We start from the raw sequence: 72,089 nt of genomic DNA, 5'->3' as shown, positions 1-72,089 counted from the left end.
CGAAACAGGCCTTTACTCTGTGGGTGAAACAACCCCATCTAGTGGATCAAAATTTTTTTCAATCAAAATAACTATGGAAGTCGATAGATTGACCAATTATAAGTAAATTTTGTTGAATCTATGCATTTTTCATTTAAAAAATTCACGTTTTATTACGGTTTTTCATGAATAACTTAAAAAAAATTTCATTTTACAAAAAAAAATCATTAAAAACCAAATTGTAGCTAATAAAAAACCAAGAGATTCACGTCAGAAAGACCTATTTAAACTTAACAACGACTGAGTTATTGCTCCTTGTTTTCGAAGAACCTCGAAATGGAGAATCTTCAATGTCAAATAACTCAAACGTGGTGCAATATTAGGGAAAACTTAAGAGATATTTTAAAGATCAATAAAAAACCTTTCAAATGAGCTGTAGCAAAAGATTTTTGCATAAGAACTGATGGACTTATGAGGAAAACAAAGTCGCTCCCTGCATTTTTTAACGTAACAATGTTTAAACCCTCGTCATTACAATCCTAATAGAAATGAATAGCTTCCCACTTAAAATTAACTTTATTTTGGTAGAGTTGATACGATCCATGTGATTTGACCGGTTTGGAATGCTTAGCTTAGAAAAATAGTTATTTAAATTGAAAATGACATTTTTATAATTTAAAAAATGGGCATGTTTCTTAAATAAACCGAAAAGATTCATAATATGTATAAAAAAATGTTTCCAATGTTAATTGTAGGATTTTTTTAATGAAAATTTTGATTTTTTATTTTCTGTTTGTATCATGAATACTTTGAGGTTTATTTAAGGAAAATGCACTTTTTTCGACATAAAAATGTCATTTTCGACCTAATCAACTATTTTTTTCTAAACTAAGCATTCCAAACCTGTCAAATCACACAGATCGTATCAATTATACCAAAGTAAAGTTAATTTCAAGTGAGAAGCTACTCATTTCTATTAGGATTGTAATGACGAGGGTTTAATTATTGTTACATTTAAAAAAAAGCAGGTAGCGACTTTATTTTCGTCGTAAGTCAGTCAGTTCTTATGCAAAAACATTTTGTTGCAGCTTAATTGAAAGGTTTTAAAATAAACTTTAGAAAATGACTGTCAAGTTTTCCCAAAAAATTGCACCATATTTGAGTTTTTTCAGATTGAAGGTTCTTCATTGCGAGGTTCTTCGAAAATAACCATCCTCTAAAGAGCAATAACTCAGTCTTTATTGGGTTTACATAGGTCTTTCCGACGCAAATCACTTAATTTTTTTATTGGCTATAATTATTTTCCTAACGATTTTTTCTAAATTAAACTTTTTTATGTTATTCATAAAAAACCGTCACAACATGAGAGTTTTTTCAATAAAAAATGCATATTTTCAATCTCTAATAACTTGGAAGGTATTAACTATGGAAAAAAATCTCAGAGAACTAAATTTATTCAGAATTGGTCAGTTTATCGACTTCCATAGCTATTTTGATTGAAAACATTTTCATTCCCTAGTTGGGGTTGTTTTCAACCCCAAGCCTAAAGCCCGCTTTGGCGTAGAGTAGATTGTGACAAAGATTATAAATACTGCCTAAATCCAAATTTTCAAGGAAATCGACCTTGATTCTCAAAATTCCACGGTTTTACAGTTTTTACTGCTGATGAGTGGTCTACTTTGCAGCAGGTGTAATAAATTAAAACATTTTTAACAAATCGTATATTATATTCAATTTATGATTTTGCTTCAAAATAAATCCTTTTAAAATTATATGCAAGGAAAATGTAAACAAGTTATGTTTTTAATCAATTATTATTAAGGTTATCCCACAACTTTTTCTGCAAAAATCAGAATACCAACTCTCACATCCATCATTTTTTACAGATCCGCCCTGATTTAAATTTATTTATTTTGCATATAACCGCTCTGGCTCTTATCAGGTTTTTCAGTTAATAGGAAAAGACAGTTTAAAATACAGAGCTCCAATGAAATACACTTTTGTTCTCCTGCGATTTTATTAATAATTAATAAGGACAATATAATCCAATTTGACTTTTACAGAAACATTTAGGTCACCAGAGGGACTTAGAACATACTGTATTCTTAAAGAAAACAGAGGCAGAAAAGGTTTCCCACAGAATTATTGTAGTCGAAAGTTTTCTGTTAAGCAATTTTAAATCAAGCATATTATGTTTCAGTTACTGATTCAGATATGCATAGTTCGTAACTTTTTCTTCTTCTTCGCATCAAGGGTTAGGTTTTAAGCCTGTTTCCTCCTCATTCTTTAGAATAGAATAGGATAGAAATATGCTTTATTTTCACTGAAAATTTTTACAATTTTATGGACAAAGCTTACATATAGTAAAAAGAAAACATAATATCAATAACAAATAACAGCTACAATTTACTAAAATTAGATAAATCGTCAATATATGTACAGTATAATATAAGATATAAAAGCCAAGACAAAAACAATTTATTGCAAAATTTATATAGATTGCAAATTGAACATAGGTACTTGCAACAAATAAAATCAAATACATAAGGAACTGACAAGTATATGCTACTGCGTATGAAACCCAATTTTCTTAGTTATTCATTAAGAAATTCTTCTATTGAATAGTATGGTCTTTTAGATAGATAGGCTTTTGTCATTTTACGGAAGTTTGAGATATATGTTGCAGATTTAAGTTGTAACGGGAGATGGTTGTACAGTTTCTTTGCGGAATATAATATAGATTTCTTTACTAACTCAGTGGATGGAATCGGTAAATAAATGTCAAAGATTGAATTTCTGGTGGAGTTGTGGAGTAAAGATGATTAGGCCTTGCTGGAAAGACATGAAGGTGTTTACGAATTAAACAAACCGTTTCTAGAATATATAAAGATGGAAGTGTTAAAATTCCGTGATCTCTGAAGTAACTTCTGCAATGTGTAGATCTTCTGAGGCCAAAGAGATATATTATTGCTCTTTTTTGCAATTTAAAAATAACATCAAATTGAGCAGCTGTACTAGAACCCCAAAAAGGAAGACCATATCGAAGATGAGACTCGAACAACAAAAAATATGTTATTTTAGAAGATGCTAAATTGAGTTCCCTTGAGACAGATCTTATTGCATAGCAAACTGAGGCGAGTTTCTTACTTAAAGAATCGATATGAAGGGACCATTTGAGGTTGCTGTCTAAAAAAATACCAAGAAATTTTACAGAATCAACGGTACTGATTTGGCTGTTATTAAGAGGCAAAGGTTGAAGAGCTTCTTTATAGGATAATGCTACTGTTTTATTTACGTTAAAATAGAGTAAATTAGAGTCAGACCAGGTCTTTATCGTCAGTAGATCCGAAGTTATAGTTTCATGAAGAGATGCAATAGTTGAGTTGCTCCAAGTGCTACTGGTATCATCAGCAAAAAGAGGAATTTTCCCATCGATTTTTAAATTAATGATGCCATTTATAAAGATAAGGAACAGAAAAGGACCCAATACTGAACCTTGTGGTACTCCACATACAATGTTTTTGAGACTAGAGTTAGTACCATTTGCTCTAACTAGTTGTTTCCTATTATTCAAGTAGGATTGGAACCAATTTAAAGAAATACCTCGAATTCCATAAAAATTTAGTTTTGTAATCAAGATGACGTGATTTACACAATCAAAAGCTTTGGCATAGTCGCAGAAAACAGTGGCAGTATAAAGATTATTGTTTAGTGCTTGGTAAACCTCATGTAGTACAGAAAACATGGCATCAGTGGTACAATTATTTGTTAAAAATCCGAACTAATATTGTGATAAAATGTTGTTATCAACGATAAAGGACATAATAAGTTTTAACGAGTCTCTCAATAAATTTGGAGAGTACCGGTAGTAAGGTAATAGGTCTATAGTTGCAGGCATCAGATTTTTCACCACACTTATGAAGAGGAATAATAATGGCTGTCTTTAGGCACTCTGGAAATTTAACTTTTTCGAAGGAATCATTAATTAGAGAGACGAGGATTTCCAACACAATTTCTGTGAGATTAGAGAAAATTTTTATAGATAGTCCATCAGTACTAAAAGATGATTTGCTTTTGATACTATTGATTGTTTGGATCAGTTCAGAGTTTATATTATCTTTGAGGATGCTTCACATCTCTTCTTCCACGTAACTTATATGTTGCAATCGGTCTTACTAATCTATCCTGGTTCATTCTTAACGTTCTCTCCGTTTTAACGTGTTTTTTTTATCATTTTATTGTTCATCGAGAATATATTTTGTAACGTAAATTAAACCTAGATGGGAAGAAAGGGAAGCCCACTAGTTTGCTGTTGTTTTGGGTGTGTGTGTGCGTGTGTGTGAAAAAATGGCTTGGATGCGAGTCCGTTAGCCACAGATTTTTATTTTATTATTACCTCAATTTATTAGTTTTGTTATATTTATACGTATTTCACTTAAAGTTGTTTTGGGTAATGAAAAAGTTAACCAGTAACCCCAACGGGATTTGGGAAGTAACTCTACATAATGTCTTATTAAGGGGATGCTGATTTTTGAAATAAAGTAAAAAGAGAGTCATACTAACTGAAAGAAAATGCACAAGGTGGACAAAACACGCAGGAAAAACGGTGCAACGTTATATTTTCGCTGAGGGACAAAGAAAACTCGAAATCCCATGTCAGAGGATTCATGAACAAAAATAAAAAATATTGAAACAATGGAAAAATAGGTTAGATATTTTCCTAAAATTTAAAAATAAAAAAACAATTACATTAACCTTATTTGGTCTTAATTATTGTGAATTATGTATGTATTGGTTGTCTAAGTTTATTGATTTTTATTTACATAATACGCAAAATGTAACCTCTAGGCATTAGTTAATTTCGGTCAAGCTTTTTAAAAAAATTAAAGGGTGGACTTTGTGATATACAGTATGGAAGGCACTTAAGGAATAAAATTATTTCTGCCCTTGTTTTAAAAAATCATAAAAAATGCTGAGACCAGTCGATTTTTAAATAAAAATGTGCACTTTCTAAACTTAAATTTAAATTTATAGGGTTATTCATGCAAGTCCAGCAGAGTCCATAAGCTTTATTTTTAATGGAGCACCCTGTATATTTTTATATTTTTAAAAGCTGATTGAGCACCTGATTTCAACGAACTATATCATCTAGGGTGTATTATAAATAATACAGGGTGAAATTTTGAAATTTTTAAGTATGGAAACCACTTATGGAATAAAATTGCTTGTGTCCTTATTTTAGAAAATTATTATAAAAAATGCTGGGACACGTCTACTTTTAAATTTAAAAGGGCTGTTTACAAACATAAATTTAAATATACAGGGTGATTCACGCAAGTGCAGCATAGTCCATGATCTTTAGTTTTATTGGATCACCCTGTATATTTTCATTTTCTTAGAAGCTACTTTACAGCCTCATCTCAAAAAAGTGAATTATGTAGGGTCCATTATGAATAATACAAGGTGAAATTTTGAAATTATTTATAAATTTCGTCAAGACCTTAAATACAAAACCAAATATTATACTTTTAGTTTAGAAAGTTTTATGTAGGTTTTTAATATCCTGACGAAAATTATACATAGTTTTAAAATTTCACCTTGTATTATTCATAATACGTCCTACATAATACAATTTTTTGATGTGACGTTGTTTAGCAGATTCTAAAACTATAAAAATATACAGGGTGTTTCATTAAAATTAAAGATCATGGACTATGCTAGACATGCGTGAGTCGCCCTGTATATTTAAATTTATGTGTAAACAGTGCATATTTGAATTTAAAAGTTGATATATCTTAGCGTTTTTTATAATTTTTAAAATAAGGACACAATCAATTTTATTCCATAAGTGATTTCCACACACTATAATTTCAAAATTTCACCCTGTATTATTCATAATATATCCATGATGTAGTTCGATGAAATCAGGTTGTTAAGCAGCTTTTAAAAATATAAAGATATATATGGTGTTCCATTTAAAATAAAGTTTATAGACCAGTGGTTCTTAATCTTTTTGAGTCATGTACCACAAAATACTTTTTAATATTTTTGGTACCACCTAACTGAAATAACTACCTATCTAGATAGGTAATCTAATTAACTGTAATAGTGGTGATTGACAGTTTTTCGTTTTGTGTACCACCGCAAATAATGATATGTACCACCAGTGGTACATGTACCACAGATTGAGAACCGCTGTTATAGACTATGCTAGCCTTGCGTGAATTACCCTGTACAATCAAATTTAGGTTTAAAAGCGTATATTAATATTTAAAAATGGACGGGTCTTAGCGTTTTTTAAAATTCTTTAAAACAAGGACAGAAATAATTTTATTCCATAAGTGCCTTCCACCCTATATATTCGCGTCTAGCCGTCGCTTCACTTAGATTTTGCATGCTTCACTTACCTATCTGCATCTTCTATTTTCACTAAAATGTTTTAATAGCCAATTGTGAAATATTTTGTTACATTTAAATTTACAAAATTGTAAGCCATAAATCATACACCTGTATTTTTTAGTGTCTTATTTTTACTAAAAGATTTTAATAGTCCATTATAAAAAACTTTTTGCTACACCTGAATTTGCAAACTATAAGGTCATAAAGAAGATCGTTAAAATCTATCCTTGCTTGATGTTTACTATAAAAGGCTCGCTTTCTTCCGAAAGCCAAAATCGGATGATATACCTATACAATATAATACATGCTTTAGACACGCTCACGTGCTGTCGTTCCTAGTTGGGACAACTTCTCCGTATCTCGTCTTAGTGCAAATTTCGTTTTAACCTCGTATACATGCTCGACATTGCACTCGATACAAAGTGATCACTGTGATAAATGAATGAACGATAAATTAGCAGCAATACGCGATGTATCTAATCAAGTTAACCGAAACTTTCTGAAATACTATTTAGAAGGAAAGAGCATAACGGCAGATTAGCAACTTCCGTATCGAGAAAGATGTCGTTTCAAGCAATATACGCCTTCAAAGCCAGATGAAATTGTAGGCATGTGATTCGGAAACATATTATATTAAAAGGCCTTGCATCTCAAGTTATAACGAAACACGTTGAGCCTTATAATAATGCCAACAGGAATGTGATTTCCAATTTATTATTTCACTGATCTTGCTCTTGTACATTAATTACTGGCAAACTCACTAACTCTGGTGGGCACAATGAAAAAAAATAAGAGGTTTGTTCCTCAGGAATTTCTAGCAAACGAGAATCATTTAGAGAAATCTTCTATTTTCGGATTCACTCCAAAAACATATCTTGTTATCTGCATTTCGAAAAAAACAAAAAAAATTTAGTCCTGTCTACCATACATCACAATGCTCACTGTGAAGAAAATATTAACAAAAAATCAGATATGACATTCTAGTCTAATGATAAAAAATGTGGTGTAGATACTCTAGACCAAATGGTTCATAACCTATATGTGCAAAAGACGGACTAACCACTGGCATTTTGAATTTTTTAAGAATATTTTAGACTTACCTGGGTAGCCCCATTTATTACTTGGAAAAATTTACGTCCAAACGGATCGAAAACAAATAATATGAAAAGCGAAGATTGTTTCTTACAACGACAGCAGAACAACTAGTGTGACCTCAAATTTTGAAAAGAAAATCGAGTGGACTACGTCGGGAAACAAAACTGTGTCTTGAAAAAAGTTTACAAGACGTTGATCCACATAATAAAAGCCAACAAGTAAAAATACCTCCAGTTTGAACAAAGAAAAGATGTCACTTGTATTCAACAAAAAAGGACAGGAAACAGAAACATATTTGGTAAATATGAAGTAGAAATATATGTAACGATCACTGTATAATTAAAAAAGTTTGTGAATATTCCAATAAAGATAAGTTATTGATTAATCTATTGTTTTTTAATCTTCTTCTTCTTCTTCTTCTTCTACGGCACTACAGCCCTAATTGAGCCTTGGCCTCCTTTATTTTTTGCCTCCACCCTTGTTTGTCTGTGGCTGCTATTGTCCATACACGGACTCCTAAAAGGGCTTGTGCGTCGCTGTTTGCTGTGTCTTCCCAGCGCTTTCTCATCTTTCCAACCGGTCTCTTTCAATGCATTATAGCATTCAGTGCTCTTTTTGGTAGCCTATCTTCCCCCATTCTTATCACATGTCCGGGCCATTGCAATCTTTGTATTCTAATGAAGTCTGACAGGGGTGTTTCTTTATAAAGTTGATAAGGCTCGTTGTTGTATCGACTTTTGAAAATTCCTTATCCCCTCACAGGTCCTAGTATTCTCCTCAGTACTTTCCTTTCGAATGTGGCGAGTTTGTTTTTGGATGTTTCTTTCAGGACCCATGCTTCACTAACATAGCATGCTATTGGTGGAATTAAGGTTTTATAGATTCTCATTTTTGTAATTCGGTGGACACTTTTAGACCAAAATATATGGGAGAGCGCAAAGTAAGCTGTTTGCCTGCGTTATTCTCTTCTGTATTTCTCCATCTTCTGATGTGTCAGCATATATTTCTACTCCCAGGTATGTAAAATTTCCAACCGTTTCAATGTCATCTTCATGTTATAATGTTTTGTGACTCTTTGTTTCTTCTCATTTGTGTCATTATTTTTTTTCTGTGTTAATTTCCAGACGTTTTTACAGTCCCTTTTGTTTGCGTTTTTAACTCTGCGTATGTTTCCTATGCTCCTGTTGATGTTCTACTCATAATATTAATATCATCGGCATAAGCGGTCAGTTGAATCGTTTGGTTGGTCAGTAAGTTTCCTCGTCCAGTTTGCATTTGTCTAGTGCCAGGTTAAATAATGTTGGGGCCAGCCCATTTCCCTATTTAGTCCCTGCGAAATTTTTAAAAAGTCTGTCCTGTGGTTTTGTATTCGTACACATGCCTGAGTTTCATCCATTGTCGCTTCAATGACTCTAATTAGCTTGTGTGGTATTGCCAATTCAGCCAATATATAGTATAGTTTGTTCCTTTTGACTGAGTCGTATACCTGTTTGAAGTCTACAAACACATTGCAAACATCAATATCGTGTTCCCATGATTTGCTCAAGATCTGCTTGATCTTTCCCGTCGAAAACCCGTCTGATATTCTCCAATAATATTTTCTGCTAGTGGTTGGAGCCGCTGGTTCATAATATACGTGAGGACTTTATATGCTGCCAGGGCCGGATTTAAGGGGTGGCAGGCTGGACAGCTGCCCGGGCCCCTCACATTTCAGGGCCCATTTCACAAACCCCAAACGTAAAAAAATCAGTACATTATTCACATAGATTAGTTTTTGTCAATCAAGTAGGTAACTGTGAAATTTCGTTACGTGGAACGTTTCACTCCTGTTGAATGGTTTATTTTGGTTAAATCGCCGTCAAAAAACAGAAGATATATTTAATTCTCTAATGACATTCTTGCAAATCCATGATACCGATGAAAAACTGCAGGAGACAGTCCTACAACAACGCGTCAATCATGAGTGGAAAATACAATGCTGTTCAGGCTAAAATTAGGATAAATTCAATATCTCAAATACTAATTGTTTTTTTTTTAATTCTCAGATCCGTCGATTAGTATTTCAAATTGTCCATTTTGCCATACAATAATAATGTATACAGGGTGTCCCAATTTAAAGATATGACGTCATGGTTGATTTTCTTAAATGGCAACACTGTCATTTTGATAGCTATTTTGATAGGGTGTGTAAAGTTATACATAACTGCAAAATATCAAATTTTTATTCTCTACCATTTAAAAGATAATAAAAAATGACAAAGTATTGTCTGTAATTTGGAATAAATTCAATAATTCAAATACTAATTGTTTTTTTCAAAAATGCTCAGACCCGTCGATAAGTATTTCAAAATGTCATTTTTGACATGCAATAATAATGTATACAGGAAGTCCCAATTTAGAGATATAACGTCATCGTTGATTTTCTTAAATGACAACACTGTCATTTTGATAGCTGTTTTGATAGGGTGTGTAAAGTTATACATAACTGCAAAATTTAAAAGTTTTATTTCCTACCATTTACAAGATAATAAAAAATAACAAAGTTATGAAAAACAAGTAACCAAATAATAATTGAATTTAATTATTTCAATTAAGCAAATGCTCATAATGTAGCGGAAATATGTTTTCTAAAAGAGTAGATACTACTAGATGGCCATCTAGAAGTAATGCCGCAAAAGCACTAGGTATTGGTTATAATCAGAATAAAGGACCATTATCACAAATTTTAGAAAACGATGAGCAACCATTTACAACTCATAGAGATATGGAAACAGGAATATTTGCAATATTTTGGAATGAAATCTTAGAAAGAACACACAGCACAAGTCGTATTCACCAAGATCCAAATATTGACCTTAATTCAGAAGTGGTGGCACTCTTGGTGGAGAGATGATTCTCACAAAAGATCGTTTGAGTTATCTCTATATAATGAGCATTTAACACGATCTGTTTAAGCAACTAAACATCTCGGACATAATCAAAGAATTTTCAATTAAAAAATCTCGAAAAGTATCCGGACTTTAACTATACATCTTGCTATGTTGATTTTTAATATATTACTGTAACAAGATACCTACAGCTCTTGTACTATTTATTATTTAAAAATATATTTGTAAAAGTAGATTAACATTTTTTTTTATTTATAAAAGGGAAAACCCTTTTGTTGACTGTATACCAAAGTTTTGTTATAACAACAATTCTGTTAATAGTAGGAAGTAGGGCCCACACCAATTCTGCCCAGGGGCCCCCACTACCTTAAATCCGGCTCTGTATGCTGTGCATAGTAGAGAAATTGCACGATAGTTTTTGCACTGGAGTTTGTCTCCTTTTTTTAGTAAAAGTAAAATGTGTTGCCCAGATAAAGGTTAAGTAATAAATTATAAATAAATTCGTTTAATATCTTTGCCGTGTAGATTATCTCAGTTATATCTGATTTAAACTTGAAAATATAGCTCATATTTGATATAAACCTGACACGTGTTCAGACTGCAGAAGTAGCTTCTTAAAACATTATTATTTCTTTCTTTTCATATGCAAATCAAATTATGCTGTCTCCTTTCAACCGAAAGTATATTTTCTGGCGGAAAGCGGGAATGTGATATTTGATATTTTATGGTAAAAATTTAAAGGGATATTTTAAATAAATCATTAATTGTGGAGGGAGGATTAGTAATATATTATTAAAGCGTTGGTTACCTCATTTCATAAATGTCTTTAAGATCAATAAAACGATTAAACGCAGAGTAAATAAAATTGGTTTTAATATAGTCTGGGAGGAAAGTATGCTAGATTAGCAGGTAACTCGAGCGTTATGGGAACCTATTGGGTAGGGATGGGAAAAATCTACCGGTTATAACCTAACATGGTTTTTTACTCCCTAATAATCGGTTTTTCCGGTTGTTTTTTTCCCGGTTATAACCGGTTTTTTATCTTTAAAGTAATAACCGCTGAAAAACCAGATAAGTGGAAAAATAATGCATCCAGAGAAAAAATGGGAAAATTTTTCTCCCCTTGCACGCGAAGGAGAAAGTTTAAGCTGACACAAACCGACAATGTTATTCTAAACTACTGGGTATTGGCTGTTCACAAAAAAAATCGAATACCGGTTTTTGGAATAACCGGTTTTTTTGACCAGTTATAAACGCCAGGTTATAATCGCCAGGTTAAGCCGTAGGTAAAAAAATGGTATTACCGAAAACCGGTGTTTTGTCAACAACCGACATCCCTACTATTGGGTGGTGAAGAGTAGGTCTTAAAACCAAATAAAGTTAAGTTTTCTATAAAATGGAGAACTTTCCATTTTTTATTTTAATTTTCCATTTCCAACAATCGCTTTTTCCGATTAGAGCGCCATCTATCCATAAGTCGAAAAATGTTTCGAATAAAAGTTACCTATTTTTACCTAAGTAATCCAAATCTGCAATAAAAAATGAGGGCTCCTATTTAAGTATTTAAGATGTTAAAGTAACCCCACAGCTCACCTTCGTGGGGGGTCGTGTTTGGCATAGGCGTAACCAGGGGGGATTTTGAGTGTTATAACCCCCCATTTGAATGTACTTTCAGTTGTATACGCTTAACACCTTTACTATTCCATAAACCCCAGAAACCATAAATTGTTGTAACCCCCTTAGAATCATCCTGGTTACACCTCTGGTGTTTGGTGTCATTTGATAGAGTTTTCAAAAATATTGAATACGTGTATTCAATGAATGAATGATTCGTATTTAAAATTTTAAATTTACCCCCCACCTCTCACCGTGGGTGTCGTGCTTGGTATCAATCGAAAGATTTTTGGAAAATATTGAACACGTATTTTTTAGTTTTTAGATCTGACGTTCATTTCTCGAAATATTCACTTTTTTTGAAACTTTGTAACTCGCTCCGATCAAATCGTCATATTTTTTAAATATACACTCTTTTGCCTGTACGTTATATTAATCTGACGATTTCGAGTTTTTCTAAGGATAGATTTTTTTAGGACTCCATTTAACGAACTCTGTATTAAAAGCCAATAAATGGTCGAGGTACATTTACAGGGTACAAGGTTGCTCCCCATGTAATAATCTGACGCGTTCGAGTAACTGCAAAAATTCCCGCTTGGGCTCTTATTGTGCCTCTAAGTTTTGTAGATAAGTATTTTAATATAAAAGAAACATAATTATTTAAGGAGAAAGGCTCAAAAGGTCATCTGTCGAAATTTTCAATGTTTTTAAATGTATTCATTTTTTTCGAATCCTGAAAAAACTAATAAATATTTTTGAGTATTTTAATCGCAGAATGAAAGATTACATTATTACTGAGGGCCGAAAGTCTCTGAGAACTTCCATAATGTTTATTATAATAATAGTTTTTAGAGTAACTTTAATTGTTTCGAACAAGATAACTTTTACTTTAGTTTTACTTCTTTATCTCGTTCTACTCCTTAACTTGCCAGGTTTCGAAGTAAAAATCAATCAATTTAGGTTAGCTGCAATTGGATAATAGAAATGCAATCAAATTTAGTTCTCTTTTACAAATTTTCCAACTTTTATTACTTTTCTGATGACACTGACAATTATCAATTTTTATATATAAATAGCTAAATAGGAGAGGCTTAAATACTAACTTAACAAATCGTAGATAGCCGACTGAAAAACTACCTGATTTGACTTCTTCACTAACTAATTTTCTAATTGTTATTAGTCCAAAGAAATGGTTTAAACATACTGAAACATTCTCCCTCTCTAAGATTAATTAATCTTAAAGAAATTTAAAACCAATTAAAATGAATCACAAATAACAACCAAATAAATGAAAAATAATGAAATTATCGAAATTTAAATAATTATTTAAATTTTCAATCTTCTTTATTGATTTCCATCCAAAATGGGTAGAAACTTGACTTAATCTGGAACTCTATCGCACTTTCTTAGTCTTCCTTCCACGACCATGACTCCGTTTTCATTCAAAAATGGAATGGATTGATAAAGCTTACTTTTAGTGGAGACGGTTCCTTTCTGGAGCAACTGTTTTATTTCTTCAGCAAAACAATTCAGTTGAACTTGTTTCACCCAAAATAGCTCAGCTCGTTTCACATCAGCAAGGCTCACATTATTTTCTCCAACTTTTTGAATCTTAAATCGAAAAGATCTGATGAAGCTTGCTGTTTTCATAATCAGTTTAGTCCACGTTGAATATTTCTTGACATCCGGAACAGGCATTTTCCGTAACGGCTCCCTCTCGTGAATGAAGTTGATTATTGCCCGTTTCTCAAGTAGACTATCATCAGCGGTTGGTAATGTCGAAATCCTTGACCATTTATTTTGACCAACGACAAGAAGTTGACATCTTTGTTGAGCCTCTTAAGCGTGTGGCATCATCGGCAACATTTTCCTCCGTGTTGATCCAATTCCACTGATCCAACGTAGAGTAGTCCAGAATAAGGTTTACTCGATTGTTTACATATTGGCTGAATTCTCCCGTTCGTGAAGTCAACCAACACATGAATCACATCTTGAATCAATCCATAGAAAAGAGCTTGCAAAGTTAAGTTCTTGTCCAAAAGCTTTTTCCACATACGCCTTCAACTTGGCTCCTTTAATAGCAGCATCGAGTTCCAATCTTGGTATTGGCATTCCTTTGGCTTTTGCTACTTTTTCTTTTCCTGCGATGATTGAAACGCTTAAGCTCCCTCTCGCATGATCTCGTACGTAAGCCACAGTTGCAAACGCATCTTCGCTAGCATCACAAAAGCAACATATGTGAAGTTGGAGTTCTCGATTACAATTCATTTCACGATACAAAAGCGTCTGGGATGGTCGATCTTCTTTTCTCAGTGAAACTTGGTGAAACATCTGCTTTATGTCTCCAGAAATAGCAAATCGATGTTTTCGGAATCTCATAAGAACAACAGCAAGTTGTAGCAGATCAGGTCCAGTGTAAACGAAATCATTAAATGACTTTCCTTTACTTCTTGCAGCTGCATCAAATACAAGTATTGGCTTTTTACTCGGGTGAAAGGTAAAGAAATGAGGTAGGTACCATCGCTTGTCTTCTGTTTCGTTAGGGTATACTTTAACCTTTTGGAGAAATCCAGCTGAGATATATTCTTCGAAATTGGTTGTGTATAACTTAGCAAAAGGTGGATCCTTATCGGCTTTGCTTTCCATGGTTAACAGTATCTTTCTTACCATTTCTTCAGACGAAAGTAAAGGTAGAACATCATTTTTAAACAGTAAGCTTGTTTCCCAACGCCCTTGTTTCTTAATCGTTGTTTCTTCCAAAATCTTCAAAGTTTCCACATCCTCTTTTGACATTGGTGTCGCAGATTTGAATGTTGTACAATCTTCGGCTGCAATGAAGTCACTCATGACTTCAGAGAAATCTTCGTTGTTAGTTTTCTTGCGAGTGAAAATAGAGAAGTTTCCTTGTTTTCCTCTAGTTAACATTTCACCATTTCCAGCAAGAGTCCATCCTAACTTTGTTTTCACAGCAATTGGTATATCAGGAGATTGTTCAATGTAATCTCGTGACAGGAACAAGGAGATATTATCATTTCCAATGATCAGTGATGGGGTTGCATTCTTCAGTGATGGGAAAGGTGCTCTTCGTATACGGATACTTCTTCTTTAGCTCTGCAGCAGAATAGGTTTGAGAAGGCAAATTCATTACTGGAACAGTATGACACTTCAAAAGATAAGTCTTTGCATTTGGAAAGTCGCCTGAGATATCTATTCTTGTTTTCATTGATGGATCAGTGTTATCTTTTCCGTTAAACCATCCAAGTGAAAGATCTCGCCATTTACCATCTATATTAAGTTTCTTCACATTTTCTTCCAGAATGAGAGTCTTTTGAGCTCCCGTATCAAACATAGCAATGACGGATATTATAGTTCCATTAGTTCCTTTAAGTTGAACAGGGGCATACCATAATAACGTTTCTTGAACTTCATCGTCTGTATCTGTAACTGCTGATCCCTGATGGTAGTGCATATGAGTAGCTGGTGGGCTGAAGGAGGTTGAGATTTTGACTGATCTTGAAGGAAGGCTTCATCTTTTTCCTGGACTTCATTGAACCTTGAATTATCATGTAGGGATGTATGATGTCTTCCTCTACATCCTTCAACTTTACAAGTCATTCTTAATTTGCAATTTTTGACTGTGTGATTTTTCTTTAAACAGCGAAAGCACATACGATTCTTCTTTACAAACTCGTCTTTTTCCTTAATTTGTAGTGCAGAAAACTTTCGACAGTCACTTACATGATGATTTTCAATTTTGCAGTACACACAGTATTCTTTTCGATCCGGCTTGGGGTTCGTTGATACTGTTCCAAGATTAGTCTGCTTCTTCTTTCTATCTTTGTCATTTGTATTTTCGGAAGCTGTAGTGGGAGTTGACACAAGATACGCTACAGTCTGTTTTATAGAAATCCATTGTGAAAAATATTTCAGATTCTCTTCTCTTGAGGTGTCTTGTCGAAGCCAGGTGTACCACTCAGTTTCTATTTCTATCGACATCTTCTTGACCAGAGTGCTCAGGATTTCAATGGAATATAGATACTGGCTACTTTTATAAGACGTGATGCTTGCCACTAATGCTTGAACGGCGATTCCGAATTTGATTGTTGCTTCAGGTTTGGTTACTGATGGAGAAGGGGCTGCTGTTGCTTTAGTTAATAACCCTTCAATCACAAACTTTGGTTGTCCAAACCTATCTTCTAGGGTCTTCATGATGCTTTCTACATTATCGATGTTTGGTAGCAGGAATGAAACTGTCTCCAAGGCATCTCCTTTCAAAGCTTCTCTTAATCTTCGAATGTTGATTGAATTGTCAACTTTGTACTCTTTAGTTGATCGATCAAACTCAGCTTTGAAAAGTGGCCAATCTTCTGAACAACCATGGAACTTTGGCAGTTTCTCTTCTTTACGAGAATGGGATTGTGTAGCAGACACCTGTGAAATCGCTTGAGCCATCAAAACGATTGGGTCAACTGGAACATTTTTTGATTCTGGTAGACACTTCACTTGTGGTATTTCTTCCACTTCAGTTTGTATGTTTACTTCATTTGAATGATTGGTTTCGACGACTTCACCATCATCATCAGATTCTAAATACTGGTCTTCGGCAATTGATTGTCGAATGGCTTCAGCTTTTTTCTTTTTAAGCTCTTCAAGATCCTTAAGCTCTTCTTCTTGAACTAAACTTAACGACTGAAGGCCTTGTAGTTTTAGCTGAAGGTGCCTCAATGTCTTCTTACTTTCTTGCAGGTTTTTTTGTACATTGACTAGCTTCTCAGCATCATCTACACTCAGGTTTTCTGGAGAGATCTCTTTTAGGGTTGAAAAGTCCTCAGAGCATTGTTCAACTTTTTCTTCTTCTTCTATGATCTTAATTTGTAATTCAGCAATCTTTTTCTTTGTCTCGGAGTGTTTGCCTCTTGAAGCGTATTCTTTTTCAAGGGCAATTACGGATTGGTTACTGCTTGTTGAGTATACTGATGAAGTCCAATACGGCTTGAATTGACTTTTGGTTGTCTTACTCTCACTGGAGTTGGAGCATCTATTGGATTTCCAAACTCGTTGTATGTCATTCTTGGAGGGGGTCTTGATATACGCTTACTTTCACCTTCGCTTGCTGACATCGTTGTAAATAGTAGTTTACCTTTGAACTTAAAATGACTGTTTCCTTTCTCTGGAGAGCAGCTAACCTCTTCTTAATTACTTCAATTCCCGGGTTTCGGCACCAAAATGTTTCGAACAAGATAACTTTTACTTTAGTTTTACTTCTTTATCTCGTTTTACTCCTTAACTTGCCAGATTTCGAAGTAAAAATCAATCAATTTAGGTTAGCTGCAATTGAATAATAGAAATGCAATCAAATTTAGTTCTCTTTTACAAATTTTCCAACTTTTATTAATTTTCTGATGACACTGACAATTATCAATTTTTATATATAAATAGCTAAATAGGAGAGACTTAAATACTAACTTAACAAATCGTAGATAGCTGACTGAAAAACTACCTGATTTGACTTCTTCACTAACTAATTTTCTAATTGTTATTAGTCCAAAGAAATGGTTTAAACATACTGAAACATTAATAGAGTTTGTATTTTGAAGCCAATATGATGAGAACATCTTATAAAATAAAACTAGACTTATATTTTCCATCAAAATGAAAATACCTTTTCGCGCCACATAATATTCTTACCAGCTATTTTGTAGCTGGAATATTATATACCCCACTCATTTTTACGGCGTTTAGCGGTTTTATATTCTTGTATCGGGAGTTTTTCAAAGTTATTTTAAATTAAATATATGAAGTTAAATATAATGTTTCTCTATTCCACGTTAAGCGATATAAATGGTCGCCTTTTTTCTATTCGAAATAGATTGAAAAAAATATTGGGATGGCCGGTACATGAACATGGATTGCCCTATTAACATAATTAACATAAACCATTTCGGCGATAATGGTCAAACGGATTATATTTTGGAGCTTGATAACTTCGATATGGCTTAACCGATTTTGATCACTACACATAAGTTTGAAACGTATTGATAATTATCTGATGCATCTAATGTCAAGTATGATAACTGTAGGTATTACAGGAATTATTGAGCTTGAAAAACCATTTTTCCCATAGGAAATAGGTTTGATCATATTTATGAAGCATATAACTTAAAAATTCGAATTTTTCCAGAGATGAGTTATACACCGTTAGACGCGTCTAGAGTTCTTCTACAAACGCTCAGTTATTGGCACAATTGGTAGTGAAATTTTAAGTAATTGTCGAAATACCAAAATTTTCCAAGTTTCGTTTTTTAGTTTTTCGGCTATACTGAGCCGTGTGTACGTCTGATCCTAACCGCTTAGGCTCCATTTGAAAGCTTCTCAACGGTATTGATTTGGTGTATTTGCGGTTTTGCTGTCTCTCCTTGAACCTAAGATATATAACCCCAAACAATATGCCGTTTTGTACTTACCCAATCCTATAGCTGGCTTATAGGTGGTCGAAAATCACAAACTACACCGGTTCTGAATCGGCCCAGACCCACTCTTGAAACACAGAAAAAAAATTTAGATCAGTCTAACTTTTCCACAAACATACACACATACAAACACTTTCCCCTTTTTAAATAGAAATTGAATAAAATTTTCAATGGTATAACCGATTTTCAAAATTAAACATGCGTTGGAAAGGTAATGATCAGTACTATCAGAAGCCGCAAAGGCCGGACATAAATTTTCGTGATTTTTGGGAGTTTTGAGGACGAGAACTAAAAACAGACCCTAAATGGGAAGAGCCGTAAAATCCACACCCTTGGACCAAAATGGATGTTTGATATATAGACGGACGAGTTTTTTCCTTTACCTTAAGATGGGATTTGGCCCAATTTTCAATTCAGTCAGCTTTGGAAAATCGAAAACTTCGTGTATTATGTTATAGTGTCGTACGTACTTGTGCGCGATACTTCAATTCTTCCCATTATAAGTCTTTTATTAATTGTATTTCTTGGATATCAGATATAAAATAATAATACTTATATGTATATGGGTCAATACGGCTCTGCAATTCTTTACTAATATAATCTACAAAAAATATGTTTACATATTGTTGAGAATGTTTTTCAGTAGTGTAAAATAGGCTGGTATAATAATAAACAGTTTCTTACAAGTCATTGTAAGGTAATAACAGTTTGCAAAATGTCGCTTAAAATGTATAATGGTGTGAAAATACCAATAATTGGATTAGGCACTTGGCAGGTAATTAGATGTTTAAATAATATGTGAACATTGTCAATGCATTTCCTTTAAAATGCATTATTATCTCTAAAATCCTATAAATAAACATTGTAGATAACCTTGATGTTCTAAAAAGTAATTGTAAATTGTAACTACTAAACTATTTAGATAATATGACATTTAAATATCTAAAATAAAATCGTAATTACTTATTAATCTGTATATTATAAAACATCTGTATTTAAAGTACTAATTTAACGTTAACTATCCAGTTATCAATGTCGATATAGTTCGTTTATTTTTGTTCTTTAATTTAAAGGGCAGTAGGTACAGAAGAAAAAACAGCTGAAAAATATTATACACGTATACATTTATGTATATTTGTACAGTATGTTTCAGATAAAAGGAATAAATTTGTTATTTCATAAGTCGGCGACTTTAACAAAAATCCCCAAATACTTCGATTTTTATTTTTAAATCATGATATTTTGGCATATATGCCATACCAGGGACGTCATCCATCTGAGCCTGATGACGTAATCGATGATTTTTTAAAATGAGAATAGGGGTCGTGTGCTAGCTCATTTGAAAGCTATTTTAATTCTCTATTCAGTAATATAACCATTTACATAATATGTAAATATTTATATAATATTATTTGTTTATAGAGGGTATCCAAAAAAATTTTCAATAAAATTATTTGACAAAAGAAAAGACGAATGTATTAAATTTTTAATTCAAAATACATTTTATTTTTGTCAAAAAGCAGAAAAAAATGTTTATTTCACAAATAAACATTGCTTTTCGATTAAATTAAATGTTCAAACTTCCGAGAAGCATGGTAACTGGCGGGAGCTGGCCTGTACATTGAATTTAATCGAAAAGCAATGTTTATTTGTAAAATAAACATTTTTTTTTCTATTTTCGGGCAACAGTAAAATGTATTTTAAATTAAATAAATTACATATTATTCTTTTTTTGTTTGTCAAATAGTTTAATTTAAAAAAATTCGACCCATATTCCCATTTAAAAAAAATAATCGATTACATCAACACTCCCAGATGGATGACGTCATTAGTATGACATATATGCCAAAATATCATAATTTAAAATTAAAAATGAACCTATTTTGGAATTCTCCCTTATCGTCGCCGGTTTACGAAATAACGAATTTATTCCTTTCATTTGCACCATACTGTATACAGTATAAATACAGTATGGTGCAAATGAGTAATACATTCATTATTTCGTAAGCCGGGGACTTTGAGGAAAAATCGTGAAACACTTCGATTTTTAATTTTAAACTATGATTTTTCGACATACCTATATATCATACTAGTGACGTCATCCATCTGGGCGTGGTGACGTAATTGATTTTTTGGGCGATGATTTTTTAAAGGAAGATAGTGGTCGTGCGATAGCTCATTTGAAAGGTTATTAATTCTCTATTCGGTAATATAAACATTAACATAGTTATTTATATAGGATGTAAAAAAACCAATATTTTGAACTAACTTAATTGACACAAAAAGAAGAATGAATTAATTGACACAAAAAAGGCACAGTTTATTTATTCAATAAACATTTTTTCTGTTTTCTGGCAGCAGTAAAATGTATTTAGAATTAAATATTTTTTTTTTATTTTTAGGGTAAAATTGCCTTTTTGACAATGTTCCCCACTTAACATTCAAAATAAACGTCAATTTTGTTTTCATCGATCAAAATCATAAAGTAATACCAAAATTAGTCATTCACCAAACCGTGGTCAGTACCATTAAGGGATAATTATTTGTGTCCAGACATATGCCTGAAATTTAGAAGTAATATTAACTTCCTCTATTTAGGCTATTGATTATGTATTTTAGAAAGGAACTACAACGTTAACGGGGTTTTATTGTTTCATATGGTCAACTTACCTCTAAATATGAAAAAACAGCTGAGTGCTGCCTTTTAAAGGGGAGCGTTTTGAGAAAGGGGTGAATTAGTCCCTAGGCACAGGGTGAATTAGGGTGAGTTCTATGCACTTTTGGTGCAAACACAGAAAAATTGTTGCAGTTTTAATTTACTATTAAAAATTTACACCTTGTAAAGTCAAACATATTTTTTTACAAAAATATATTCAAAAAAAAAGCAAAAAAACACGAAATAAAGCAATTTTGTTTTTTTTTTGTCTCTTTTTCCACGGGAATATAGGTATAGGTATTGCTCCACAGAAAAAAAATTCTGTCCTTTCTCTTTAAAATGGCATTAGGTAGGGGTCTCTAGGATTTACATTTTCCAAAATATGATTTTTTAAAGTTCGCTACTCACAGCGATTTTGGGCCATTTTCCTTGTTATTTCGCAAACATTGTTCTGTAACTTTTTTCTACGCAGCTTTAGGTATCTGGAATGGTACATTTAATAGGAAGAAAAGTTAATTACCTTTAAAATTGTCTATTGTAGAAGGCTTTATGACTAGTTTTAAGCAATATATGGTTTTTCAAAGTTTTATACTTTTAATGATTTTTGCTATATTTTACCATTGTTTTAAAATTTCTCATTATAACTTTTTTCTTGTACATTTAGGTATATACATTTTGCAATAAAAAAAGCTTACTTTCTTTACTTTAAAATGGTGTATTGTAAAAAATTCGTAACTATCGTTAAACAAGATATGCTATTTCAAAGTATGACATATACACATGCCCTAATATGTCCCAATACATATTATGTCCCAATAAGTTGGAACCATTTTGAAAACTATTTTATCATTAACTTTATGAAAAAAATTATTCCTTATAAAATACTCTGCATAGTCTAAAAACCTTAGATGCAATCATCAGATATAAAATACAGTATACGAGGTAGATATGTTAAAATATATGAATTTCGCTCAAGACTAAAGTACCTCTACATTTCACAATATCGAAATGTTTTATAAACAAAAGTTATTTAGAATTAAAAGTTATGTTATAATATGCCATTATATTCTTTTAATTGAAAAATATAAACAATTTCAAAATGTTTCTCAAATTACGGATACCCTTGTTGGATATCCTACGGATACCTTGTTTAAAAATAGTCCTAGAATTTTTTACAATACACTATTTTAAAGTAAAGAAAATAAGCTTTCTTTTTTGTTGAACAATGTTTACATATACCCAAATGTACAAGAAAAAAATTATATAAAGAGAAATTATATAAAGAGAAAGAGAAAAAAAGTTTAAAAACAATCGTAAAATATAATAAAAAATCTTTAAAAGTATAAAACTTTGAAAAGCCTTGTCTTGCTTAAAACTAGTCATACAGCTTTCTACAATAAACCATTTTAAAGTTAATTGTCATTTCTCTGCGCAGCTTTAGGTGTATGTAATGGTATATTTAGTAGGAAAAAAGTTACAGAACAATGTTTGCGAAATAACAAGGAAAATGGTCAAACATCGCTGTGAGTGGCGAATTTTCGCTAGAGACTCCTACCAAATGTTATTTTAAAGAGGGATTATCAGATTGGTCACTCCCAATGGCAAAATGTCTCAGTATACACTCTATAGACTACTAAGTTCATAACTTCTTGTGGAGTTGAATTAGTTTTTTAAGTCGTTTTACCCCTCCTGAAAAATGCAGATGTATCACAGCCAGTTAAGGCGTGTAAAAATAGTATATGATTTTGACACTTTGCAAAAGTAGATAAACTTTTCGATGAATATATTTCCGATTGGTGTTGAGCTTTTCCAGGTTTTAAAAAAAGATAGTTTTTTCGATTGGAGTTCGAGCAGTGAGTAATACGAGCAATTCTACTTCTTCACCTACAACAATAGTTGTATTTGTTAAATTGAATTGCTCTATGGCTGTTTTAATTAGCATTACGTCAGGATCATCATTTACCGATATATTTTCAGCACTAATTTTTTTCAACAGCATATTTTCAACATTTTGCCTAGAAAGTTGGCTTTCATTATTATGTTCAAACCCTTCTGAGAAAAAAATAGGTAGGGTAATTAGATTAGCCAACGTACCGATCGAACGTGTTTATTCCGACAAAACTCATCTTTACAAATTGAATAAGACTCATAAGTAAGAAGAATTATTAAAAGTTATTACTTTTTAATATCAATTTACTATTTTTGTTAAGAATAAGCCGTAAAATTGAAATAATAATTCTTATTATTTTCGCGATATATTTGTAAATATTTTTTGTTGGCACTGTAATAGCTTATACATTGCATCCCTCGGTAGACCGCAATCTGTATAGTAGAAACAACATATTTGTAATATCTTATTATTATTATGTGTAATATAAGTTAAGTTGGCCGATAGAATATTATGTTTACTTGTATTACAGCTTCAGTGATGTATACAGGGTGAGGCAGATAAAGGGCCTATTAGAAATATCTCGAGAACCAAAGGTAAGAAAATAATGAAAATTGTTATATAGGGGTTTTGAGGTGTGAACTACTTAATGAAAATATTTTGGTCTCTTTGCTACTTCCGGTTATACCGGAAGTTGATTGTAACTTCGTTTTTTTAAATGGTATATTTTTAAATTTTTGGATTTTTCTCGATTTCTTCTTTCTTTAAATATAAGGTTTTGTAATATTATACAGGGTAGGTTAAAAGATAATTACGTTTTCTTATTAATTTCGTAGCAATATTCACACCCTGTAGGCTTGTAGTAGTTTGGCATAATAAATTCTATTTATGTTTAAATGATTTTAAATATAGTCTTCTATTGTTAGCAATTATTAGTATAGCTAAATTTTTCGTTTTAGTATACAGGGTTGGTCGAAACACGGAATGAGTATTTTCTGAGTTTTCTTAAATGGAAATCCTGTATTTTAGTATTGTAATGAAATGTTATTTTATGGTACATTTTAATTACTTCAGCACTCCCTGTACCTAACTGCTTTAATTTGTGAGTTATTGGTGATTCAAGCAAAACATTAATTGCAACACAAAATATGTGAAATTGTATTAGGTTGGCCGTGAAAATATTCAATCACAAATAATTTTTTGAAAATAAATACATATTAATCTAGACTGATACTTAAAATTTCCAATAATGGTTGAACTGTCAAAATACCATCGAAGTTAAGATTGTTGGTGCGATTAACAATTAAGCACAAATTAAAGCAGTTAGGTATAGGGAATGCTTAAGAAATAAAAAAGTACCATTAAATATCATTTCATTACAATACTAAAATATAGGGTGTTCCATTTAAGAAAACTCAGAAAATACTCATTCCGAGTTTAGACCCACCCTGTATACTAAAATTAAAAATTTAGCTATACTAATAATTGCTAGCAATAGTAGACTATATAGAAAATCATTTGAATATAAATAGAGTTTATTATGTCAAACTACTACAATCCTACAGGGTGTGAATATTGCTACGAAATTAATAAGAAAACGTAAATATCTTTTAACCTACCCTGTATAATGTTACAAAACATTATATTTTAAGAAAGTAGAAATCGAGGAGAATCCAAAAATGTCAAAATATACAGGGTGTCCTCTTTAAAAAACGAAGTTATAAGCAACTTCCGGTATAACCGGAAGTACCAAGTAGATGAAAATATTTTCATTAAATAGATCAGTATTCAAAACCCCATTATTCCAATTTTCATAATTCAGTTACCTTTAGTTCTCGAGATATTTCTAATAGGCCCTTTATCTGCCTCACCCTATATACGTGGTGTACTAGTACATTATGACGATCAGAACTTTTTCAACTCTTTGAATCGTTGTATCTCAAAAACGGTGGCTCTTAGGAAAAAGAGTATTAAAATATTTTTTATAGATAATTATTTATTCTACATTTTTTGTTAGAACTAATTTTATTAAAAAACTTGCCGTTTCGCTGAAAATCGCTATTCTATCGTAATTCGCGAAAACCATATTTGGTGACCTTTGACCCCGCGTAAATTTGTTAGCTCGGGTCGGATTTATGAGGACTTTTTAGATTTAATTTATGATGGTATTTTGAACAATCCTGCCAATTTCTAGCTTGATGGTAATTATTGTAACCTCACTCCTATTTTTGAGTCTAACTAGACCGGTCTAATAGTATAATGAACTCACATTGGCAACCCTTTCATCATTTGAAAATTGCTTTATTTCGTGTTTTTTTTTATTTTTCTTTCAATATATTTTTGTAAAAAAAATTTTTTTTATTTTAAATGGTTATATTTCGATAGTAAATTTAACCTGAAACAATTTTTCTGTAGACGTGTTTGTACCAAAAGTACAGCTGGTTCCTAAAAAAACTGATACGACTCTTAGTAAGATTTGATCATTTTGAGCAGTGTATGATTGATCTGACATTATATTTATTATGACAGACAAATAATAAAATAAACAAACAAACAGCCATTTTTTGACGTTGAACAGAATAAGTTATCTGATAAATTTTAAAATTTGGCAGTGACAGTGACATCATGTAAATAATAAGTATTTATACTTCAAAACAAACTGCTCAATGTTCTACAAAATACGCTTTAAGAGTCGTATCAGTATTTTTTTGAACCAGCTGTACATTATGGTACATTCCAAAATGTGGCAGTGACAGTGACATCATGTAAATAACAAGTATTTATCCTTCAAAATACACTGCTTAATTTTCTACAAAATACGCTTTAAGAGTCGTATCAGGTTTTTTTGGAACCAGCTGTACATAGAACTCATCCTAATTCACCCTGTGCCTAGGGACTAATTCACCCTTTCTCAAAATCGCACACTTTTAAATGGTATCACTCCGCGGTTTTTTCAAATTTAGGGGTCCATTGACCATATGAAATAATAAAACCCTGTTAACGTTGTAGTACCTTAACTGTCTTATTTTGAACATAATTAACCCTTTCAATAGCCTAATTCTAATGTTTGTTTTCAGTCTATAAACGAAGATGAACTGGAAGCTACCCTCGATACTGCATTAACTATTGGGTACCGGCATATAGACACAGCAGCTGTCTACCATAACGAAAAATGTATTGGAAAAGTCTTACGAAAATGGTTTGATTCTGGAAAGTTAAAACGGGAAGATATATTTATTACTACTAAGCTTGGTCCTGAACAAACTCATCCCGATTTAGTTGAATCGGCATTAAATGATTCCTTAGAAAAGTTACATTTGGAATATGTAGACCTTTATCTTGTGCATTTTCCTATCCACATGAAATTAATTGATCCTCTTAAACCATGGCACATGTTGGATACAGATTATCTAGAGGTTTGGAAGGTAAGATTAAAATTTCTTTCTAATTTTTCATTCGTCTGGTTCATCAAAGCATTTTGTTCATGTTATTTTCACTATCATTATTATCATCAAATTGTACGCGTCCACTGCTGGACATAGGTCTCCCTCTTATAGCCTTTCCATCTGTGTATGTCCTGTGCGGCTTGCATCCAGTTACTGACAACGCGCTTCAGATCGTCGGTTCATCTAGTTGGTGTTCGTCCTCTGCTCCGTAGTGCTTTTTCCCAGTAAGCAAAAGTACGTACATAAGACGAACTAAGTACGTACTGATGGAACATACTATATGTAACTAGTACATTCTATATATACATATTATGTACATACTACAGAGTTGGGATAAAGTATGGAACCAAGCAAATATCTTTGAAACGAAAAGAACAATATTTATGAAACTTTGCATGCAAGTACAGTGACGCAAAAGGTATCTGTTGCCATATTTTTTGTTACTACTCCACTTCCGGTGTCACTGGAAATACCCTTAACTTATTTACTTTAAATGGGACACCCTGTATATTTTTGCAGATTTTAAAAGAACTTGTTATTTTTAATTCATACATACCAAGTTTGGAAGAAAAAACTATTAAAACAAGAAATAAATCTCTTTACAGTTAAAAAATAGGTTAATTTATTTACGTTAGACCAATGATATTAAAAATAAAAAAAATAATTTCAAATGTTGAAAATGTCTATTGTTTATCTCCTGACTACGTGCAAGTCTATAAATAAATTCGTGAGTCACTTTTTGTAAGATTTCTCCACGTATTCACCTTCATCAATTATTCTTTGTCTCAAATCCTGCAAGCATGTTGGTGGACTAACGTAAACAACGAGTGGGCCATTCCATCGATTTGGAAAATTGACTTCCAAAAAATGAAAATTCATCATAACCGATTATCATTCATATTTCAATACGATCTTTTTCACTTAAAAGAACCATTTTTAATACAACTTATTTCTGTCAATTAGTTCAGTATCTAACCGTTTTACCTACTATACTAAATTCAAATAAATCACGCAGTGCATGTAAACAACAATTTTAGTCTACAGACAGTATAGATGGTACTCGTTTATTTCCTACTACGGTGTATTAATACAAAAAATTATCTACAGACACTTCTTAACAAATTTTTCTACCAAATTTGGTATGTATGAATTAAACATAACAAGTTCTTTTAAATCCGCAAAAATATACAGGGTGTCCCATTTTAATTAAATAAGTTAAGGGTATTTCCGGTGAAACCGGAAGTCGAGTAGTAACAAAAAATATGGCAACAGATGCCTTTTGCGTCACTGTACTTGTATGCAGGGTTTCATAAATATTGTTCTTTTCGTTTCAAAGATATTTGCTTGGTTCCATACTTTATCCCAACCCAGTATACACACTTATGATGATTTATGCAAATAAAAGTAAATTTATGTGAATATATATTTATTATTTAAAAAAAAATAAATTCAATTTGTATTCTGATTCCTTTTGCTTGAAAGTTTTTAAGCGATCCCCGGCTCTCCTCAACCATCGTCTAATTTCTTGCTCCGCCACATTCTTATCACTACATTTTTGACTTTTTATTGTCGCTTCTATAAAGAAAGAATATTAAATTATAAAACTGGATACTTTTGATGAAGAATATTTTGTCACAACCATCATCAACTGAAGCGTTAATTAACCCATGGAAATACACCCATATAAATAAATAATACTGCTAAATGTATATATCTGCTTTGTGTGTCTCCGAAAATCAATTCATTTTTGCAACTGCTCTAAATATTTGGAAATTTAGAAGTGGGTTGTTTTTTACAATAATTTAAAAAAATCTGTTTTAAGACTGATGTCCCTCTAGTACCCTTAAATGGTTTATTTTAAGCCCAATAAATTATAGTTAAATGTATAGTACATATTTATCTTCGTTACATAATGCATTTGATTACAGTCTTAAAAATCAAAACATCAAAGACTATAACTGCAAAGAGAGTCTCTGAGAGAGAGTGTGGTAATGGATAATGTTCTAAATTTTCAAAAACATCCATTGAAGTATCATTAGTGTCTGTCATATCCATAGTTTTATTATCTAACCTAGTATTATCACTTTGCTCTGAAATATTAATACTAGATATTTTTTGCACATTCATTTCTAGATCTGGATCCCGCGTATGAAAAAAAAGTTGATTAATAGCAAGCTGAAAATTTGTTAATAGCTTAAGGGTGTCTAGTCAGATAAACTTTGATATATGGGAACACTGGAACAGGGGCAATTTTAATTGTGGAATAGATTCAAAATTTGGAACGGCCAGACCACGAAAACGACACATTTATTTTGTCCGACAGAATAGACTTAAACTCTCCGAACAGAGATTAAACTCTCATGCAAAAATCAGACTGCTATTTATCACCTGTCATAATTCCTGTCATTTGACATATTCTAGATGTTCCACTCATTAAAATGCCCATTTGGTGATAAATAGCAGTCTGATTTTTGCATGAGAGTTTAATCTCTGTTCGGAGAGTTTAAGTCTGTTCTGTCGGACAAAATACATATGCCTTTTTCGTGGTCTGACCGTTCCAAATTTTTAACCTGTTCCACAATTAAAACTTCCCCTGTTCCAGTGTTCCCACATATCAAAGTTTGTCCGACTAGACACCCTTAAGCTATTAACAAATTTTCAGCTTGCTATTAATCAACTTTTTTTTCATACGCGGGATCCAGACCTAATCCTTAAATCTTTTCAATTGCTTTCTAGCGTTTTTGTAATGTTTACTATTTGATGACATGTGTAAAATTTAAAATAGATACCTAAATGAATTAATTGCTAAAATTACTTTTTTATTCACCAATATGAAAAAAAACCATATTTGAAGTACAAAAACAATCAAAATTTATGAATCTTAAAGTTTACCAAATGGTTTTGTTTTAAATATACTTATTTTTTATTTAATAATTTATTTATCTAACTTCCTCACCCACAAAATTTTGGACGATTGATCATTTTTGACTGTTTACCGAGACAGATTTTACGTCAGTAGGTGACATTTACTAGCAACTCGACGGTAAGTAAACCAACTCGACGGTAAGTAATCCAACTCGACGGTAAATAATTCACTTACCGTTGAGTTAAAAAATCCCTTAATTTTAATTTATTTTTTGAAAGAATAAAGAAAACTAACGAATTATTTATTAATATTGAAACTTATGGTACAATTTGTTAAATTATTTAATGAAATCCCACTTGTTTGGGCGTCTTTGAACGAAATATGCCAATAGAGTCTTTTCTTCGATTCTTAAATTCTTGCCTTCGCACCATTTTTTAAAACTTTGGTAGGTATTTTGATAACGGATTTTGGATTTTTCGGGAATAATTGCGGAACACCCTTCTTCCCAAGCCCGTTCAATTTCTTCAAATTCACTTTCGCTCATATTTTAATTTATAATAATCAAAATTGTACTTAAAATTATTGACAACTAAATAAAAACTCAATTCTCCATTGTTGTTATGCACCCTAGTTACTACCTAACAACCAAAGTATCTATCTTGATAAAATGAATGAAACTAGTCAATATGACGAAAATTTAATTTTATAATTTATAATGGTATCAATCGTGCAAAAAACGTTATAAGCATGTCGAACGTTAAGGGTAACCGATCTCAGACAATAATTTGAGTCGTCGCCCCGCTCCTTCTCCAAACAATTGTCTTCGATCGATAAAAAACCCTTACCGTTCTCCATACTTAATATACTATTTCAGTATGACTATATAAGTTAAAAAACACTCACCTCAATAAGATAACAGAAAACCACACTATATAAGCACCAACACCAAAAATAAGTAAAAAAAATCTAAATGAAACTGTCTTGCAATAAATTATCACATCAAAACTGTACTCAGTAATAGGTATTTAATAATTAATAGGTACACAGCTATTAGAACAGGGATAAAATCGAAAATAAATCTCAAATACAAATACACAACCAGGAAGAAAGTAACAATACTATGATCCTAACCCAGATAGGTGGAAAATTCCTAACCAAATAAATTAGGTTAGGTTAACCTGACCTAACATAATAAATATGCTTTAGCTCTTCTCATGGTACATACTTAACACGTAATAGTACGTACTCTTCTGTATGTACTGGTATGTACCCCAGTGTACGTACTTAAAACACACATTTTACATCATGTACGTACAGTACCAAAATTGTACGTACTCAAAACGTACTGTGCTGTTTGGATTCTCGTGGCATCCACTCGACAATACGTTTTACGCGAATCTTGTTCACAACTTTTTTGTAAGTGTTAATGTCTCCGCTTGAACCTTCTATACTCTGGGTATAGAGATTTTGAAGAAAAGAACTGACGGAATAGGGGGAAAATAAATGAGAAGAGATTTAAGACCAAAAGAAGAGGGGCTTAGCTCAGAAGGACAAATTAAATGGGCAGAGAGACACTAAATCTCAAGTGGGTATTCGGGCTAGCTTCTATACACCGAATATTGGCTTTAGAGATATAAAAAGGAAAGATTTGATAACGAAATGATAGTAATTAGGAAGAAAATGAGACCTGTTAATACAGAACCTAATACAACTAGGTAAGACCACTGGAGAGAGATCGAGATAAAAGGGACGATAAAGAGAGAAGAAAATGGGCGCCAACTCGGACAGCTCAACTTCTGGGACAAAATAATTGAAAGCTCACTCTACTTAACTCTAGCAAAAAAAATTAAAACTAAGTTTTGGGCCCAGAATTTGAACAGCTAGAGATTTTTGAAGTAACGAACTTCAGGAACTAAATGACACTGGTTACGACCACCTAAAATACAAAATACTAAATACTAATCTTGTCTTGCTATTTTATATACTAGTGATACAGACTGAAATAAAACATCAACCTTTCTAATAACAAATATATTAACAATAATAACTATATTATACATATATTGACAATGTAATATATAACTCGAAATACAATAACAGTGGTAGTGGGTTGTGTAACTGTCAAACAGGACCAAAAAGCCACTAACATGCAATTAACCACTACACACTGCGCTAAGTAAAGGTATTAGTAGAAAATCCAAAGCAAAAGTCCGTTTGAATTGCACAAAGTCCTTACAACTAAAAGTTAGTAATATTCCCTAAATTGAACTCGTCTAGAGTGAGATACACGACTAGAACGCTACGGTTACCAAAAAATTAAGTATCTCATCTAGCAAAATAATAATAATTATATAATTGATTTATATAAATAAGGTGGTCAGTGACTCTTTATATACAATGTAAAAACCGCCTAGACATATTCCCTATTTAAAATCCGCGACAAAATTTTACCCCCGATTCCCTATCAAATTTTAAGCTACAATTATTTATAATTAGTATTAAACGAGACCTGATTTTATTTATTTACACAAAAAAACTATTACTTATATTGAACAAAAAAAAACAACGACAGAAAACCCTATCTATCATGAAGAAAATATGTACCCATTGTAGTTTACTTCCTCGTATGCATACGAAAAGTATACACTGTAGCAAATATATAGTGGCCAAAAGTATATAAAAAGTAAACAAACTTACTGCATTTGAAAGTTTAAGTCAAATTCTATCGGTTTTGATTATTTGCATTGCTAAAAATTAAGGTTTTATTTGTTAAACAAAGTCATAAACACATAGTGTTTCCCGTGTCAATGCATGCGTTTTAATGTACGTAATCTACGTAGAAATTCTGTATGCGCGCCTACTCGCTCGATTTCAAATAAGAAATGCATTGAAAACATAATTCAATCACTATGTGTTTGTGTTTAGCAGCTTTGTTTAACAATAAAAAAATTAATTTTTAGCAATGAAAGTAATCAAAAGCGATAGAAGTTGACTTGAACTTTCAAATGCGGTAAGCAGAATTGCTATTTTATTTTTCAATCAAAAGTTATTCGGGTTCAAAAATTGCAATTTTACGATTTTTTGAAAGTTCAACCGCGTTTATATCGAAAACTGTGTATCCTACGAAAAAACTTATAAAAACATTTTTTGCTTAGAATGACCCAAAAAATACAAAAAAATGTTTTGTTTTGCGAAAAATTGCTGTTATGTGATTCCTCAAGTTCTTTGTTTATAACAATCTTATCGACATCCGGATCGACTGTTGCCCAAAAAATTCGTGTTCTACGGGTCAAAATACATAAAAAAACTTGGGTAAGTCCATCTGAATTAAAGAGGCCGTTGTACCCCCACTGGCGACAAGACTAAAATGGAAAAATATAACAAAATAAAAATTTCCCAAATTTTTTGGGTCTCCGGTTTCTCTGACGTAGTGTATTTATCTCCTACGGAGAAACTTCTATATCTAATGGTATTATTAATGTGAATCTTCTACTACACTGCATAGGTACATAAAATCTTTTAAATATACAAAAAGAACCAAAGAAATACGATAATTGCAGTTAATTTCTTCTTTTGTTTTTTATTAATAGAAAATGGAGGAACAAGTTGATTGCAAAAGGGCTCGAACTATAGGAATTTCTAACTTCAGCATTGAGCAAATGGAGAGAATAATGAAAAACTCAAGAATAAAACCAGCCAATACGCAAGTGGAACTTCAGGTCTACTTTCAACAAAAGGAATTACGAGAATATTGTCGGAAAAACAATATTGTCGTAGTTTCCTACTCTTCACTCGGATCTCCAGGAGCACCAGACTTCTTTAAAAAGATAGGAAGGTATTTTAAACCATTAACTATGTATTATTAAGCTTTAAATAGACTCTTAACCCAAAACTTTTGCAGAAAGTGTGTATAGAAATTATTTTTTGTAAATATAAGTTGGACTTATAGTCCGATCAAAGCACACAAAACTTTACGAAAACCTCAAAAAAACTAAAAGAAGGATGAGAATTTAGGAATAGGTAGTTAAAATTATCTATTATTATATAAGAAAGAGTTTACAGTTCAACATCACCTTTTCTGGGGGTGAAAAAATATACATTTAAAATAAGTCCGGAATTGGATAAAATGTCACTAATTCTAAGCAACTTTTGTTCTATAGAGTTTTTTCACTAAGGCGATACTTTTCGAGTTATTTGCGAGTGAATATGTTCATTTTTAACAAAAAAAACATGTTTTTGGACGGTTGTTCGCAAACAATTCAAAAGTAAGTATTTTGTCGAAAAAAATATTCATATCAAAATATAGCTTATAAAAACCTGAAAAAAATGGTGTATGCATGAAGTCTGTAGACCCAGTAGAAGCAGAGTTGTAGCTAATGAAAATTAGGTTCATCTTCGTCAAATTCCAAATCGAATATTTCAACGTGAAATAACTAAAAAACGAAACACTTTTCGGAGAAGACTCATTAAAACTTTTTTAAAATGTTTAAAAATAGGTTTATTTTTGTTTTTTAAAAAACTTCTAACATTAAAGTTAAGTGAGTTACGCTTAAAATATTGTTGGTTCCTTTTATTTGCTGGTAAAAAGAATCGCCAAAATCACCCCCTAATTGGAATCCCAAATAAAATTAATCGTTACCGCTTCACAAGTTAATATTTTTTATATGATCTGTAAGTTTCACCGGTTCAAAGTGCTTATTTTTGAAAAGGCTCTAGTTAAAATAGCTTGAACGAGTCACTAATCACGAGTGTATGCAAATTTTGAACAGCCATATTATAACCAATTTTTGTATAAGAAGAAAACAAAAAAACCAAAATATTCAGCAAAGCAAAACTTACATTTTACTCTTTTTGAAATTTTTGGAATTACTAAAAATGTTTAAGTTATTTTTAAAATAAATAAAAAAGTAAACTTGAAACCAAATTATTTTATCAAATATTATATTCAAAAAATCAAAAATAATGTCTGCTCGGGCCGAATTTTTTTTTTTTTATAAAAAAAGTCATTTTTTTAATTATTAATTAATTATAGTCGTGACAAAATTATATCGGGCACCCCTTGTTTTTTATAAGTTTTAACATACTAAAATAAATAAAAAATAATTTTTATCCATTAAACAAATCAGTGCAGGACAAATAATTCAAATTCAATAGGATTGTCAGGGCAGACATTTTTTAGTTCGTAAAGCTTGTAATTTCCTTTATTTTAAAAATATACACGTCACCGTTGAAAACAGTTATCTCTTGTCTCGGGCCCCTCCAGAATCAATTATTTTTAGCGATACCCTGAAAATCTTACTGGTTTTGACTATACAGTGTGTCAATTTGAAAAGTTGCCACCCTCTATAATTTGGTCCCTCTAGAAATCTATACAGAATCTAAACATATGAAAAAACACGTCAAATTTATTTGTGAGGGGGACATTTTGCAGACCAGTTTTCAAGTTAATTACATCAACCCTCTAGCGGAGGCGGTTACAATCCCCAAAATCTTTAATGGACAGGGGGTTGAGTGATACCTCATTTTAAAGGTTGTTCAACTATCTTTTCAAAAATACTACATTTTTTATATTTTTTTTCTGTACTTTTGGAAAAATCAAGTAAAGTATGTATAGCAGTTATAATGTAGCATATAATATTAGCATTATTAGCATTAATAGCAGTTATAATATAGCAGTATAATCAGTTCCGTCGGTATAGCATTTGAGCTTGCAAGCAGAGCTGCCCAAAATTTTTATTTTTTGTAATATTTAGGGGGTCAATAGTACTGTAAATTTAAAATCACATCTAAATTCCGCCGTTGGGTTAGCCGCCATCTTGATTTTAAAGGAGAACCGTTTTTGCTTAATATCTTCGCCATTTTTAACTTTTAGACAAAAGTTTGAGGACTGATTTTTGTCGGAAAGTTGAAAATGATGGAGATATTAAGCAAAAACCGCCAGTTTGGTTTTCTTTCAAAATCAAGAATGCTAGTAACGCAACGGCGTAATTTAGAAGAGATTACACCAATTACACCATCATATTAAAAAAATAAAATTTTGGACAACTCGGCATGCAAGGTCAAATTCTATCCCGACTGGACTATATTATATACTATTTTACTTGATTTTTCCAAAAGTTCTGAAAAAAAATATAGGGTGAGGCAGATAAAGGGCCTATTAGAAATATCTCGAGAACTAAAGTAAAGAAAATTATGAAAATTGGAATATAGGGGTTTTGAGGTGTGAACTATTTAATGAAAATATTTTGGTGTCTTTGCTACTTCCGGTTATACCGGATGTTGATTGTAACTTCGTTTTTTTTTTAATGGGACACCCTATATATATTTACGTATTTGGATTCTCCTCGATTTCTTATTTCTTAAAATATAAGGTTTTGTAATATTATACAGGGTAGATTAAAAGATAATTACGTTTTTTATTAATTTCGTAGCAAAATTCACACCCTGTAGAATTGTGGTAGTTTTACATCAAAATCCTTTTATATGTTTAAATGATTTTTAATATGGTCTACTATTGTTACCAATTAATAGTATAGCTAAAATTTGAATTTTAGTATACAGGGTGGGTCGAAACTCGGAATGTGTATTTTCTGAGTTTTCTTAAATGGAACACACTATATTTTAGTATTGTAATGAACTGGTATTTTATGGTACTTTTTAATTTCTTAAGCATTCCCTATACCCAACTGCTTTAATTTGTGCTTAATTGTTAATCGCACCAACAATCTTAACTACCTAGATATTTTGATAGCTCAACCATTATTGGCAATTTTAAGTATCAGTCTCGATTAGTATGTATTTATTTCCGAAAAATTATTTGTGATTGAATATTTTTACGGTCAACGTAATAAAATGTCAGGTATTTTGTGTTGCAATTAATGTTTGGCTTAAATCACCGATAACTCACAAACTGAAGCAGTTAGTTATAGGGATTGCCTCACAAACTGAAGCAGTTAGGTATAGGGATTGCTTAAGAAATTAAAAAGTATCCTAAAATACCGTTTCATTACAATACTAAAATACAGGGTGTTCCATTTAATAAAACTCAGGAAATACTCATTTTGAGTTTCGACCAACCCTGTATACAAAAAAAGGAAAAATTTAACTATACCAATAATTCTTAACATAGTAGACTATATTAAAAATCATTTGAACATAAACAGGGTTTATTATGTCAAACGACTACAATTTTACAGGGTGTGAATTTTGCTACGAAATTAATAAAAAAACGTAATTATCTTTTAACCTACCCTGTATAATATTACAAAAACTTATATTTTAAGAAAGAAGAAATCAAGGAGAATCCAAAAATGTAAAAATATGCAGGGTATCCCATTTAAAAAAAAAAACGAAGTTACAACCAACTTCCGGTATAACCGGAAGTAGCAAAGAGACCAAAATATTTTCATTAAATAGTTCACACCTCAAAACCCCTGTATTCCGACTTTCATAATTTTCCTACCTTGAGTTCTCGAGATATTTCTAATAGGCCCTTTATCTGCCTCACCCTGTATATGTAGTGTATGTGGTATTTTTAAAAAGGTTGCTGAACTACTTTTAAAATGAGGTATCACTCAACCCTTCTTTCCATTAAATATTTTGATGGTGGTCTCCGCCCCCGCTAAAGGGTTGATATAATTTAGTTGAAAACTGGTCTACAAAATGTCCCCCTCATAGATAAATTTGATGTATTTTGCATATTTTTAGATTTTCAATAGGAACCAAATTATAGAGGGTGAAAACTTTTTAAATTGGCAGTTTTATAGTTGTTAATCTTCGTCCGTCTTCCCATAAGGGATCAACAATTAAATAATATATTAAAGAAAAACGTGTCAAAAATTCTAATCGGGACCTGATAGAAGAAGTAAAATTTAATAAAAAATTTTGGCCTTGGTAAAAGGTATATTATTTTAAAAAGCCCTATAAGGCTACAAACATCGAACAAAACGTATTCGCTCTAAAAAGAGCATCATCAGTGTTGCCTAAAATAAGTATAACCATATTAATTATCAAAATGTTAAACTTAAAATGATGACCAAGGTAGAAGCAAAGTTTGGTTATACTTACAAGAACATGGTGAGCCTACCAAAAAATACGAAGGTCAAAGCCTTTCAAAAATGGACTAAAAGTCACATCAAAATGCTAACATAGCAAATTCCAAAGGATGGATATAATCCCTAAGGATACGGCCCTAGGATAACATATGACTCCCACACGTTGTAAGTGGGTCAAAGGTAACAAATTAGGTCATTATGTTACAAGAGCTGACAGGCAACTAAGATGTGAGATATCAAAAGCGAATCTGTCCGATGTCAAGACAACAATTTTCAATGGAACTTGAAGTATCATGAAAAGTTGGTTACACAGCTACTAAATTTATAGTTGTTTATAGTACCAGCAATGATAACAGCTAACATCAGTGTGTTGGAATTATAAAAATAAAGAGTTAGTGAGAATAGATTATCTAGATGTAAAATAGAAGGGGGGAATTTGAGTACCCACAATCATGTTATCCTAGGGCCGTATCCTTAGGGATTATATCCATCCTTTGGAATTTGCTATGTTAGCATTTTGATGTGACTTTTAGTGACCATTTTTGAAAGGCTTTGACCTTCGTATTTTTTGGTTGGCTCACCATGTTCTTGTAAGTATAACCAAACTTTGCTTCTACCTTGGTCATCATTTTAAGTTTAACATTTTGATAATTAATATGCTTATACTTATTTTAGGCAACACTGATGATGCTCTTTTTAGAGCGAAAACGTTTTGTTCGATGTTTGTAGCCCTATAGGGCTTTTTAAAATAATATACCTTTAACCAAGACCAAAATTTTTTATTAAATTTTACTTGTAATTAATGGTATACAGCCAGCTAAAGGAAATTCTTCCTTGCGGATTGATAGAAGAAGGTTTGAACTTGAATCTAGGTAGGTACTCACTTGATGATTACAAAAATAATATTTTTTGCTTGTGTTTTTGAACTTTAAAAATTTTTATTTTTTGGTAATTTTTGTTTTAGATTATTTATACCTCAAAAACTATCAACTTGAGAGAAAAATTACACAAGACTTTTTTTCGAATGATCCAAAAAATCCAATAATATCTACCCGGGCCAAATTTTTTTTAATTTAATTCAAAAAAAAAGTCATTTTTTAGTCATTAATTAATTAGAGTCGGGACAAAACTATATCGAGCATCCCTTATTTTTATAAGTTTCAATATACTAAAATAAATACAAAATAATTTTTATCCATTAATAGTCCAGGAACCGAAGCTTTTCACCTCGCAATTTTACAGAATGGATCGATTTGCTTGAAAATTTTAGAAGAAGTAGTGGAGAGTCCAAGGATCAAAATCTATATGATGCCGAAAGGCGCTTTTATCATGGGAGTGGTTGCCACCCCATCTCGGGGGTGGAAATTTTTTATTATATTTTGACCGCAAAAGTTGATTAAAACGTTCATTCTAAGAAAAAAATGTTGTATATATTTTTTTGATAAAATTAAAAGTTTTCGATTTATTCGCTATCGAAAGTGATATTTTTACATATATCCAAAATATCAATGTTTGTCGATAACATTTTTTCGTATCTCTGATGCTAATCTTTCTATTCCGAAGAAAATGGCATTTTTTACCAAACTACAAAAATTCGTTATTTGCTTTTAACTTCAGTTTTTTTAAAACTAATCATTCTAAGCCAATCAAACTTCCAAAATCTATTAATAATACATAAATAAAGAAGAATAAATAAGGCCAAAGACTAAAAACAACCGCTAACTTACATTATTATGCTTCCGATTGGATTTCTCCTTTTTTTTTTCAAAAAATATATTGATTTTCTAACCGTAACTTTTTATTATTCATCTTAGAAAGTTTGGTAAAAAAGAATTTTATAGGCTTTTACAAGATCTATAAGGCTATTAGTATTAAATCCTTTTAAAATCTTTATTCGCAAAAAGATGTGAATTTGAAAGGGTTGGTAAAGGTGGTTTTTGCATGTTATTACAAGATTTAATTGTCAATATCTCACTCAATATTTGCCCTAGAAAAAAAAATTTGCAAACCAAATTCTTGGGAATTAGATAAGCTATAATTTCATATTTAAATATTTGTTCGTATCTCTGATTCTAATCTTATTCTGAAGAAAAAGGCATTTTTTACCAAACTACAAAAATTCGTTATTCGTTTTTAACTCCAGTTTTTTAAAAACTAATTATTCTAAGCCAGTCAAACTTCTAAAACCTATTAATAATATATAAATAAAGAAGATAAATAAGGTCAGTGACTAATTTGAATAAAGGGGGTAATTAGAGGATTGTTTCTAATCACTTTTTCGCTGAAAGAAATAGGGACTGGCATTATTTTTATTATCAGTCACTTTATTTTTTAGCTAGACACTTTTTTTAAATGAATTTCGACTCGATTCTTTCGACTTTTTTTATTTCTAGAGATAGATATTTTTAAATACTTTAAATTAGTTTAATAATTCTCGAAAAATGCATAGCTTTCCCGTCTTTTGACAAGAGCTAGCATATAATAAAGTATAGCTCGATTACTATTGGCCTTACAGAGAATTTAAAAAAACAGTTTTGTTTATTTTTTCATAAGCTACAATTTTGTTAAGCAAAGTTGTTTTGATAAAGCGAAAAGTTTTAGAGTTATTAGCAGAAAACTGAATAAAAACATTGATATTTTCGATATAAAACTAACAACTAACACTTTCGGTAGCGAATAAATCGAAAACTATTAAGTTTATCAAAAAAATGTATAGAACGTGTTTTGCTTAGAATGAACGTTTTTACCAACTTTTGTGGTAAAAATAAAATAAAAAATTTCCACCCCGAGATGGGGTGGCAACCGCCCCCATGGTAAAAGCGCCTTTCGGCCTCATATAGATTGTGATCCTTGGACTATCCACTACTTATTCTAAAATTTTCAACAAATCGATCCATTCTGTAAAAATTGCGAGGATTTGTCATATTTTAAGCTTCAATACGTGGACTATAAACAGATTGATACAGCTCAAATAATTCAAATTCGATAGGATTGTCAGGACATACATTTAGTAGTTCGTAAACACTGATGGCAAGGGGTTACATATTTATTTGCTTATTAGCCCTTATTTTCCTTTATTTTAAAAATATACACGTCACCATGGACAACAATTATCTCTTGTTGCGGGCCCCTCCAGAGTCAATCATTTTTAAGCGATACCCTGACAATCCTATTGACTTTCGAATATATAATATGTATAATTTAATTCAAACTAATCGTTTCTGTTAATACTATTTTAGAACAGTGCCTGTTCCAAATATCTTAGGAGATCCAGTAGTATCTGCCATTGCTAAAAAACACAAGAGAACACCCTCACAAATCATTCTCAGTTATTTAACTCAAAATGACATTGTAGTAATTCCCAAAACCGTAAAACCAGAGAGACTTCAAGAAAACTTTGATATTTTGGATATCATTTTGGATTCAGATGATTTAACCGCTTTAGAAAACTTGGACAAAGGTACATCCGGAAGAATATTTGATATGACACATATTAATCCCAAGTAAGTAATTTTTTATTAATACAGTAAACTTTAGAAGTATAAATAATAATTCAAAGTTTCAATATTAGGTAGATACCTAAAAAGTTTTTAAAACGCAAGGCACACTTCTTTTTTTTTTTTTTTTATTTACAATTTGCTTCAACCACAAGGGTTATTAGCAATGAACTGTATTTACATCAAATTACAAAATTTAGGTATATTAAATTTGGTTAATGAGTCCTATAGTACGTAAAAAATTAAGAGTCTTACATGAATTACTTTCACTTAAACAATCTTTAATTGTAGTTGGTAACTGTTGATGTTGCCGTTCTATAACGTAGAGGGGACAGTCTATTATTATATGTTGCACTGTTAGTTCACTATCACACACATAACACATCGGAGGGGCTTCCTTCTTTAATAAAAAGTCGTGGGTGATCTTCGTATGACCAAGTCGCAATCTGGACATGAGCACTTGGTCTCTTCTCTTTGTAGGATGTTTCGACGGTGATATACTTTGTTTGATTGTTCTTAATGTAGAGTTTGATTCGTTCCAATTTGTTTGCCATTTTGTCATGATCTTGTTTTTAAAATATTGCTTTAGATCAGTATGAACGCAAGTAGTTATGATGTCTGTTAAGGGATTCTCACTCGCATTTTTTGCTAATGTGTCAGCTTTATCATTTCCACTTATCTCGCAATGTGATGGTACCCAGAGGAACTGAACTAATCTTTGATTTTGTTGGCATATCAAGAGTTCCGCCTTAATTAAGAGGAGGATAGGATGTTTGGGGTATACCCGCCTCAAGGCCGTTAATGCACTTAGGGAATCGCTAATGATTATTGAGAATTTGATATCATGTGTGTTAACAAACTTTAATGACTGGAGGATAGCAAAGAGTTCAGCTGAGAATATGGAGGTTTGGGGAGGGAACTGGTAGGAACTGTTATAGTTATCTGTTGTGAAAGCCGCTCCTACTCCATTTGCAGATCTGGATGCATCGGTATAAATATGGATGTGATCATTAAAACCATTTAATATCTCTAATAATCTCTGATTGAAGATTTTTGCTGGTGTGTCACCTTTCTTGAATGCAGATAGGTTTGTATTACAAGCAGGAAGAGCAATTGTCCATGGTAATATGTGTTGGCTGACTTTAAAAGTATTGTAAGTGTGTGGAATTATTGTGTCTAAGCTCTGTAACGTTGCTCTCACTCGATGATAAAACGGAGGATCCAATCTTTTCCCACAATTAAATGTCGATGGAAATCTATCTGTAAATGTGTTTTTATAAACAGGTATATGTGGGTTAGTTGATACTCTTAAGGCATACATGAGGCTAAGGAATTCTCTCCTGAGTTGAAGGGATGGTTCGCCTGATTCAACATACATACACTCAACTGAGCTTGTGTAGTGTGCTCCCAGTGCAATTCTAATTGCTGAATTATGAACTGTGTCTAGCACTTTCAATAGTGAACCTTTGGCTGAGTTGTAGGCAACAGCAGCATAATCTAGTTTTGAACGAATTAGGGTTTTGTATACAGTCATAAGAGTTTGGAAATCGGCACCCCATTGTTTATGAGAGATACTTTTCATTAAGTTAAGGCCGTTTTGAACTGACAGACGGAGAGAGTGGATGTGGTCTTGCCAAGATAGTCGGCTATCCAGTTTTACTCCCAAGAAGTTGATCGATTCTGAATACTTTATTGGTAAATTTTTTAGGAAGAGTTTCGGTGGATTTACTTGTTTCTTTGGAGTTTTACTGAAGATCATTGCTTTCGTTTTAGTGGGTGAAAATTCTAGGCCAGTAGTATTCGACCAATTCTCTAGTTTCTAAATGGCTTGCTGTATATGGGTCGTCATTGTTGATATATTTTTACCACGACAGAATATAACAAGATCATCAGCAAATAGACGGGCTTTGACTAATGGGCTAAGTGACTTAGCGATGTCATTGATGGCAATAAGGAAAAGTGCAACACTAAGAGTAGACCCTTGAGGAATACCGTTTAATTGGATTTTAGAGTCTGAAAGAAAGTTGTCTATTCGAACTTTGAAGTTTCGCCTATATAAAAAATTATTAATAAACTTGATAATATTTCCTTTAATCGACCAACTTGACAGGATTCTTATGATATCTGATCTCCAGATTGTATCATATGCACGCGTTATATCAAAAAATACAGCCAGACATTCTTGACCACATCCAAATGACTCATGAATTACAGATTCAATATCCACTATGTTGTCTAATGTAGATCTGGACTTTCTAAATCCACTTTGTATAGGGCTAAGTAGCTGTCGATCTTCTAGGTACCACATTAGTCGGTTGCTTGCCATTTTTTCAAGTACTTTGCACATATTAGATGTTAGGGAGATTGGTCGGTAAGACTCTGGGTCCGATTTATTCTTGCCCTGTTTAAGAACTGGTACAATAATGGAATCATACCAATCAATGGGGAAAACATTATTTGTCCAAATGAAATTATAAAGATCCAAAAGATATTGTTTTCCTTCCGTTGGCATAGCTTTTAAAAATGTCGTAGGGATGTTGTCAGGCCCTGGGCTAGTGTCTTTAACTTTGTTTAAAGTTTCTAACAGTTCATCCATCGTAAATATGGCATTTAGAGGTAAATTATTGTGGTCATCAAGATTTATACATGCATTATTAAATTTATTTTTATGGGCTAGGAAACTTGTAGATAGATTTTCGTCACTGCTATGTTGTTGGTATACGTTTGCTAGTACGGAGGCTATTTCTTGCTTAGTTGAATAAATATGGTTATGATGTTCTAGGTAATGAATGGTGTTAAATGATTTTTTCCCGTACATTCTGCTTATCATTTGCCAAACCTCAGAAGTCGGGGTAGATGAATTTAAAGATGATACATAATTTTTCCAGGCTTCTCTCTTACTCTTCTTTAAGGTGTATCTACAATACGCCCTTAATCTTTTGAATTCTAGCTGGTTATTTAAAGTTGGGTGCCTTCTTAATTTATAAAACGCCTTTTTTGACTCTTTAATTGCTGCTTCGCAGTGGGAATTCCACCACGGGACTGGAGCACGTTTTTTTGGAAATTTTGAATAACCTATGGACTCGTGAGCTATTGACGTTAAAAACTGTACGAGATGGAGTACTTTGGAGTTAATATCAATGTCTGTATCAAAGGGCTGAACCAACTGAGAAATTTTTTGTGAAATTAAAGAGGAATATAGAGACCAATCTGCATTTTTCAGACACCATTTATTGGATGGAATTGATGAGGAGATATGGTTATTGTTCGTAATTAGGATAGGAAAATGATCGCTTCCATGCAAATGGGATGTCACATCCCACGACAGAGTTGGTTGTAAGACAGGGTCACAGAGGGATAAATCTATTGGGGATCCATTGCCGGTGGAAATATTGAACCTTGTGATTCTTCCATCGTTAAGGATATTCATATTAGAATCTGTAACAATTTATTCGATTTTACGTCCCAAGGAATCTGTTTTTTTACCTCCCCAAAATGTATTGTGTGCATTAGAATCGCCTAATATAATACGCGGTTCTGGAATTTGATTGAAGAGTTCAGTTATTTCTTTTATGGACGGGTCTAAGTTCGGAGGAAAATAAATATTACATATATTGACTTTGTGGGGGCCTTTTATAGATACTGCTGTTGCCTCCAACTCAGTTCTTAAACGTATTACTTCGGTATTAAATGAGTTATGGACATATATTACTACTCCCCCACTAGCATGGCTAGCAGTTATTCTGTTCTTATAATACGGAGTATAGTTTCTTAAATTATGACAGTTATCTTCTTTGAAGTGGGTTTCTTGTAGGCATATTACAGATGGTTTAAACTTAGCTATAATTAATTTAAGTTCTTCTAAATGGGTGTAATACCCATTTAGGTTCCATTGCAGTATACAGTTGAATGTTGTATTAAATTTCAGCAGAGGCGTCGCTGCTGTATTCACTGTGATCAGTAGAGAAAGCGGATAATAATAGCTGTTTATTAATCTTAGTTTTTAATCTTGTACAGCGACTTTTCAGATACTTGGGAGTTAATGCTGGATGGATTTTAGTTAAAAAATTGAGTAGTCCTTCGATATCTTCTGTATACGTTTTTGCAATGCTGAGAGGATCTGCAGAGCTGTATGCATTTTCAAAGAAATCAATTAGTTCTTCCTGGGTTAAATATCCGTTGTCAGAATTATCTTGGAAAAAAGAACTAGTGCATTTAATAAGATCTTCTGCTAAAGTCTTATTATCTTCAGGAATAGTTTTTGCTTTCTTAGATTTACGCAGAGGTTCTTTAAATGGGTTCTGGTCTACTGATGTTGAAGGAGACGTTATTTCTGACACCGCTCGTTTAGACGATTGAGTGTCAGAGGGTGTAGGAGGTTGATTTTGGCTGTGATTATTCATTTCAACATTATCTGGCTGGATAGGTGTTTGAATGGGATTTGAATCAAATAGAGAAGTATTGGTTGTTTCTTTTGATTGTGGACGGGTGGATTGTTGCGAAGATTGTGAAGGATGGATAGTTGGCTGAGCATCTGTTATGATAGGGTGGCAATTTTGGATATAATTTGGTTGAGCAATAGGTGATGAATTTTCGATAGATGTTTGAGTGTTTGTATTTTTTTTGCACTGAGAGGCTAGATGACCTTGTTCTTTACAAATGTAACAAGACTGTTTTTCAAGTGAAAAATAAATTCGATAATTGATTTGTTCATAGTTAATTAATATAGACTCAGGAATATTTTCCAGATTTTTAGGAGAAATGTAAGTATAGCGTCGGAAACTCAAGATATGCTTAAATAAAGAGTTAGTTGTACCTATTCTTAGAAAATCCAATGGAGTTATTTGATGAATTGCAAAATTTTGTAGTTGAGTCTCTATAATACTGTGAGGTATTGATGGGGGGACATTAGAAATTATCAGTTTTTCGCTTGGTGTGACTAACTTCCTGGCTTGGATACGTTCCTGATTGATTACTATTGTTCCATTATCTGTTCTAAAAAATTCGGTGACTGTTTCTTCAGTAGTAAAATATACGCAAATACGATCATTTACAATCCTGGAAATGGCGAGAATTTTATTGGGATCGACTTTAGTTGCTATGGCATTTAAATAATCTTCAATTTTTGTATTTGTGTGTGTGTGTTTATGTTTTATTGGCACTGGTTTAAGCAACCAACTGGCCAGTCAATGTGTTTTGAATTCTCTCTTTTACAAAATATATGCTTAGTATCTAAATTTAAAACTATTAGTACTACTGTTTTTTTTACTCTGTTTTTTTTTTATTATTTTTTTTATTATATTTTTTAACATTTTTTTTATTACATTTTTTTTTTTTTTTTTTTTTTTTTGTATATTTTTTTATCGCGCTAAGACCTAAACCCGATTCAACCTCGCGGAGGTTTAGATCTTAGTATCTTTTTATTTTATTTAATTATTTTTTTTTTTTTATTTTTTTTTTCTTTTTTTCTCAGAGCTTTAATTTTAAACAATTAACATGGTTGTACAAAATTTTATAAACATCTAGATTGTTTGATTGTAAAAGGTATATAAGATTAAAAGGAAATTGTACATTAACTTGAACTAGATTGGCAAAAAAGTTTGATATTTCAATAAAATGTAAAGGACATTCTAATAGCATATGTTGTAGATCAGCTAGCTCTCCACATAAACATTCATCATTATCTACAAGTCCTATTTCTCTTTTGTAGACTGGAGTCAGACAGTGATTACTTCTTATTCGACAAATAGTTTTGATAAAGCCTTTGTTGGAAACTTGATTAAACCATGTCTTGATGGGAAGTGTAGGCTGGATTTTTTTGTAATAATTTCCTTTGTCTGAATTATTGTATTGTTCCTGCCATTTCGTCCGTTTGATAGATCTCATAATAGAAATTATGTCTCCCATAGGAAGTTGATAAGTATGCAGAGTGGATTCCTTCGTTGTTGCTTTTTTAGCCAGATCATCTACTATTTCGTTGTTTTTTATACCAATGTGTGCTTTTATCCAACACAATATTATATTTTTGCCCGATTTCAAAGCTTCACTGTTCATTGCTATGATGTCACTGATGATATAATTTTCTGCAAAATTATGTACATTATATTTCAATGTCTTTACAATGCTTTGGCAGTCTGTAAATATAACATAATTGAGTTCTTTTTGATTAATACATATTTTGTATGCTTCTTTGATTGCAATGAGTTCAGCTGTGAAAATTGTCATTTTATCAGGTAATCTGTTGTTTATTTTTATACTTTTTTGTGGGTAATATATAGCATATCCAACTTTTCCTTCCATTTTTGAACCATCCGTATATAATTTCTGATAACTCCCCCAGTTTTTTTGTACACACTGAAGGTGGTCTATTTTAGTAAGGAAGTCTGTCGCACGAATATTACTTAAATGACAGTTAACTGGAGATAAATAATCTTCATAATTTAGCTTTCGAGACGAGCTTTGTTCAATTTGGTGTATGTCGCCAATGGAATTAGAAACGTTGAGGAAGCTTTCCACAACTAAAAGCAGTTTCTTTTTTTCCCAGTAATAATGAGTTAGGTATGAGGTGGTTAAATGAACAATTTTATTTAATAGCAGTTTATCGTTAACCGCTGTTTTAACTATAAATTTCTCACTTAGGTATTCCCTGCGTAATGAAAGTGGAGGTTCATTAAGCTCACATTCCATGACCAATATAGGTGTGCTACGAAGATAACCAGTGCATAACCTAAGTGCCTTATTTTTGATCCTCTCGATTTTTTGGAGTACAGAGTTTGATGCTGAGCCATAAAAAATAGATCCATAGTCTAAGATTGATCTTATCAAATTTCTGTATAGTAATATTGATATGTTTGGATCAGCTCCCCAGTTACTGACACTTACAGTCTTCATGATATTCATTGCATTTTCCATTCTTCGTAATATGTAATTTGTGTGTTCTTTCCAATTTAATTTGGAGTCTAAAAATACGCCAAGAAATTTTATTGAAGTTTTATAAGGAATACTAGTATTATCAAATTGTAGATGGCTTTGAGGAACATATCGTTTTTTAGTAAAGGTAACAATGGTTGATTTACTCTCTGATATTGTTAAGTTATTATCGGTAGCCCATTTTTTTATAATATTCAATGTCGATTTAAGGTAGTTATTACATCTATCTATTGACTTATTTTCTGCATATATCGCAACATCATCAGCGTACTGTAGGATTTTTATGTGTTGAGGAAGTTTAGTTTCTAAGTCAGCAGTATACAGTATATATAATATAGGACTTAGGATGCTACCCTGAGGTAGTCCCAAAGATGTGTATCGGGAGTTAGATTGATCTCCATTTAATCTAACGTGAACTGCTCGATTAATGTATAAGTTAATGATGTTCCATGTTACTATCTCGGGTATTCCTATTTCCAACATTTTCGCGTATAGTATGTGAAGATTAACGTTGTCGTAAGCCCCTTTTATATCTAAGAACAAAGCACTAACTGCTTTCTTATAAGTAAAGGAACTATAAATGTCTATTAAAAAGTGGCAGAGGCTATCTTGTGTGGATTTACCTTTTCTAAAACCAAACTGACTTCTTGGTAATAGGTCGTTCTTTTCTAGCCAAAATTCCAGACGGTTTTTAATAAGTCTCTCATATGTTTTTAGTATACAGGAAGCCAGACCGATTGGACGGTAAGAATCCCAATTCTTTGATGATTTTCCTGGTTTTAAAACCGGGATAATAGTGTAAACGTGCCAATCGTCAGGAATCTTTATGCGGCGCATCCAAATTTCATTATATATATTTAGTAGTGCAGCCTTACCAATTCTTGAAAGATTTGATAGCATCGAGTAATGGATATTATCGGCACCTGGTGCTGAATTTGAGTTTTTCATCAACGCAAAGTTTAGTTCAGTGGCAGAAAATGGTTTGACTAGGAAACGGATTGGTTCTGGATAGTCGTACAGAGCATTTAGTTGTATATCAGGAATTACTAATTCTGCAGACGGCGGTGTGATATTTTGATGGAACTCTTCTATCCACGAAGCTTCCGACAGAATAACAGGGACTTTGTTCTTTGTTTTTCTATTTTTTATTCGGTTAACTTTTGACCATACATCTTTAATAGGGACTGACCTATTTAGGGATCCGACATAATCTCTCCAGCTATTTCTTTTAGTTTGTTTAGTGATCTTCTTGACATGTGCATCATCTTTTTTATACCTAAGTAGGTTTTCATGGTTTGGATTTTCTTTGAATATACAAAAACTTTCCTGTCTTCTTCTGACTGCTTCTTCACATTCTAAATCCCACCAGTATTTTCCTCTGGAAGTCGGTTTTTTTATTTTAAATTTGGGGATGCAGTAGGATGCAGTTGTATTTATATTGTGCAAAATTTGTTCATAAGAATTTATATCTTTAAATTGAGAGAATACATCTTCCGAATACTGTTCATATAATTTCCAGTCGGCATTCTTTAAATTCCACTTTTGTGAATATGGATTATATGTATGAGTTGGTTGATCCTCTAACTCTACTCTTATAGGTGTATGGTCTGAACCAAATAGGTCTTGAAGTGTTTTCCAAGTGATCAGGTGGTTTAAGTCAGGAGTACAAATGGTCAGGTCTATTGCCGATTTCGAGAAGTTCCTAAAGAAAGTAGGAGAGCCATCATTTTTGAATATTAAATTATTATCGTCTATACAGTCCATCAAGATTTTACCTTTCATATCTGTTTGGTTGTCTAGGCCCCAGGCAATGTGGTGAGCATTAAGGTCACCTCCTATTATAAATGGTCTTTCTATAGATGTTATGAAATTGTTCCATTGTTGTAACAATAACTTGGTTCCTGGGGGAACATACATAGATATAAATGTGACAGTATATGACTTAAACTTTATTTTTATTGCTACTTTATTGACGTTTATTAAATCTACTTTCATGGTGACTTCCTCGTAATATAGGTTTGAATTTATTAAAATTGCTGAGCCACCGCCAACAGTTACTGAAAAGCGGTCGTCTCTGACAATATTGTACCCGTGAAAGTTATAATACTTTTCTGGTTTAAATCTAGTTTCTGATAATAATGCGATATCAACTTTCTGGTCTTCTAATAGGTGGATAAGGTTTTCTCTATTAGAGTTAGCCGATCTACAATTCCATTGACAAATTACCAATCTATTCATTATTATATAAGAGAGAACTTAAAACTGATTGAATTGAATTTACTAGAACTGATTTTTCTGGAATTTCAAAATTTTTGTGATTTATATTAGAGATAATACTTGTAACTATATTTGATATTAATTCTGTTAATTCTTTTGATGGTTCATGTATTTTAGATCCTTGTTCTGGATTAAATGTAGATTGATACGAAGAAGAGGTGATAATACCACCAGGTCTGTTGGACATGGGGTTTAACTTTATTATTTTTTGATGTTCCATTGTTACTTGGTCTGGTGAGGAAGAGATAGGTCGTTTGTATTTTGGTGGTTTTATTATTGTATATCTATTTGAAACTGAAGGTAGAGCGAACTGATTGGAAGATGTTTGAGACGTGGACAATTGAGTAAAGGAATATGAAGAGGATGGTGCATTCATATTTGGAGTTTGATGAGAATTTATTGAGGAATTATTGGCTGCTATAGATGCATAAGTTATCTTAGGAAAGAGTTTAATTGTTTCCTTAAAAGATAAGCTGTTTTCAGACATATAATGTTTTATTTTCTTTTGGCGATCAAATTCTGGGCATATCTCCCATTCATTAGTGAAGTGTTCACCTTCACAGGATAGACATTTTTTGTTAAACGATGATAAAGGACAAGAATCGGAAAGGTGAGATTCATGACACTTAAAACAGCGAGGATTACTTTTACACTGCTTACTCATGTGCCCATACCTATAGCAGTGGTAACAGATAATTACCTTTTGCTGGTATTTTTCAACAGTGTGTAAGACATGATTAATTACTACATACTTTGGTATATTCTGGCATTTAAAAGACACAATAACTGATTTTGTTGGATTAAATATTACTTTGTCATCTGCTACTATTTTTCTTGTTATTCGTTTCACATACTCAACCGAGAATTTGCAATGGTGATCAAATTCCTTTATTCTATTTTTAAGATATTCTTCCGATATATCTGAATCTATATCCCTTACTACACCTAGTTTAAACAATTGAAATTTTGGAATGTATGCGGTCAGATTTTTTTGAATAAGGAATTTGGAAGTAACTAAAGCATTTGCGCTACTATAATTTTTAAATGAGACCCTAACTCGGTTGCGTCCGATTGAGTCAATTTTTTTTATATAATTGTCAATTTCTGGATGTAACGTAAATAGGATCTCGCCTATTTTAACAGCGTTTAATTTTCCTGTAAAATTTAAACTGGAGTTTTCAATAAAAATGTAAAAAGGTCCTAAATCAATTTTTTCGTATAAATAAACAGGCCTGGTTTTTTCTGGTTGATCTGAGTTTACTAAAGTATTTTGTTTTTCATTAATATTGTTAAGATTAATACTACTACTTATCTTATTTTGAGGCTGGTTGGGTACAAATCCATTTAAATCTTGTAAATCACAGCTACTATCCATCGAATTCTCAATATCAGGCGGTTCGCCTCCACTAGATGACTCCATAGAGGAGTTTTCAAGTAACGTTTAACTTATGAACACTTTCAAAATGTAAACTAAATATGGAAAAGTTTAACAAAACTAAACAAACTAAATTAGAACGGTATAAATCAAATAATCCGCCAAAAATTAATATTTTTCGGAGAGATTTCCAAATTTAAATTAACTTTGACAATTATTTTGACGTGAATGAATTTTTGTATTTGGAAGTGAATTGAATAAAATGGCTTGGTTTTTGCTTGCGAATTTTTTGTTAGGTTGAGTCAGAGCGGTTGAATATAATTTTGATTGATTGGATGGATTAATGACATCTTGAGAATTTTGAAGTTCAGAAGATCTCTCCTCTGAAATTTCCTGCATATTGGGCCTATGTTGCCTGATTACGGCCCTTGTGCTTGGACAGGTTCATTAGTAATTAAGCTACTTAATTACCTCGTTACTGGTATTTATAAACGTTGTTTACTGTTTGTTGATTAAAAAATAGTAATAAAGATGATCTAACTTACAGTTTGATCCCAAAATCGGATTAAGCACTATATAATACACTATTATACCAACTTTGATAATTTTCTAACAAGTAAAACCACCTTAATTTTGATAAAAACTAAGAGCTAATCGGAAACACTGTTTACTAGTTAAGAAACCAGTTTCGAATGCACACTTCTTTTTCAATTTTAAACAATAATATTTTAGTGCCTTCGCTAACGGTAAAATATTGCAAAAACCTCTAAATTTTAACGAACCGCTGGGAGTGACATGAAATTTGGCATACACATAGGTAACATGTCAAAGAAGAAAAGTCATAGTCATATTTGAGATATAGGTCCGGATCCCGCGTACCAAAAAAAAGTTGATTAATAGCAAGCTGAAAATTCGTAAATAGCTTAACGGTGTCTAGTCGGACAAACTTTGATGTATGGGAATACTGGAACAGGGGAAGTCTTAATTGTAGAACGTGTCATCCTGACAAGTTTATGATTGTGAAAACTAGCAGGTTGTTTTTAAGTTTATTCAATAGCAAACTTTATAATATACCTAATATATGAAAAAATTTTTGTGCGACAAATATATTGGGCGTTTTAACAAGTCAAACACGTAGAACATTTCAAATGACAGGAATTATGTTGGTGATGAAAGGGTAACAAATCAATTGGAAGTTCTGTTCGACAAAATACATGTGACGTTTTCGTAGTCTGACGTTGGAAAACTGTAACCTGTTCCACAATTAAAATTTCCCCTGTTCCAGTATTCTCGTAAATCAAAGTTTGTCCGACTAGATACCGTTAATACATTAACAAATTTTCAGCTTACTATTAATCAACTTTTTTTGTACACGGGATCCAGGCCTAATAGATTTGAAACTAAAGCTGAGATGCTACATATTATAGTCGGTTGGCTAAACTCAGACACAACTGTCTAGTGATCTTAGTCTGTATTTTTTTTGCTTTTTGGCAATTTTGCCAAAATTGGCAAAATTACTAACTATTTAATAATTACTGTTTAGTAATTATTTTTTTACCAATTTTACGAAATTGGCAAAATTACTTATAATAAAATCACTAGCCAGTTGTGTCTGAGAACTCAGAAACCAAGAGTTTCTTCAAAATTCATGTCCTCAAATGTAAGCCCCCCAGTTTTTTTAGCAAGTGTATTCGAGTTGCATATCATTTGAAAGATATTTTTTTTTGTACACTTCTTCTTCTTCTTCCTTCTTGTATGTAGGCTTTAAAGCCTGTTTCTTCTTCAATATTATCCTCCTAAATTGTTTAGGTTATCGCACCACCTTTTTCTTGGTCTGCCAATACCTCTTCGTCCATTTGGTGACTTATCTCGTGCTATTCGTACTATCCTATCCTCTGCCATTCTACTAATGTGTTCGTTCCACTCCTGTTTCCGTTTTGTCACCCATCCATTTATGTCTTCTATATTGCATGATCTTCTTATGTTTTCGCTCCTCTCCCTATCCAACAGACTTTTCCCTGATATTCGTCGGAGTATTTTCATCTCTGTTGTTTCTAGTAGTCGTCTCGTTTTAGATGTGTCAGGCCTTGTCTCCGCCGTGTATGTTAATATAGGTCTAATTGCTGCTTTATAGATTCTTGCTTTTGTGTCTTGTCTTAAGTGTTTGTTCTTCCAGATTGTGTCATTAAGAGATCCCGCCGCTTTACTTGCTTTTAAGCTTTGTTGTCGTACTTCCTCTTCAACATCTCCGTAACTGGTTATATCAATTCCCAGATATCTAAACCTTGCTTCCTGCTTTATTATTTTCCCATCAATTTCGATTTTACATCGTAGTGGGTATTTAGATGTTGTCATACATTTTTGTACACGACCCTCTATTTTTTTTTAATTTACATAATTAAGTTGAAAGACAATTTTGTATTAAACTAATTTATAATACATTTGGTAATTCCAAAATTATCTTTATTATGTAAATTAAAAAAAGAATGTGTGTGTACTTTGTACGCACGTAAGAAGTTATACTTCTATTATATGATTCCAACGAAATTAATATATGTACTTTAAACAGTTTATTTATATTTTATTTCAATATTAAACTAATTTTAATACTTACTACTTTCCAAACATTTTTATTAAAACAATACCAAAAATTAAAAAAAAGAATAAAACACACACAAACACATTGAAAAATGCACCAAAGAAATTATTTCTGAACAATAATTGTTGACAAAAATTTTAACTAAATACGCATTTTCTGAAAAAATATATATAACAAATATATTCACAACCATAAAGTGTATAAAAAAAATTAAAAAATAAAAACTTGCATTGGGATTCGAACCCGCGTGCTTAGAGTTGAAATCCACTTACACACACCCGTCACCCGACTTGACAAGTTACAGTTACTTGTCATGTGGGAAGGTAGGATAACTGAACATTTTACTGTTTCACAGTTCTGAATTTAATCAAATTAGTTTGATGTTTGTGTGTGTGTGTGTGTGTGTGTGTGTGTGTTCACAAAGGGAATTAAATTATTAAAATACAACAAAACATAGAGTAATAAAACAATAGGTATATTAGATGAAGAGTGGTCAAAATTTTGTTGGTAATCAAACTATGTAAATCAAAGCATTACCTGCTAATAGATAGGTACATACATTTTCCAAATAGGTAATTACCTACCTATGTAATTTTTTATTACAATACTGAAACATTTACAATTATGTACGTACATGTTGCTTTTAAAAACTATTTAAAAAGTTATTACAATTATTATAAACTTGATTTTGTCTGTGTCCTCACAACAATAAAAACTAATATACAATATTTGTTTATCCATAACCTCCATATTAAACAATTATTGTCATAAAATCCATAAGGAAAAATTTTCCTGTAGCTGGCTGTATACCATTAATAACAAAAATTGGAGAAAAAGATCTTCTGTGTAAAAGGTATATTAGTTTGAAAACCCCAATAAAGGGCTACATTAAAATACAGAACGATTTCACTCTAAAGAGAGCATCATCAGTGTTCTAAGCCTAAAATAAGTACAACCATAATTAGTGAAGACAAGAGTAAAAATTTTTTTAAAGGATGACCAAGATAAAAAATTAGGTTATACTTACAAGCTCTACATGCTAAGCCACCAAAAATACATGGGTTAATACCCTTAAAATGCCGACCAAAGGTCTTACATTGGCATATTATTTATTAAACCCTGACGATGGGTGAAATTTAAAGGGTATACCTCAAAGCACCATATGACTATAGGTACCACAAGCATGTGGGTGGTTGAGTTGATTTCTGTCTCTACTGTCATTAGTCAGAAACGCTTTCACATCTGTCACCTGTAATCAGTTGGCTTTTACCTTTCTCTTTATGAAGACAGAGAAATCAACTCAACCACCCACATGCTTTTGGTATAGTCATACGGTGCCTTGAGGTATACCCATTAAATTTCACCCATCGCCAGGGTTTAATAAATAATATGCCAATGTAAGACCTTTGGTCGGCATTTTAAGGGTTTTAGCCCATGTATTTTTGGTGGCTTAGCATGCAGAGCTTGTAAGTGTAACCTAATTTTTTATCTTGGTCATCCTTTAAAAAAATTTTTTACTCCTGTCTTCACTAATTATGGTTGTACTTATTTTAGGCTTAGAATACTGATGATGCTCTCTTTCGAGCGAAAACGTTCTGTATTTTAATGTAGCCCTTTATTGGGGTTTTCAAACTAATATACCTTTTACACAGAAGATCTTTTTCTTCAATTTTTTTAATTTTTGTCATGTCATTTGAAAACCCAATCAGAGCAAAGGTATAATGCGTCTGCGCCGGGGAACAAGGTTTTTGATGAATTCGCGCATATTAAATTTCACTCCTATCGCGCCTATAGAAGTATAGTGTCATGTAGAGAAAAAAATTACCTTTCAAATGATGTGCCACTCGACAACACTTGCTATTTAAAAAAAGTGGGGTTTGACGCGGGGCAGTAGGGGTTACATTTGAGGGCATGAATTTTTGCATGGAAATTCGTCCCCCTCCCATTATAAATCGACGTGTTTTTTCAAATTTTGAAGAAGCTGTTGGTTTCTGAGTTTCTGGGGGATCAAATTTTCGTTGGAACAGATTTCGATTGGGAAAACAATAAAGAGGCGGGAAGCATTAGAAATGGGGACTTATAAAACAATTCTTCAAATTTCATGTATGAACACAATATCAAAAATAAAAGTAATAATTTTCATACCGTATTGTTAATAACAATTTTTTTTTAGGATTAAGGAACACGCCCACTACCCCTTTGAAAAATAAGGAAAATCATAACGGTTATGGCGAGCGGCAGACCTTTAATTTGAGGCTTAGAAATCGAAAAAGCGACCATGATAGGTGAATGGTAAATGTTGGTTATTCTTTATGTTTTCGAGGTCGCTGAATCCCAATATGAAGTTTATATTTTTACCTAAAATTGGTGGAACATGTTCAAACATCAAATTTTATGCAGAAATGCGAAAAATCCAATTTAATGATTTTTCATATTTACCTCGCTGTATCTTTGATCCTTGTAAATATTTTCTTTTGAAAATTTTACTATGTCATCTCTGAAGTATTTAGATAACAATGAGATTTATCAATGATTTTGAAACAAATTAAAAGAGAAGTTGTTAATTTTTAAACAATTTGTCGTCAGATTTCGTTACTTTCATGTTTACTTAAAAACGTTAGGTAACAAACTTTTTAGTTGATAATTATTTTAATCAACACAATATTAAAACATGGGTCATGAGGAAGTTCTCAGGAAAATTTCAAGTCAAAATATGCAATAGGAAAAAAGTTATGTGAGTTTATAGACGAGTGGCACTTCCCCAAAAAAATCGCTTATTTCTCGAGATACTGACCACAGTTTGGTGAGTGGCTAATTTTTATCATACCTGATATTTTGATGGTGCTGAAAACGAAAATCAGGTTTATCTTAAATTTTAAATGGGGGAACATTGTCAAAATTTCAATTTTACCCTAAAAATAAAAAAAAATGAAATCACGTTTTTCTTAAAATTGAAAGTTTTACCATTTTTGAAGTGAAAACTTCTTTAAGGACGTTGTGCGATTTTTGGATAGATGAAAAAGCAGTGAATTCGCGACCGTCATTGCGACCGTTATCGCTTATGCTATATGTATATTATTTGTATGTATATATAAATTGTATAGAAGTATTTAAATCTAAAATAAATGTAAAACCTATTTTAGGATGGGGAAAAAGGATTTATTTCGCGACCGTCATCGCGACCGTCATCTCTTCGGTGAAATAAATTTTGTACGTATCTATATTATGTGTATCCATACATAAATTGTATAGAAGTATTTAAATTTAAAATAAATGTAAAACCTATTTTTGAATGTGGAAAAAGGATTTATTTCGCGACCATCATTGCGACCGTCATCTCTTCGGCCAAATAAATTTTGTACGTATATGTATTGAAGTGAAAACTTCTTTAGGGACGTTTTGCACTTTTTGGATGGGAAAAAGTATTAAATTGGCGACCGTCATCGCGACCGTCATCGCTTCGACGAAATAAATTTTTGAAGTGAAATCTTCTTGAGGGTTGTTGTGCACTTTTTAGATGGGGAAAAAGTATTGAATTAGCGACCGTCATCGCGACCGTCATTGCTTCGGAGAAATAAATTTTTGACGTGAAAACTTCTTTAGGGACGTTGTGCACTTTTTGGATGGGAAAAAGTATTAAATTAGCGACCGTCATCGCTTCGACGAAATAAATATTTGAAGTGAAAACTTCTTGAGGGGCGTTGTGCACTATTTGGATGGGGAAAAATATTAAATTAGCGACCGTCATCGCTTCGACGAAATAAATTTTTGAAGTGAAATCTTCTTGAGGGTTGTTGTGCACTTTTTAGATGGGGAAAAAGTATTGAATTAGCGACCGTCATCGCGACCGTCATTGCTTCGGAGAAATAAATTTTTGACGTGAAAACTTCTTTAGGGACGTTGTGCACTTTTTGGATGGGAAAAAGTATTAAATTAGCGACCGTCATCGCTTCGACGAAATAAATATTTGAAGTGAAAACTTCTTGAGGGGCGTTGTGCACTATTTGGATGGGGAAAAATATTAAATTAGCGACTGTCATCGCTTCGACGAAATAAATTTTTGAAGTGAAGATTTCTTGAGGGGCGTTGTGCACTATTTGGATGGAGAAAAATATTAAATTAGCGACTGTCATCGCTTCGACGAAATAAATATTTGAAGTGAAAACTTCTTGAGTGGCGTTGTGCACTATTTGGATGGGGAAAAATATTAAATTAGCGACTGTCATCGCTTCGACGAAATAAATTTTTGAAGTGAAAATTTCTTTATGGGCGTTATGCACTTTTTGGATAGGGGAAAAGTTGAATTAGGAACCGTCATCGCGACCGTCATCGCTTCGACGAAATAAATTTTTGAAGTTAAAACTTCTTGAAGGACATTGTGCACTTCTTGGATGGGGAAAAATATTAAATTAACGACTGTCATCGCTTCGACGAAATAAATATTTGAAGTGAAAACTTCTTGAGGGGCGTTGTGCACTATTTGGATGGAGAAAAATATTAAATTAGCGACTGTCATCGCTTCGACGAAATAAATATTTGAAGTGAAAACTTCTTGAGTGGCGTTGTGCACTATTTGGATGGGGAAAAATATTAAATTAGCGACTGTCATCGCTTCGACGAAATAAATTTTTGAAGTGAAAATTTCTTTATGGGCGTTATGCACTTTTTGGATAGGGGAAAAGTTGAATTAGGAACCGTCATCGCGACCGTCATCGCTTCGACGAAATAAATTTTTGAAGTTAAAACTTCTTGAAGGACGTTGTGCACTTCTTGGATGGGGAAAAATATAGCGACTGTCATCGCTTCGACGAAATCAATTTTTGAAGTGAAAATTTCTTTATGGACGTTGTGCACTTCTTGGATGGGGAAAAAATATTGAATTTGCGACCGTCATCACTTCGCTGAAATAAATTTTGTACGTATATTAATTATGTGTATATATACATAAATATCATAGGGCATACGCTTCGCGTATATTATATAGGTATAGCACTTCTTTTTGGATGGGGAAGAAGGATTGAGGTCGTAATTTATATAATATAAGAAGTTTTCACTTCTGTTGGCACTCCCACGAGTGCCTTAAAATTTTTTTGTTTACTGTACTCTATGTTTTAACATAAACTTGATTAAAAAGCTAAATTTCAGATTTTTTCACTCAACTTTTGCTATTAAACTTTGGAATTCAGGAATCTGCAACTTTTACTTTTAACAGTTCATAACTTCCATTATAATAAGACAGAAAGATTGAAACAGATCCGATTTAAACAGGTCTTCAGCAAGGTAAGAAATATATAGAAATATATACTGTGAAAATTTCAGAAAAAAATATTAAAATGGAACAGAATTGTAGCGAGTTAAACGTAAAAAAAGGGATTTAATTTTTTTTATTTTTAGGGTAAAATTGCGATTTTGACAATGTTCCCTCAATTAAAATTTAAAATAAACCTAATTTTCGTTTTCAACACCATCAAAAATATAAAGTATGATTAAAATTAGCCATTCACCACACCGTGATCAGTATCTCGAGAAATAAGCGTTTTTTGCGGTGTGCCGCTCGTCTATAAAGTCACATAACTTTTTTCCTATTACCTATTTTGACTTGATATTCTCCAGAAATCCTCTTCATGAATCATATTTTATTGCTGTATTGGTTAAAATTATAAACTAAAAAGTTTGTCATTCAACTTTTTTCAGTAAACAAGACACTAACGAAATCTGACGACAAAATGTTTAAAAATTAACAACTCCTCTTTTGGTGGGATCACATGACTTTTTTCCTACTGTTTGACCTGAAATTTTCCAGATTATTTCATTTATAGGAGATTCTGACCAATAGAAAGCTACAGAAATAAAAATTAAAGTGATTATTTTTTGATGATTTTAACTTCCAATAGATATTTGATCACGTGTTTAATTCTGTCCAATCAGATTAAAATTATACTGAGAATTATCTACTGTAGAAAATTACCGATAGAATTTTTTAGATTGTTTCCGTTTAATGGCAACCAGTTTCCTAGTTTTGACAACTGTCACATTTAAGGAAATATCCATAATATACGTATTAAAAAATAATCTTACGAATATCACACGACAGTAAGAATAAATAAGAAAATAATGCTTCATTTTTACCCAAATTTGTTGTCATTGGGCAATAGCCACACGAGCCCTGCGGGCTCTCGTGTCTATTGCCAGGCAAATTTCGAAAAACTGTCGCATTATTTTCAATTTATTCTCACTCTCTTGTGATATTATAGTGCGGCCGATATGTGAAACAATTGCACATGTGCACATTTAATGATACAAGCATATAATTTGCACCACATATACTACACACATATAAAAGTTCAAATTTAGATATGAGGCCATCTCAGATTTTGTCTTTTACAAAAATGGCGGGCGTTCAAAATGGCGGCTATACTTATGTGTTTAATAGTACCATAACTTTTGAACGAAAAGTCCGATTTCAACCAAATTTGGTATATATATATATATATATATATATATATATATATATATATATATATATAGGTTTTCTTTTTGATTTACAAGAGGGATATGGTGAACCGGAAGAATCGGTTTACCAGAAGTTGTCTTTTTTACTGGTTGTTTATGTAAAAATATGTTTTTTTTTCAATTTTTTCCCTCTGTATATATTAATTTTTCAAAAAGATAATACCGCAATTGAAAAGAGCGTAAAAATATTTTGTAGAAAATATTTTGAACTTTTTAGTTATGTTAATTATCATTTAATAAATGCATAACGTATCATCACAAGTACCTATGTGTGGCAAATTCGTGCAAACAATATAAGAGTTATTGTGCATTTAATGGTAGAAGCATATAATTTGGACCACATATACTACACACATCAAGGTTCAAATTTAGATATAAGGCCATCTCAGATTTTACCTTTTACAAAAGTGGCGGGCATGCAAAATGGCGACTATACATATGTGACTTATAGCACGATAACTTTTGAACGAAAAGTCCGATTTCAACCAAATTTGTTATATAGATTCTTATTTTGATGTGTTAGACCAAGGTCTTGAACCGGAAGAATCGATTAACCAGAAGTTGTGTTTTCCTGATTTTTATGTAAAAACATGTTGTTTTTTTACCAATTCTTTCACCCTGTATATATTAATTTTTCAAATGAAGTAAAAGTCAGACTTACTCTTAATCTTTATTATAACTTCAGACGACCGGTTTCGCTCTTTAAAATTTGTAGAGCATCTTCAGGTCAAAGGTAACAAGTTACAAAATGATTCAGATACAAGGTGCTATCAACTCAGTTTTCATTATCATGATGTTTCTTTTAAAGTTATGTTAACGGGATATGGTGGAATAGACGGACGATGCAGCAAAGGTAAACAAATCTATGGGACTTAGGAGTTCTTGAGGGTGATGAGATAGTTGGTGTAAGTTAACCAGCAAATCTATGTCTGTTATTATGTTTGTGTAAATCAAATTAGTGAATGACTTATTTACAATTTTAATGTGTGTTGATTTTAAAGATTTTGTTTTTATTTTATTTAATTTTATTTATATTTATATATATATATATATATATATATATATATATATATATATATATATATTAAAGAATTCTATTTATTATTAATGTAAGATTGACAACGTATGGATCGTAAATGTATTGAGTAATTATTGTGTATGTTAGAACTTGATTGTGCAGTTGCAAACTGATTATTTAAGGTCAATACCTGATCTGTGACGTGTACTGCTCGTGTGGGACTATTGTTCTAAAAAGAGTAGGGTGATCGAAAGCTTTTTAATTGTAGTTAAAATGCCATATCGGCAGTCATATAATAAATAGCAATACAAAGTAAAAAGGTGGATTTAAATTAAAACAGCAATGCTGTTATTTCCTAAAACATATTCTTACGCTCTTTTCAATACTGGTATTACCATTTTGAAAAATTAATATATACAGGGTGAAAAAATTGAAAATAAATTATTTACATAATATAAAATAGTTTTACATAAAAAACCAGGAAAAACAAAACTTCTGGTAAAACGATTCTTCCAGTTTATGGCATCGATCTTGTAAATCACAAAACGAACCTACCTACCAAATTTGGTTGAAATGGGACTTTTCATTCAAAAGATATCGTGCTATTAGTCATATATGTATAGTCGCCCATTTTGAATGACCGCCATTTTTGTAAAAGCAAAATCTGAGATACTTACTTACTTTCCGTGTCCGGAACACCAACAACTTTAAATTCTGTATTTCCAATGGTTGGCCACATAGATGGCCCTGTCATTTGCTATAATTAAGTCTTGTTCTGTGCAGGTCTCTCTCATCTCTGTGCATGATAGTAGATGCCGGCTGGTCTGAACCGCGCCACAGTCGCAGGTATCGTCCTCCTGGTATCCCCATTTTTTCAGGTTACTAGCACAACGTGAAACGCCGGTTCTTAGTCTATTTAGCGCTTTCCAAGTCGGATACGGTAAATTGTGTCCAGCAGCCATTTCCTCTGAGGGAGGAAAATGTGTCGCGGTAGCTGACGCTTGCCATAGATGTATTCGGCGCGTCTCTGGCGCTTCGGGGATGGATCTTGATGTTTTCAGGAAGCTTTTCCGAGATCTTAGTCTGCTTGGCTGAGTTTGGTGGTCATATAAGGGGTGTCTTCGGTCCGTCTCCTGCTTTTTCCGTTCTACCTCTGACGTGACCTTCCTCCTGATAGGTGGTGGAGCAATTCCAGCAATGGGGTATACCTCTTCGATAGGTGTCGGTTTCAGGCAACCCGATATTATACGGACCGTTTCATTTAGAGCCACGTCGACGTTCTTTGCGTGAGCAGAGTTTGCCCATACTGGTGCTCCAAACTCCGCGGCCGAAAAACATAATGCCAAGGCAGAAGTGCGGAGAGTGTGTGGTTGTGCTCCCCATTTTGTACTAGTTAGCTTGCGGATGATATTATTTCTGGCACTTACTTTCTTCTTGACATCTTGACAGTGGTATCGGTAAGACAGAGTTCTATCCAGACGGACGCCAAGGTATTTTGGCGTCTTGTTGTGTTCCAGCATCTGACCACGCCATTCCACCTCCAGCGACCTTCGGGCATGCTTGTTTCTCAGGTGGAAAGCACATACCTGGGTTTTTGTGGGATTGGGTTTCAGATGGTTTTTATCATAGTATAGAGCTAAGTCTCCCAGGGCATCTGTCAGTTTCACTTCGACTTCATTGAAGGTTCTTCCCTGAGCTGCCACCGCTGTATCATCAGCGTAAATAAATTGCCTTGTTTGTTGGTGTATGGGTTGGTCGTTGGTGTATATGTTGTATAGAATCGGCGCGAGGACAATTCCCTGTGGTAGCCCATTTTTTTGGTCCCTCCACCGACTGTTCTTGGACTGGAGCGTTACGTAGAAGCGTCTATTCTGGAGGAGACATTTCACTAACCTTGTTAGTCGGAAATCCTTTGTAGTTTCGTAGAGTTTTGCGAGTAGCCGTTGATGGTTAACTGCATCATAGGCGGCAGTTAGGTCTATGAACGCTACTCCTGTTATTTCCTTCCGTTCGAAACCATCTTCAATATGTTGGGTGAGATTAAGAATTTGACTGCAGCAGCACTTTCCGGGCCTGAATCCTGCTTGTTCTGGAATAATTTTAGTCTCCACATATTCTGCGATCCGGTTCAGTATCATTCTTTCAACCTGAGATGGCCTCATATCTAAATTTGAACCTTTATTTGTGCAGTATATGTTGACCAAATTATACGCTTGTATCATTAAATGTGCAATTCTTATAATATATTGCACGAATCTGCCGCACTATTATACCTGATAATTTTTGATAATATCCCGCCGTCATGTATATTACGTCAGATGCCCTTCTTTGCCACGAAATAATGCACTCAGTGACATTAATGACAATTACTACTGTTTTAAAAGTTATAAAAGTAATGACTTTCAACCGTCAAATATTTATAACAACTGTGTGTTTAACTATAGTAGTCTGTACTTACATAAATAAATTACAATAAAATTTTGGTTTTGAACAAATTTATTCATGAAATAATCGCAGCAAATTGCACTCGATCTCTAAAATTATTATCGAGTTGTTTCCCTCGTGCCACTTTGGCATAATTTCACTCCCCTTCGGGTCGTGTAATTAAAACTGTGAAAGTGCCACTCGGGATAAAATTCGATAATTTTAGAGCTCTTGTGCAATTACTATTGAGAACTTCCTCATGACCTATGTTTTAATACTTTGTTGATTAAAATTATCAACTAAAAGTTTGTAAATCAACGTTTTTAAGTAAACATGAAACTAACGAAATCTGACGACAAATTGTTTAAAAATTAACAACTTTTTTTTTAATCTGTTTAAAAATCCCGAATAAATCTCATTGTTATCTAAATACAGAGATGACATAGTAATATTTTCAAAAGGAAACATTTTCAGCGACCAAAGATACATCGAGATAAACATGAAAAATCATCAAAATTGATTTTTCGTATTTTTGCGTAAAATTTTATTTTTGAAAATGTTCCACCAACTCTAGATAAAAATAAACTTTATATTCGTATTCAGCGACCTCGAAAATATAAAGAATCACCAACATTGGTCATTCACCTTAAAGTTGATTTTCGTGGTCGGTATAACGTAATTTTAGGGGTTGATGCTCGCCTATCATGTAATGATATAAACTAAGTCAAAATAAATAAACAAAACTGTAGTATTAATAAATCATCCCTACTTATATATTATTATTTGTTGAGTATTGGGCGCTTATGCGTTTCTTGGCCAAAAGTGTAAGATTGCTGTCTGGCCGGGACAGCGCATTTCTTTTGTTTTTATTCTCTGGATAAATGGTGAACTAATTCCCTCCACTCTCTTCTATCTTTTGCTCTCTTTTTGACTTCGCTCCATCTTAGTCCAATTTTTTTCCTTGACTGTAATAGATATGTTAGTTTGCTTTGTGCTTTCCTATAGTTCTGTACTAGTTATTTTGTTTGGCCAGTATATTTTCAGGATTTTTCTTAGAGATTTGTTTACAAATGTTTGTAGTTTTTAGTTATATTTTCGTCCTGTTTCCATGTTTCTGCTCCATGCAGTATACTTTTAATGCAACTATTAAATATTGTAATTTTTGTTGTTTCCGATATTTCGTTTGTTTGCCAAATTCTATTTAAAGCGTTGAATGCGTGTTGCGACTTTGTTATTCTCGTCTGTATATCCTTTTTACACTCCCCGCTCCTTTCCATGACAGATCCCAGATATGTGAACCTACCTCTTCAACTTCTTTACCGTTTATCATTATTTTATTATTTGGATGGTTATTATTTTTTAGAAGTTTAGTTTTTTCTGTGTTTATTCGAAGTCCGATCGTGTCGGAGTACTGTGCCACTTTGTCAATTTTTGCTTGCATAATATGATTTCGGTGTTCAGTTATCAGGCAGATGTCATCTGCAAATTCGAGATCTTCTAACTGTTCGAAATGGTTCCACCTGATGCCTGTTCGATCGTCGATTACTTTTCTCATTACCCAATCTATCATAATAAGGAATAGGGTAGGGGATAGTACACAACCCTCTTTGACTCCACTTTCTATGGATATTTCTTCTGTTACTTCACCTGAATGTTCTAGTTTGGCTTTGTATCCTTCGTAGAAGAGTTTAATAAAGTTTATGATTTTTAGTGGTATCCCATATAATCCAAGGATTTTCCACATCTGTGCCCTATTTACACGGTCAAGGGCCTTTTCGAAGTCGATAAAACTCACATGTATATCTTTATTCCATTCATTTGTTTGTTCCAAGATCATTCTAAGGATGCAAATGTGATCAATAGTGGAATGGTTGAAACGGAAGCCTGCTTGGTTGTTTCTCAGTTTTTTATCTTGTTCCGGCTTCAATCTTTCCAATATAATTTTGGTCAGCACTTTGGATGTGGCACTTAGTAGTGTTATTGCACGCCAATTGTTGTATTTGCTCAGGTCTCCTTTTTTGGGTATTTTTATAATCAATCCCTCTTTCCACTCCTTTGGCAATTCTTCGTCCGTCCATATTTTATTCAAAAGTGTATGTAGCATCTCTACTGACTGCTCGGTTTCTGCTTTTATTATGTCAATGGGTATATTGTCGATCCCTGCGGCTTTGTCATTTTTTAGTAGCTTTAGGGTATTTCCAATTTCATCCCTTGTAATTTCTCCAATATTCACTTCTAGCTCTGATGATTCTACTTCATCTTCTATGATTTGAGTTATTTCATGCTTAGCATATACCTTTTAGAAGTATTCCTTCCATCTTTGTATTATTTCTTTCTCATTTTTTATTCTATTTCCTTGTTTATTCTTTACTTCTCGTATATTTCGTTGTGCTTTTCCTGTTAAGTTTCGTATGGTTCTATATTGTGTTCGTAAGTCGTTTTCTTTCGCTGCTTCTTCTGATATATTTAGCATCTCAGTTATATAGTCTCTTTTATCTTTCTGGCTTGTTTTTTACTTCTGCGTTTTTTGCCTTGTATTTCTTTTCAAGTGCCCTCTCTTCTTCCGATCCTTCCTTTTGTAGAATTTCTTCTTTGATTTTTTTCTTTCTTCTATCAGTAGTAGAGTATCTTTGGTAATCCATTTCTTATTTTGTCTTCTTTTTAATCCGATTGTTTCTTTTGTTGTATTCATCATCACTTCTTTAAAATATTTCCATGTTTCTTCGACTGACTCTCCAGTTTGTTGTGATACTGTTCGGTTAATTGCCAGTTTCTCACTTAATTTATTTCTTATACATTCTTGTTTTAGGGCATCAACGTTGTACTTGTTCCTTCTGCTGATTTTTTGGTTTTTATCTCTGGCTAATTTCATTTTTAGTCTCGCTTTAATTAGCATGTGGTCTGATCCCACATCAGCACCTATTAAGCTCCTGACATCTTGCAGCCAGTTGCTCCATTTATATTCAATTATTATGTGGTCTATTTGGTTCTTGTATCTTCCTCCTGGTAATTTCCATATTTTCTTATGTATCCGCTTATGTTTAAAGATACTTCCGCCTATTAAAAGTTCATTTTGCTCACAAAATTCGATTAATCGATTTCCACTGTCGTTTCTCTCCCGATTCCCTTCTTTCCCATCACATGTTCATGTCCTTTATTATCATTTCCTATTTTTGCATTAAAGTCTCCAATTACTATTTTTATATCTCTTCTATATTTATTATTAATCCTATTAAACGTTGTTTGTAGTTGCTCGTAAAATTCTTCCATCTCATTTTCGTCGTTTTTATTTGTGGGAGCATATACATTTATTACTTACTTACTTAAGCCGTCCTCTTGTACCTTACGGTGTCGAGGTAAGTGGAGAAATGAGACGTCTCCATGCCTTTCGGTCGGTAGCTAGTTTTTCTGCTTCTCTCCACCCAATATTTCTTTTTCCGCAAGCCTTTCCAATATTTGCATTCCACGTTCTTGCTGGCCTGCCTCTTCTTCGTTTGTTGTCAGATGCCGCTTTCCATACCCTCTTTACAGTTCTACCTTCACTCATTCTCGCCATATGTCCGAACCACGATAACTGTTTCGTTTCAAGTCTGTCTAAGGTCCTTCCAACACCGCACCTTTCACGTATGTCTTCATTTCTTATACGATCACGTCTGGTCACCCCGGATACCGCACGTAAATATCGCATTTCGCATGCTTGGATTTTACTACGGATGTTGTCGTTCACTGTCCACGTTTCACTACCGTAGAGTAGCACCGGCTTGTATACGGTTTGAAATACTTTCATTTTTGTTTTCAGGCTTCTTCTTTCTTCCTAATAAAACTTTTATTTAGTGCATAGTATAATTTTGTTGCACTCATTACCCTGCTGTTTATTTCTGGTTCTATATTTCCTTGCCCATTCATTGTTGATCCTAGATACTTGAAGTCCTCAACTTGTGTAATGGTCTCATTATTCAACTTAACATTTATATTTTCTTGTGTTTTCGATATTACTAAAGCTTCTGTTTTTTCAATATTTATTCTCATCCCAAATTTCTTAAAGGCTTCATTCCAAACATTCACATTTACTTGCAAGTCTTTTTCTGATTTTGCCACAATAACCAGGTCATCGGTATATATCAACTCTGACACGCAAACTTGTTGAAGTTTATACACCCCAACCCTAGTTCTTTTTACCTTACCCCTGCATTCTTTTGCAATTTCGTCCATTAGAGTGATAAATAACAAAGGACTCAGAACACCACCTTGTCTTACACCTGTCCTTGTGTAGAATTCAAGAGATGAGCAATTGTTCGTTCTTACATTATTACGTGTACATTTATATATACTCTTTATTGCTTGGATTAACTTCGGTTTCACATTTCTACGGTTTAATATTTCCCAGATCTTGTTACGTGGCGCCCGATCAAATGCTTTTTCCAAGTCCACAAAACAGAGATACAACTTACATACATTACTATTATGTTATAATATCTTGCCTTCAGTCTCGCCCAAATAATCCTTTCTAACACTGGTTCCCACTCTACTAGAGCCTTTCTCCCCTTTTGGGCATTTACATCCGTGTTCCCAGAATATATCATTAGTTGTTGGTCACCTACTCGGGTTGATCCACTACCATTCCATCTTGTTTCGCTTAGTCCGACAATGTCTAATTTGTACTTATCAATCTCTTGGCTTACCTGCTCCAATTTGCCGGTTTCGTGTAGGGTTCATACATTCCATGCACCTATAAATATGTTCTCTCTTATGTCTATTTCATGTTTATCTTTCGTTTTTGCTCTATTTCTATTTTCGTCCTTGCTCGTCTGTCGTGATTTGTGCTTTTGTTTGTGTATTTTCATATTCTGTTAGTTTTTTGGGTTTCCCTGGTCTTCTTCTAGCTGGTTGGTGTATTGATTCCATTTGTGTGTTTTTCCATCTATTATTAATTTATTATATTTTATTGTAACACTTTTACCCTTATTAATTTCTTCATTTACGACTTGTCTTATTTGTTTCTGTGTTTGTAGTTCTTCTTTTGTTATGTCATTATTTATATATACTTTATAGTATTTTATGTGTTTTAGTTTAGCTTTATTTTGCATGATCTTTTCTTTTTCAAACTTGTTCTGTAGTTTGATCAAACATGTTTTTTCTCCCAGTTTGATAGCTTCTTCGATTTGAACATTGATATTCATTTCTTTTTCCATGAAGTTTCCTACAGCTTGTTTCAGTGCATTCTTATCGATTGTATCTATTGGCAAGCCTTGTATTAAAACATTATTTACTTTCCTTTCCCTTTCTAGTTTTTGTACACGTATTTTCATATCGTTTAGCTCTTTTTTCTCATTTCTTCCTTCTCCTTGTGTTTAGTTTGGTTTTCTTGTTTAACTTCCTCCAATTCTGTTTTCAGGTCGTTTAATTCCTCCCAGTACTTTCTCTGTTCATTTCTTTATCTCTTTTACTTCCGTTGTTAAATTTTTTTGTTTCTTTGGTTAAGTCAGGCATTATTTTAATAATTTGATCGAGCTTATTATCTTCGTTACGGGTTTTGTTAGGCGATCTAGACACTTTTTTACTTTTTCGGAACAATTCTTCCTCTTCTTCTCTGTTCCTCTTTCTATGGTCTTCGGATGTGTCGTCGTCCGAATCCACTTTGTATCTCAGGCTACACTTTGTAGCTCAGAGGTCAACAGCCTACACCTAACCAATTTTTGATAAAGCGTTAAATAATCGTCGCGAATATGTTAAAATCGGCGGTGAAATCATTCATAACATCAGATACGCAGATGACACCGCCATAATGGCAAAGACTCTGGAAGACCTTCAAACCCTATTAAACGCTGTAAACAACGAATGCAGTGCAAAGGACTTAACAATCAACGCAAAGAAAACAAAATAGATGGTGATGGGAAAAATTAATATAGAAGACTCAGTACTAAAATTAGATAACAAAATCCTGGAAAGGGTGGAACACTTTAGATATCTGGGTAGCTGGATTGACTGCAGGGTTGAAAGTGATGAGGACATTTCGACCAGAATAGAACTTGCACGAAAAAGCTTCATTAGCTGGCGTTTTTTATTATGCAGTAGAAGTCTTTCATTGACCACACGTCTAAGAGTATTGATGTGCTACGTCTGGTCCGTTTCGTTCTATGGATGTGAAACTTGGACAACAAAAGTGAAAAAATCTCAACAAATTAGAAGCGTTCGAGTTGTGGTGTTACCGTCGGATGCACAGAATCCCATGGACAGCACACGTATCCAACGAACGTGTGCTGGAGACTATGCACAAAAACCGAGAATTGATCTACGTCATAATAAATGAGAAAGGTTCAATACTTCGGTCATATATAATGAGAAGGAAATCGAAGGAAAACGTTGGGTTGGAAGAAAACAATTGTCCTGGGCGACAAAATTTAACAATAAATAATAAAAATATTTTGTAGATATTTGAACCATTTTATATTTTTATCACAACTACAAATAATTCGGACCGATTGAAAGAAGCACGGAATTTTTCATTACTTCGGGGAATTCCTTTTCTTTGAATGATATTTTCTAGCGACTGGCAACAACGTCTATATTGACTTGTGGGAATTCCGCGGTTATAACTAACAATCTGCACAACTTTTTTCGGCCCTTTAAAACGTTGCTATTCTTTTTTTTTTTTTTTCTCATCGACACATCGTTGGGAAGTTCTGATAAGAGCTACAGGCAAACGAAGGATTCAAGACACCCGGTGCAGTGCAAGAGGCGATGCCGTAAATGTGACATGCCATCATTACACAGACATTCTCGTCATACTTTGGAAAAACTGACATAGGCATGTGAAAGCTTAAACACTAGGACAGATGCAGGTGCTTTCCTAGTTAGGATGCAGTCATTTTCCTTTCTTCGTTTTTTAGGCCTGTGGCAACCGGTGCTACATGAAGTGAATGTTGCACAAAAATATTTACAAACAAGGGGACTTGACATAATATTGTGCGCTCAGAAAGTAAATGCTTTGCAGATAATATTGACAGAGAAAAGAGAGGAATAGTCAAATAGCGCTGTAGGTTATGAAAAATATGTGTGAAGAACTTGGAATTTCCATAAAACCTCGGAGGCGCATAACAAGAAAGCATATTTTTGATGACGGAACTAGAGGTGCTAACTTGTCTTGTGAAAATGAGTTGAGACGACTGTTTTCTTCGTTAGAGTTATTGTAGAAATTCGTCGTCATTTTCAACAGCTACAGAATTTAACGGATAAGTTTGATTATCTAACGTCGACTATATTATTAGATCCAGAAAACACTGAATGTAGACGTGTAGACTACGCATCTGACGAAATTGACGAGCAGGGTTTCAAGCTATAAAAACTTCGAATGCTGACTTTCGTTGCTGCTACAGGCAAAGAAATTGATCAGTGCAGACTCACTTGAATTATTTAAATTTATTGTTAAATCCATGCTGGAAGATACTCTGCCCAATATTTTAATAATATTCCGAATATTTTTCACAGTTGCTATAAGCAATGACAGCTATGAGAGGAGGTTTTCAAAATTGAAATTGATTAACAAATATTTAAGATCAACAATGAGTACTCTCTAAGACTCTCTATCTACTCTCTTGTCTATTGAGCAAGAGGTGTGTGATGCGATAGACATTGACGGTGCAATAAAAGACTTTGCTCTTAAAAAAAGTAGACGTATAAATTTTTAATTGAAGAAGGAAGTTTTGTTTTTAATTCCAACAGATACTCATATTACTTTTCAATAAAGATAAAAATATAACATCATAGTATCCTTCTAGTTCTAATTAACAATTGATTTTATTTAATTTTGTCGATCGTCAAGGTGTACCTAAGCTTATGTCACTAATAAATTATATCAATGTATCTAATTAGTTAAAGTAAAAGAATTTTTGTATTAATAACCGTGATTGTCCAACTTAGATAAATTTTTTTATTTAAAATCCAACCTTTATAATGCAAAATAATGATGACTGTTCTCGCCGAAAAGTTCTTTATATATATGTTATAGTCAAAGACCGAATTTCAGGCACTCCTAGGTTTGACTAGGCAATCCTCAGGTCTGACTGACGGTCTTAGTCAAAGCCCGAAATAAATTACAGTT

General features: G+C 32.6%; 2 protein-coding genes across 2 annotated transcripts; one reads left to right on the top strand and one right to left on the bottom strand.

Moving 5' to 3' along the window:
- Nucleotides 1–15,338: 15,338 nt before the first annotated feature.
- LOC126880899 (uncharacterized) lies at nt 15,339–17,095 on the bottom strand. The gene is made up of 2 exons (XM_050644973.1): nt 16,966–17,095; nt 15,339–16,903 (listed from the first exon to the last, which is right to left on the bottom strand). Exons 1-2 carry the CDS (start codon nt 17,093–17,095, stop codon nt 15,339–15,341), a joined length of 1,695 nt encoding a protein of 564 aa, XP_050500930.1.
- A 2,003-nt stretch (nt 17,096–19,098) lies between these two features.
- LOC114340575 (uncharacterized) lies at nt 19,099–61,546 on the top strand. The gene is made up of 5 exons (XM_050643012.1): nt 19,099–19,220; nt 26,067–26,414; nt 32,892–33,136; nt 40,595–40,858; nt 56,207–61,546. Exons 1-5 carry the CDS (start codon nt 19,161–19,163, stop codon nt 56,241–56,243), a joined length of 954 nt encoding a protein of 317 aa, XP_050498969.1. The 5' UTR covers nt 19,099–19,160; the 3' UTR covers nt 56,244–61,546.
- Nucleotides 61,547–72,089: the final 10,543 nt, after the last annotated feature.

This window comes from Diabrotica virgifera, chromosome 2 (assembly GCF_917563875.1).
Source record: "Diabrotica virgifera virgifera chromosome 2, PGI_DIABVI_V3a".
Lineage (NCBI taxonomy): Eukaryota > Metazoa > Arthropoda > Insecta > Coleoptera > Chrysomelidae > Diabrotica > Diabrotica virgifera.
The sequence above is the reverse complement of the archived record's forward strand: the minus strand, read 5'-3'. Positions and strand labels throughout refer to the sequence as shown.

What these genes read in the sequence shown, in the direction of transcription:
- LOC114340575 (XM_050643012.1), top strand. Translation starts at nt 19,161, where the DNA reads ATGTCGCTTAAAATGTATAATGGTGTGAAAATACCAATAATTGGATTA. An exon ending in TTGGATTAGGCACTTGGCAG is followed by an intron (nt 19,221 to 26,066) that starts GTAATTAGATGT and finishes GTTTGTTTTCAG; the next exon opens with TCTATAAACGAAGATGAACT. An exon ending in TTCTTTAAAAAGATAGGAAG is followed by an intron (nt 33,137 to 40,594) that starts GTATTTTAAACC and finishes ATACTATTTTAG; the next exon opens with AACAGTGCCTGTTCCAAATA.
- LOC126880899 (XM_050644973.1), bottom strand. Translation starts at nt 17,095, where the DNA reads ATGTCAGCAAGCGAAGGTGAAAGTAAGCGTATATCAAGACCCCCTCCA. An exon ending in ACCAAAAGTCAATTCAAGCC is followed by an intron (nt 16,904 to 16,965) that starts GTATTGGACTTC and finishes CCCTTGAAAAAG; the next exon opens with AATACGCTTCAAGAGGCAAA.